The sequence below is a fragment of the Triticum urartu genome, chromosome 2A (genome assembly GCF_056163025.1).
Source record: "Triticum urartu cultivar PI428250 chromosome 2A, HENAU_Tu73, whole genome shotgun sequence".
NCBI classification, from domain to species: domain Eukaryota; kingdom Viridiplantae; phylum Streptophyta; class Magnoliopsida; order Poales; family Poaceae; genus Triticum; species Triticum urartu.
This window is the reverse complement of record NC_141874.1, coordinates 419,157,548-419,229,636: the sequence shown is the minus strand read 5'-3', so window position 1 is coordinate 419,229,636 and position 72,089 is coordinate 419,157,548.

The window sequence follows — 72,089 nt, the reverse complement described above, 5'->3', positions numbered from 1 at the left end:
AGAAATCATCAGAGACATGCAAGTCAGGGCCGCTAGAGCCAAGGGAACAGAGGTGCCACTGCCTTTGGATCCCAAGTTGATCCTCGAATACATTGATGTTTGGCACAAGGACCCCAACACTCCCATGCCTGACTTCAAGCTGACTCCTGGCCAAAGTCACATGCTGACCCACTTCATTCAAGAAGAAAAGTGGAAATTTGAGAAGGCCAGGCAGATCAAGAAAGCGCAGTACAAGAAAGAGCACTATCGGAAGAAGAACGTTGTCTCTATGATAACTGAAGAACTTGTCACTATTCAAACTGAGATCAAGAAACTCAGTGATGAATTTGATGCATATCGCGCTGATTGGCTTGGAGCCAAGGTTCGTTTTGTGAAACTTGCGGATAACTTCACTTCCAATGTTGCTGCCCCAACGCAACAGGAAGTTCCTCAGGCTGAAGCATCCGCTCAGCCGACTGAAGAACATGCCAGCACCGTTGATGAAAATCAGGCTGCTGAAGAAAATGTGAGTTCCAGGGATGATGACTGCATTCCAGCCACTGAAGAAATTGCCAGGGCATCCACTAGTGGTGCGCCTGAAGAAACTGAAGAAATCAGGGCAACTGCATCAGTTGTGCCTGAAGAAAATCAACCAAATTCCTCAGCTGCTCCTGCGCCAACTTCAACTCCAATCCTTCCATCTGCATCAGATGTGAAGAAGACCAAGGTTGCAGAGCGTGCTGCAGTGAAGAAAAGGAAAGCATCAGCTTCTTCAGATTCCTCAGCTCCGAAGAAGATGAAGCCCTTAACAAGTTCATTTGCTAATCCCATTGATGCTGTTCCCATCTCAACCAGGCCATCAAGGACCTTGTTCCTTTTGATGAAGAATATGTGATCCCCAGTGGATCTAATGAAGAAACTCCTTCTGCTGCTTCGTCTGAGCAGTTGGATGAACAAATTGAAGTGGATGCGATCCCTTTAACACTAGTCATCTCCTCGCCCATGCCTCAGTTCACAGCTGAAGAGGCTGGCGTTGAAGAAATGGAAGATGAAGATGTGGACGTTGGCTGCTCACACTCGTAATTAGTGATGAATTCTGGGAAAGTCAGCATCCAAACTCTCCAATGTTCACACCATTGCAACAAATACCTCTGTCACCTGCACCAACTGTTCAAATGGGCTCTGCAGAAACTCACCCCACTTCATCTGTACATGAGGAAATTCCAGCCACTAGCGCTGAAGAACCTGCTGCTGCTGAACAACTGAAGACGCAGACTGCCACTGAAGAGGAACCAGAAATTCCTCAGCCTGAAGAACCTGCGATTGAGATTCCTGAGGTTGTGATGCAACTCACTGACACTCCTCTGCCCAAGCCAAAGGATCCATTCTCACGCAAGCAAAAGTTCAAGGCTGATGATTTCTTTGGCGAGCACGTATTCTTCGAAGATTACAACCCATATAACTCTGCTCGCATTAGGAAGAGGCGTTTCTGGACTGCTAGTCAAGCAAATTTCTATTCCTCATTGTTGTTCAACAAAGAGAAAATCTTCTACCATGAGCATGTTCCTCACGTGGATATGGAATCTCTGCCGTGCTTCGCACCAGTCCTCAGCGTTCTTCACGATGCTGGACTGTTAAAATTTTGTTCTGACATCTGCGATTGGAATGAAGAACTGATTCTTCAATTTTATGCAACGCTGCACATCACAGGAGATGCTGAAGATGTGAATTCATGGGTGCTAGACTGGATGTCCGAAAACACTCACTACACTGCACCAGCCTCTGAATTGCTTCGTGCCTTACCACTCAGTCCTCCCCTTGAAGAAGCTCGTTGCATCTACAGTGAACCTGATCTTACAAATCATTACATGCAGGTGCTGATGAAACCTTTGAAGCTAGGTCAAGCACCAAGAACCTAATTCCTCGTGAAGGAATTGCTTTATGTGCCCAGAACTGTCTATCATATTCTTACGAGGACAATGAGTCCTATCAAAGGCCACGACTCATCTGATGAGGAAATTGTTGGCATCATGAAGAATCTGGTATTCAACATCGTTCATGGCATTCCTGTCAATTATCACGATTTCTTCATGAGGACTCTAGAAAATGTTGCACTATCTCCATTTGAGCTGAAGCCTTATGCACCTTGGATTATGAGATTCCTCAGGACAAGGTCTTCACTCAACTACAAAGCTGATTTTTAGAATCACCTCAGCTACTTGCCCCCAATTGAAGTCCTCAAGCAGACCTATTCCTCAGTTGATGAAAAGGGCAAGGCACCAGCTATTATAGATGAAGGCATTCGTCCATTGGATGGTCAATTTCACAAAGCTGCTTCTTATTCCACCAATGATGACTCTGCCACACATGACTCTGCCAATGCACCCAAGTCCACTCCTCAAGCCACTGCTCCGCGCGTGATGACTGACCGTGAAGTTCTGCTTAGTCTTCACCAGAAGGTGGATCGAAATCAAAAATGAGTTAAGCATCAGTTTGGTTCATTTCTTCACAACATGACTGCTACACACGATGCAGTGAAGAAAAACCATTACTACCTCCATCAAGTCTTCGGTCGCACCTGGGCAATCCTGTCACATCTATATGGTGAAGACGATCTGAAGAAAATGGGTCTCAAGGAAGATTTTGACTGGTCTGCACCTCCACCAAAGAAATTCAAGAAGGTCAAGGTTCCTTCTCTGGTGGCCAGCTCATATTCTTCATCACGCGACACTGATGAAAATGAAGACTTGGATGACACTGCGGCAGGCCCTACTACAACAAACGACCCCAACAATGCTGGCGCTCCTTCATCAACTTGATATTCTTCAGGGGCGTTAGTCCTCATATTCGATCCTTTTGGTCATTTGATGACGAAGGGGGAGAATTTTGAGTTAGTCTTCAAGCGGGTCTTTTTTTATATGGGCATTTTTTTGTTAAGTTACAACTCTCATTCTTCTGAGACTTTATTGGATCGAGTTGTAAACTTAAACCCGATGGTGCTTTGATACTTTTGATATGTTTTTTCTGCATGCTTATTCCTCATATATTCTAATGCACGCATCTTGAATTACATCAGTCACCATATTTCATCATGCATTTCAAATTCTTCACTGTTATATGTCAAATGCGTGTATGAATTACAAGATATAGGGGGAGATCTCCATGATTCAACTCTTCAAGTGTGCATTGCTTCAAAAGCAAATTCCTCACTATGCACATCTTCAGGGGGAGTTCTTCTATATCTTGCTATCAAATTCCTCAATATCAGTATTTACACTTCATATGTTTATCCCCGTTGAAAACTTAACCTATATTGTCATCAATCACCAAAAAGGGGGAGATTGTAAGTGCATCTAGTGCCCCTTAGTGATTTTGGTGTGTTGAAGACTTATAGGTTAAGGGACTAATGCGTTTGTGAGTGTACACAGGTCTATAAGTCTATGAGGAGTTTGATATTTATAGAGAAAGTCGACCCCTAAAAATGAAGTTCTTCGACTGAAGACTTTGGTATTCTGAAGACTTTCTAAAGACTTTGAAAGTGAAGAAATTGGTGTGACCTTGAAGACTTGGTATTCATTCTAGGAACATGAAGCGTGAAGACTTTTGTTTTCGTAGTTTCATTTTCTCTTTCTTGAGTCATAGGAAACACCGTACTGTTAAAGGGGGTCGAGGAAATACTAAGGAAAAATTTCTATGTGATGCTCAACTCAAAATCCTACACCTACCAATCCCTTCGAGTGAAGCCATTGGAAATCTCATACAGTCCAGTCATATTCTTCAGTGATAGAGACGAAGTTCTTCTGGTCTCTGAGGAATTTGTTCTGACTGAGGAGTTAGGAATTCGCCAGTGCGGATTGCCTACATAGTGAGGAACATGATAGCCCCGAGGAATTTGATACTCAAATTTACGACCGTTGCTGTGCTATGCGCCAGCTGTCCCAAAATATCTACTCACCTAGCGGTCATATCATTGAAGGGCATTTATGTCTTATCATGTCGGGCTGCTCCCTAGGCTATAAATAGCCGCCCCCTACAACCACTAGCTGGTTGGCTGCTCCGATAGAAACTGACACTTGTCATTTGAGAGCAACCCATCCTCCAAGGACTTTGAGCGAAAATCATCAAGTGAGGAAAAACCCAAAACCCAAACACCTACAAACCCCAAGTGATTGAGCATCACTGAAGAGATTGATCCTGCGTGGATCCGACGCTTGTTACCTTTGAAGACTATGCTTCTTCCAGATGGTTAGGCGTCATGGTCTAGAGCATCCAAGAGGAATTGTGGATTGCCGAGTGACCAAGTTTGTGAAGGTTTGGAAGTTGCCTGAAGACTTACCACGAGTGATTGGGCGAGGTCTGTGTGACCTTAGCTCAAGGAGAATACGGTGAGGACTGGGTGTCCAGAGCTACGTGTTCAGGACTAGGTGTCCGGGACTGTGTGTCCTTGAGTTTAAATACTCAGCCGCTCCAACCAGACGTACAACTGAGACAGCAGTTGGAACTGGTCTACCAAATCATTGTCTTCACCAAGCTTACTGGTTCCATTTCCTCAACTCTTTCATTTCCTCATAACTGTGTTGTGTGCTTGTTCATATCTATGCTTCAAGACTTTGACTGAAGACTTTCTCAATTTCCTTAGTTCAATTTCTTCAGTCTGATTGTCTTCATCCTGTGCTTACGCTTCCTGTACTCTGTGCCTATCTTCATTTCATCATGATGACTATGCCTATATTCTGTTATGTTTACTTTTGAGTACTTATTCCGCTGCTAGTAGTTCTTCGCTAAGGAATTTCCTCACCAACAAATTCCTCAGTGAAGAATTTCATAAAAATCGCCTATTCACCCCCTCTAGTCGATATAACGCACTTTCAGTTAGCACCTTTAGGATCGACAAAACCTTTTGGTTGCATCATATACAACTCTTCTTTAAGAAATCCATTAAGGAATGCAGTTTTGACATCCATTTGCCTGATTTCATAAAATGTGGCAATTGCTAACATGATTCAGGCAGACTTAAGCTGTAGCGATCCGACCTCAGCCGGTCAAATCTCTGTGCATAAGTGTCATCCCTGGATCGGTAATGCTGACACACACAGTACTCAAGGATTTATAATAGATTTCAATCACACACTTATTACATCGAATTTCTCAAAAGAGAACTTATTACAATAATATGGCTGAAGGCCATTGTCGGTGTCAAAGCCGGCGGATCTCGGGTAGGGGGTCCCGAACTGTGCGTCTAGGCGGATGGTAACAGGAGGCAAGGGACACGATGTTTTTACCCAGGTTCAGGCCCTCTCGATGGAGGTAAAACCCTACTCCTGCTTGATTAATATTGATGATATGGGTAGTACAAGAGTAGATCTACCACGAGATCAGAGAGGCTAAACCCTAGAAGCTAGCCTATGGTATGATTATTGTTATTGTGTCCTACGGACTAAACCCTCCGGTTTATATAGACACCAGAGGGGGCTAGGGTTACATAGAGTCGGTTACAAGGAAGGAGATCTACATATCCATATTGCCAAGCTTGCCTTCCATGCCAAGGAGAGTCCCATCCGGACACGGGACGAAGTCTTCAACCTTATATCTCCATAGTCCAACAGTCCGGCCAAAGGTTATAGTCTGGCTGTCCGGATACCCCCTAATCCAGGACTCCCTCAGTAGTCCCCGAACCAGGCTTCAATGATGATGAGTCCAACGCGCAATTGTCTTCGGCATTGCAAGGCGGGTTCTTCTCCAAATCCCGAATACCTGTTAAATAGTGTCCGGCTTCTCGTAAATGCTGCGCTCCTTGGCTTCTACACCCAATAATGGCCGCCTTCCACGTGTCAAGTGAATGTGAAGAGCCAGGGTGTTTTTACATTTATCCCCTAGCTATGCAAATGAGCTGTCTATTAAAGAGACGGGGATTCAGATCCAAACCACACCATCCTCCCTTAGCGAGCATTCATCGGAGCGCACCCGAAAGAAATCTATTCCATCATGGCCGATCGACGCAGCTCCTCCTCTCATTCCCCCAGCCCCAAGCCTGGAAATTGGGAGAGGTGTTTCGTCCCGCACAGCCAACTGGTGAAGCTTCAGACCCAGGGATTTCTCCCCCCAGCGTATATGGTCCCAGTTCGAGCCGGGCTCGCCACCTACAATGGCGGAGAGCAAGCGGAGAGCTTTCCCAATCCCTCTAAGGGAGAGCGGGTATGCCTCGTCCCCTATTTGATAAGAGGACTCAGATTTCCAATTCATCCATTTCTCTGGGGGCTCCTGGAGTTCTACGGCCTCCAGTTGCACAGCCTTACCCCTGCATCCATACTACATATCGCGGGCTACGTAGCCCTTTGCGAGCTGTTTTTGGGTTGCGAGGCTCATTTCGCACTGTGGAAGAAGTTGTTCTGCCTTGTGCCCCATTCTCAGAGGGGGTCAATATATCAAGTGGGCGGAGCCGAAGTATGGCGCATTGCTGGGACCGGATATCTATCCGGAACCCCGAAGAAGGCGTCCAAAGACTGGCCTTCAGAGTGGTTTTATATAGAAGACGTCCCCCTTCCGGATCCTATTCGGACCGGCCTTCCCGAGTTTGATAAATGCTCCTTTGAAGAAACGCCTGAGCTGGCGCCCACGGAGCCCCCAGGAAGAAGATGACGAAGACGTCCTTTACCTGATGAGCCGGATAAAGTTGTTGGCTCAATCCGGACTGACCATGATTGAAGTCATGGCAATGTTCATTATGCGGGGGGGGGGGGGTGTAGCCGCTTCAATATAGAGGCCACCCCATGTGGGATTTCAACGGGGAGGATGATGGCACCCGCTGCGGCCGCAAGGGGCTGGACTCGACCGCTGCCCTAGCAAAAATCTTGTCCGATTTGTACAAGGGGGAAGAGGAGGAATTCCTCCGCGTCAATCCACAGGGCAGATTTTCTATGTATAATCCTCCGAGCTGGGTAAGTCAACTCCTTTCATGTCCATCCGTTCCCATATTCCCATAGTTAAGTATTTTACCTTGCGATTTCAACGTAGGAGCTGCGTAAGGCTGTAAGGGAGATCAACAACCCGCCTCCACAACCAGAGGATCCGGAGCGATCCCTTGAATCGGCCTCCCAAGAGGATCCAAACATATTTGTGGAACTAATTGATAGGGTGTTTTACCAATTAAGCAGCGACGAGGCCTTGGTGGCCATTACAGCCGATTACCCCGGGCTGCTCCCAGCTTCACAGGTAACTGAGACCCAAGTCCCAACATTTTGAAAAGGATTCATCCTTGTGCACTTTGCTTACTGTATACCAATGGTGTTTACAGGGGAGGCCCTCGGGACGTCATGCCGAGCCCGCGACGACTAGCCAGCAAGGGGCCGCGAGGCCGGGCAGGCCGAAAAGAAATGCAGTCCGGACTGAGACACCGACATAGCGGTATGGCGCGCCACCTCACTCCATGGTATCATTTTTAAAGGCATATTAATGCTCGTGCTTTCTTAGGAAGAAGAACACTCGCCAGACTATATCTGGAGAGGTCGCCAATCATGCCTCCACCAGTCAGGCTCCAAGGCCGGACCCAGAAGTGGGAGAGAATACAAGGCGCACGCCGGATGCTCCTCCGACAGAGGATGTGGACAGAATGTCTGCCACAAATTCCGAGGTGGAGAGCGCCATGAACCACGGGCGTCGCCGATCCATTCTCCGTGACGCTTGTTTCTCCCAAGAGGCATTTGACGCCTTCAACTCGGGAGACGCATACCTCCGTGCTGCTCAGAATGGTCTAGCCAGAGCCACGGACCAATATGTAAAGGATATACGGGTGGGAGAATTTGATGATTATATATAGTAGTAGCCCCTGAGACTTGAAACAGTTAGAATAACTGATTTAAGGATCATTTGTTATGCAGGTTCTTATAGAAAAGAATACCCAATTTTCCCATGAGCTTGAAGAGTGTAAGGCCCAACTTCAGGCCGCACTGGCCGCCGAAGAGAAGTCCAAGAAGACCCCCTCTAGTAGCACATATTTAAAATGATAGATACCGTATAGAGTGCGACATATGTGCACATCTAACAACAAATATTGCAGATGACGCTGGAGGAAATCCGTATGAGCAACATCTCTTACGCCGGCTAAAGGCCGGTGAGAGTGTGTTTACGAGGGTTAGGCAGGAGAAAAATAATCTCCAGGATGCCAACACCCAGCTGGGCGTGGAACTGAAGGACGTTCGTGCCCAACTGTCAAACTCCGTGAAGGAGAATCAACGGCTTCGACGCGGCATTTTCAGTAAGTGCTTGAACGAACTTGTTAAAAAGAGTTCGGCGAAGAAGCCTGCTAACAGAGTTATGTCTGTAGGTATGCTGACGGGTCGTCCCGCGGATGAGATGCCCGAGTCTGCGGGTGATCTTCTACCAGAGCTGTCGCAACTGCACGAACGGCTTCGGCAGGTGATGTGAGGTGTTGCCCAGGCCTTATGGCCATCTGACTCCCTGCCTGAAGGTCTTGGAGAGCTTGTGGAGAAGCATAAGGGAGCGCGGCGGCACTTCCGATTATGGAAGATATCGGCCTGCCGTCAAGGTGCCAGGGAAGCCTAGGCCATGGTGAAGACACGATATACCAAGGCTGACCCAAATCACATGGCCGAGGTCGGACCTGTGGGGCCCGATGGGAAAGACATCCCCGTGAGCTTAGTGTACGGGCAAGTAGAATTGGCCGCAAAGTATTCCCTCCTGGTGCGAATCATCTCCCATTGCTCATCTCGGTGGCCACATATCTATTAGATGGTGTCCTTAAGATCCTTGTGGTATATCTCGCTGATGCGTCCCATGGAGATGTGGGCTGCCATGCTCTTTCCTAGACTCCAGGTTGGTGCATCAAAGGAAAACACTATGGGCTCTGTAACCGGCGTGAATGTCCTTCCTGGAACATGAACTCGAGTCATCCAACGCTCCTCTTCAGGTAGAGTGGCGGTGTAGGTCCCGGTGAAGCTTGGTATTCCGATGCTCAAGTACCTAGTGACTTCCTTCAAGTGTCGTCCAAACGGGGTGTCATCATCCGGTTGAGCAAACTTGTTCCTTGGGTCCGCCATCTATAGAGTAGAAAATGGAGAAGAGTCAGAAATGAGTAGAGAAGAGGGTCCTATGGCTTATCTTAGTGGCCACGTCCTACAGTCAGCATGTGCTCTGATACCATCTTGTAGCGATCCGACCACAGACGGTCAAATCTCTGTGCATAAGTGTCATCCCTGGATTAGTAATGCTGACACACACAATACTCGAGGATTTATAACAGAGTTCAATCACACAATTATTACATAGAATGTCTCAAAAGAGAACTTATTACAATAATATGGTTGAAGGCTGTCACAGCCCTAGAATTTGCTTGTAGCTAATTACCTGAGTGAGCATCATGCATCATGTCTAAATTCTGAAAGTTGAATTGAGGTTAGTTGAAACCCTCATAAATCACTTCAAAAATAATCAACATTAAAATCTTTTCAAAGAAGTCCAAGAAAATGTTCCTCTTAGTCTCTGAAAATATTGGCAAGAGGTAAAACTTAAAACAATATTTTTGGAATCTCAGAGATATTTATTTTGGGCCTTTGAATTAAATCAATAACTATTTGCATTGGATATATATTTATTAATTAATTAATATATGTCCAATAATTCTGATCTTTGGTGAAGGGCTTTGGAATAATCCAACTAGTCCCTACAAAAATTATCAGAAAAATTCAAGGAATCCATCTGTGCCATTTTCATGCATGTTAGAACAACTTATGGCTGCTGATTAGGCCAATTCATATAAATGGAATTTAAACTCTCACATATGGAGTTTGAATTTGAACCTAGGGTTCAAACCAACTCCATTTAACAAGTTGCTAGTTGCATTAGCTCAAACCATAGCATATTGACATGTCATGATCATGCATCATATTGTGCATTGCGTTGATTGTGTTTCTTTATCCTGTTGCCGGTATTTGTTCCCTCTCGATAGACCTGGTTTCGACGATGGGTTCAATGACACCGATGAAGAGCTATAATATCTTCAGAAGTGCCAGGCAAGCAAAACCCCCTTGTTCATTCCGATACAATCCCACTCTCTCGCTCCTGCTCTCTTTTACTGCATTAGGACAACAATGATTCATCTGTTACTTGCTGCGGTAGCTGAACCCCTTTATCCTTTGCATGACCTGTCATTGCCACAGTAAATAGATGAAACCCACTAGCATGAGTAGGAGTTGTTTGAGCCCTGATGTGCCTACTCATTCATGCTTGTTTGTCATGCCTGCTACTGCTCAGAGTTGAGTCAGGTCTGATTCCTCGGGGGTGAATTGGAACAGTGACGAACATGTCCTACTGTGTGTGAGCTAAGTGTGTGAACACGTTTAGGTAAAGGTAGCGGTGAGAGGCCATGTAGGAGTACATGGTGGGTTGTCTCATTGAAACCGTCCTCAGGAACTGAGTTCTGTGTCTGTGATCCATGAACAACTACTACCACTCATTGGGATCCTTAATTGACCCTCTCGGCTTCTTAATCACCCTAGTACTCTGTCCAGGAGTTGCAACTAGTTTCTGGTGTTTGTAGGTTATGTGTTGGCGGCCGTGCGTAGCGCTGACCCTAGGGGTGGGCTATGATGTGGTAGATACACCGTGGCCGGGCATGTCGGGCGCCCGTTTGGTGTCTCGGAACCCTGTACACATTGTTCGGGGCCGTATGTGGAAACCTCAGCCTGACTCCCTGCGGATGGAACCTGGATAGGCGATAAACCTAGACTAGAGACTTGAGTGTTTAGGTAGGCCGTGGCCGACACCCTCGTTGGGCTTCCGCTTGAAGGTTGCCGAGTACATGTCGTGTAAACGACGGTAAGTGGTGGGAGTGTGTGTGAAGAAGTACACCCCTGCAGGGTTATCATTATCTATTCGAATAGCCGGATTCCTCGGATATGGAAACTTGGACCCCTTGCATAGTTCATAGATAACTTGAAGTGGATACTCTAAAACTCGCAAGATAAGTGTGAGTGCTATGGATGGCCTTCTCGTAGGGAGACGGGAGCGAATCCATAGTGGAGTATTGATATGGTGAATATGTGGACTCGTGTGCGCCACCTCAAAAGAGTTACTTGCTGTCATAGTTCAGGATAGCCACCGAGTCAAAGCTGGCTTGCTGCAGTCAAACTCCACCACCCCCTTTTACTGATACTGATTCATATGTAGCTAGTTCTGATGTAAGTATTGCTGGGTACATTTGTACTCACGTTTGCCTATTTTATGTTTTGCAGAGAGACGTCAGTCTCGCTAGTTGTTCCGCGTGGACTTTGATGTTTAGCTTGATACCTCAACTAAGATCTTGTGCCCTCGGCAGGATCTGGTAGATAGTCAGGCTTCTCAGCCTTCTTCATTTGTAGTTGTCTGTACTCAGACAAGTTAAGCTTCCGCATGTGCTTGTTGCTTGTATGCTCTGTATGTTGGGTCATAAGACCCATGTTTGTAATATCTCGCTCCTCGGAGCCTAATGAATAAATACTTTGAGTCGTAGAGTTATGTTGTGATGCCATGTTGTATTTACACATATCGAGCATATTGTGTGTATGATTGAAATGCTTGGTATGTGTGGGATCCGACAATCTAGTTGTTTATCCTTGGCAGCCTCTCTTATGGGGAAATGTAGTCTAGTGCTTCCTTGATCCATAGTAGTCCGCTACAGCCCGGTTCGCCGGAGTCCTGCTAGCCCAGCACTACCGCTCAGGACACTTGACTGGCCGGCATGTGTTTCACTTCGTTCCTGTGTCTGTCCCTTCGGGGAAATGTCACGCGGTGACATCCGGAGTCCTGCCTAGCCTGCTACAGCCCGGGTTACCGGAGTCCTGTTAGCCCAGTGCTACAGCTCGGATTCACACGCTGTTGACCGACATGCTCGAAGTTGATTCATGTATGCCTGTCCCCATGGGTTAGTGCCGCTTTGGGTTCACGACTAGCCATGTCGGCCCGGGTTCTTTGTCATATGGATGCTAGCGACACTATCATATACGTGAGCCAAAAGGCGCAAACGGTCCCGGGCCAGGTAAGGTGGCACCCGTGGGAATACCGTGCGTGAGGCCGCAAAGTGATATGATGTGTTACATGCTAGATTGGTGTGACTTAGGATCGGGGTCCTGACAGCGTTGTGCGTGTGTGAAGAAGTACACCCATGCAGGGTTATCATTATCTATTCGAATAGCCGGATTCCTCGGATATGGAAACTTGGAACCCTTGCATAGTTCATAGATAACTTGAAGTGGATACTCTAAAACTCGCAAGATAAGTGTGAGTGCTATGGATGGCCTTCTCGTAGGGAGACGGGAGCGAATCCATAGTGGAGTATTGATATGGTGAATATGTGGACTCGTGTGCGCCACCTCAAAAGAGTTACTTGCTGTCATAGTTCAGGATAGCCACCGAGTCAAAGCTGGCTTGCTGCAGTCAAACTCCACCACCCCCTTTTACTGATACTGATGCATATGTAGCTAGTTCTGATGTAAGTATTGCTGGGTACATTTGTACTCACGTTTGCCTATTTTATGTTTTGCAGAGAGACGTCAGTCTCGCTAGTAGTTCCGCTAGACTTCGACGTTTAGCTTGATACCTCAGCTATGATCTTGTGCCCTCGGCAGGATCTGGTAGATAGTCAGGCTTCTCAGCCTTCTTCATTTGTAGTTGTCTGTACTCAGACAAGTTAAGCTTCTGCATGTGCTTGTTGCTTGTATGCTCTGTATGTTGGGTCATAAGACCCATGTTTGTAATATCTCGCTCCTCGGAGCCTAATGAATAAATACTTTGAGTCGTAGAGTTATGTTGTGATGCCATGTTGTATTTACACATATCGAGCATATTGTGTGTATGATTGAAATGCTTGGTATGTGTGGGATCCGACAATCTAGTTGTTTATCCTTGGCAGCCTCTCTTATGGGGAAATGTAGTCTAGTGCTTCCTTGAGCCATAGTAGTCCGCTACAGCCCGGTCACCAGAGTCCTGCTAGCCCAGCACTACTGCTCAGGACACTTGACTGGCCGGCATGTGTTTCACTTTGTTGCTGTGTCTGTCCCTTCGGGGAAATGTCACGCGGTGACATCCGGAGTCCTGCCTAGCCTGCTACAGCCCGGGTTACCGGAGTCCTGTTAGCCCAGTGCTACAGCCCGGATTCACACGCTGTTGACCGACATGCTCGAAGTTGATTCATGTATGTCTGTCCCCATGGGTTAGTGCCGCTTTGGGTTCACGACTAGCCATGTCGGCCCGGGTTCTTTGTCATATGGATGCTAGCGACACTATCATATACGTGAGCCAAAAGGCACAAACGGTCCCGGGCCAGGTAAGGTGGCACCCGTGGGAATACCGTGCGTGAGGCCGCAAAGTGATATGATGTGTTACATGCTAGATCGGTGTGACTTAGGATCGGGGTCCCAACAGCGTTGGTATCAGAGCCTGACTTCCTGTAGGTTTACCAAGCCAAACCGGTCGAAGTTGTGTCTAGAAATGCTTTAGTTATGTAGGGGAATTGATTATGGAAGGGAACGTAAGGCTCTTTTTACTCCTTTACCTTATGCCCTCTGATCTGAGTCATTCTCTTCTCATTCTACGCGGGTTAAGAAACTAGGCCTTCTCATCTATCTATTAGGATGACGTGTTACTAATCCGTAGACTTATAGGATTGTTGGATTCAAGTCTCAGTTCAGTTCCTTTTACCTCCGTATGCTCACAGATGGCCTCAGAACCTTGATATTGTAATGTTGAGTGGTCATGCCACTATTTTGCAGGATGTCTCAAATTTTTTGAGCATTTACAGCCGTTATGCTGTCCGAGTCATCCCAGGTTTCTAAGTAGTCTGATGCATTTGCAAACCCCTTCCTCATGTTCCTGATGTCCATTTGGGCCAGATTAATCACACTAATCGGTGAGTTGAGGTACTTTGTTGCCTCGACATATATGTTGGAGCTATTACTATGACCCTAGGTGTTTTAGGGAGTCACCTAGTGATCTAGCCATGTTTTGTATCCCCAGTGTGTGATTCTGGCCATTATTCTCAAAAGCATCCCGTGATGCCATGTAGTGGTAGGTATTCTATTCATGGGTTCTTGAACCCGAGATTCACCCTACTTACCTCATGTTGATAGTGTTTGATAGTTCCTTTAGGATATTAGTAACTTTGCGATAGCCCTCGGGGTCCGTGGTATTTCTTCCTTCCAAATACCATGAACCATTAAGGCAGAAGTTCTTTGAACCAAAATATCACAATCAGAGTACTCTTGAGGAGTTCTCCATTCATAATTGTGATTCTGTCAGTTCTACCTTTCTGCATGGGTTATCCGGAAGAAACCTGTTGAACTTGATTCGACATACTAATCTATGCATCCACAACTCAGAAAGTTATATGTTCCTTTGAGTTGTCCCTCTTTAGTTGTGCATTCGTGTTATCGATGCTTATTTTTCTCGTGGTCCGTCGAGCCGTTCTATTTCAGAATGACTAGGAGAAACAAACTCCAGTACCTCATCCATATCTAGGATTGGATCAAAGCAGTTGTATTCCGTAGATCAAAATGCCAATCCTGCTTTTGATTATGTTCTACCCTGAAGTATTGCCCTCTTTATGTCAGGAATATCATAGGAATTGCACAACCTCCTATGAACTCTTGATACAGTGATAATTCTCGCCATCATCGTTCATTCCTCGGTCCCGTGCTGTCGCAACCGGAATGCCGACAAGTGAATCGTGATGTGTGAAATCAATACTCCGAGCAACTCATTTCTTGGTAGTAAATGGACAATATTCTCATTTTAGCGTGTTGGTTATTGAACTACCATTCTAAGATTGATCATGCTACCTAGTCCATATTTCCGGGTGCACTCATCGACCAAGGAGTTAGGACTGTGACAATCCCTTGCTCCTTGATCATATCGTCTTGCCTGAAAAGCAAGATTGTTCTCGAGCTTAATAACATATCGGTGGTTCATGATTTTCCGAATATCTTCTCAGAAGTATTACCCGATTGTCACCTGACCGCTATGTTGAGTTCGTGATCATGTTGGTTTTCCTCCAAACCACCCATTCTCCAAGAATCTATGTTGGATACCCTGAGCTAGTTGGTTAAGCTAAACAACAACTTGGAGAGTTGGAAGATGAAAACTTGTCCGACTTAGTTCATCACTAAGGGATATCCTTGTGTGTGTGTGTGTGTTGAAGAAAGATGATATCTTCATCGACTGATCCCCGTGATCAGCTGTTGAATCTATTATCTTGTCCAAACCTTGATTTGAGTGTGGGCTATCATCAAATCAAATCAGAACCAATGATGTTCGTAATGTTGTCTTACTTGCGGTTGTCCCTCGAGCATACACCATTATATCTTTGGTCTGACCAATACTATCACATTGTTCACATAGTGGTGGAAGTCCAGTGATATGGAAATCCCGATGAGTTGCTGTTGAGCCCATCAGCGGCATTTTGTCTCCTCCATGATTGTGTTGAACATCCAGCTAGTGTTGGAAACTTGTGTAAGCATTTTCTTCACGCCCCGTTCATGAAGTATATGTTTGGATGAAAAAGTGACTTCCTTTGATTCACGTGCATTTGATGTAAGTTGCCGCCGTGAATTCAGAAAGTTTGTTTTGCTTCCTCTGGAATCATCCCAAGTCAGTCATGCACGTGTGAAGTACTCTATGATCTGATAGACTGATCGTCTTCATTCCATACGTATCCATAGCACACCAAGCCACTGATTGACTTGTTTAGGGAGAAGAAGTTCTCCATAAGAGCTAATCATATGACTTATGCAAGGACTTCGATATCCTTGATGATGGTTCCCAACCAGGACTCGGTAGTGTTTCATTGTAAGACCACCATGTGGTCATGCTTGTCTGGGACAGCGTGTTCACATGTGTTTAGCAGAACCAACTCATGTTTTGGAGCTTACTACCATAGTCCATTTCCTGAGAATCTCGCAATGTCATCTCGTCGATTTGTGTTGTAAACTTTCATTTATTTCTAAACTCGATGAGTCTGTAATATCCTGACACCAACCAGATCTGAATCTCAGGCAGTTGTGATGGTTGGGACGTTTTCCCAAGAGCTATAATATTGGTCTCTCTGTAACCCGGTAAAGTGGATGTCGTGGCCAACACACCCAGCCGAAAGACCTATTATTGTAGTATCTTGATTGAGTAAGTTGGCCACCTTCCCATGAGGATTTCGTAGGATTTACCTCCGTAGTTAATCCTTACGGATTCTTGTGCTCTTGAAGTCCGATCTTTTACTTGATGTTCTATATATCAAACCATATCTATGAATGGGATACACTAGCACATCAAGGAGAACATTAGAAGCGGAGTGCTATATGTCTCTCGGTCGATAATCCAGATTTTGTTTCCTTGGCCTCGCTAAGGTGAAATCTGAGAAAGTGTTATCTTCCTTTGCATCTGCATCACCCATCACCATTCACCATGGTGGTATGTTGTGTTGGCAAGATCCTTGACACGGATATTGGTAAAACCTTGATGAATATGGAGATGCTCAAGTTCTTGAGAGCACGCGCAAGCACCAGGTTTTACCGTTGGCGTTAACTGGGATTTGCTTCCAGTTTCCTCGGTTATGTTATAACCTCTTCAAACAGTGGACTCACTCTCAACTGTTGAGTTCTTCCCCAGTTACTAGAATCACTCCCAACATTTGCATTTTGTTCCCAGCTTGCACCTCAGTAGTTGTTGTTCATGATCATCTTCAAAAGTGGACTTACCATGGGTCTCATCCATTTCTGATGATAAGCAAAAATCATCCTTTGCGTTGTCTTCAACAAGGTAGTCCTCATCATCCATTCTAGTCCGAGTATGTCATTCTTTTGAACTCCTTCAAAAGATCGATTGTGATTGCCTTAGGCTGGTATAAAGAGTTTCAATGATCTATGGGTCAAAAGTAATTCTTTTTTTCACTTAAGGGAATAGCTCTACGAGTCACCTTCACTAAGGTGCCTCGTTATGGTATTATGGGCAACATAACTTCTCGCTACTTTGAAACCCCCTCACCATCTATTTAGGCGTGGAATTGTTGCCCACCAAATCAAACCCTGTCATTGTTCTTCCATCCCTCTCGATGTGTTTTGTGTCTCAACTCGAGATGTTTCAACATCTCATTCCGCGAGTTGATATTGTTTAGCTCGATCTTCGAGAAGATCAATCCTAGTTGAGTTTCTTTCCGTCGTCATCGCGTGGATGAAGATCTCAAAAGCGAGGATGTCAAGATCGACATGATGCAATGAATCAACATCTTTGAGAAGGGCAATCGGATCATGAAGATTCTTTATTGGTGTTCCCTCTGTCTTCTTACCTCACGTCTTGAATCTCGGGACGAGATTCTTGTTTAGTGGGGGTGAGTTGTCACAGCCCTAGAATTTGCTTGTAGCTAATTACCTGAGTGAGCATCATGCATCATGTCTAAATTCTGAAAGTTGAATTGAGGTTAGTTGAAACCCTCATAAATCACTTCAAAAATAATCAACATTAAAATCTTTTCAAAGAAGTCCAAGAAAATGTTCCTCTTAGTCTCTGAAAATATTGGCAAGAGGTAAAACTTAAAACAATATTTTTGGAATCTCAGAGATATTTATTTTGGGCCTTTGAATTAAATCAATAACTATTTGCATTGGATATATATTTATTAATTAATTAATATATGTCCAATAATTCTGATCTTTGGTGAAGGGCTTTGGAATAATCCAACTAGTCCCTACAAAAATTATCAGAAAAATTCAAGGAATCCATCTGTGCCATTTTCATGCATGTTAGAACAACTTATGGCTGCTGATTAGGCCAATTCATATAAATGGAATTTAAACTCTCACATATGGAGTTTGAATTTGAACCTAGGGTTCAAACCAAATCCATTTAACATGTTGCTAGTTGCATTAGCTCAAACCATAGCATATTGACATGTCATGATCATGCATCATATTGTGCATTGCCTTGATTGTGTTTCTTTCTCTTGTTGCCGGTATTTGTTCCCTCTCGATAGACGTGGTTTCGACGATGGGTTCGATGACACCGATGAAGAGCTAGAATATCTTCAGAAGTGCCAGGCAAGCAAAACCCCCTTGTTCATTCCGATACAATCCCACTCTCTCGCTCCTGCTCTCTTTTACTGCATTAGGACAACAACGATTCATCTGTTACTTGCTGCGGTAGCTGAACCCCTTTATCCTTTGCATGACCTGTCATTGCCACAGTAAATAGATGAAACTCACTAGCATGAGTAGGAGTTGTTTGAGCCCTGATGTGTCTACTCATTCATGCTTGTTTGTCATGCCTGCTACTGCTTAGAGTTGAGTCCGGTCTGATTCATCAGGGGTGAATTGGAACAGTGACGAACATGTCCTACTGTGTGTGAGCTAAGTGTGTGAACACGTTTTGGTAAAGGTAGCGGTGAGAGGCCATGTAGGAGTACATGGTGGGTTGTCTCATTGAAACCGTCGTCAGGAACTGAGTTCTGTGTCTGTGATCCATGAACAACTACTACCACTCATTGGGATCCTTAATTGACCCTCTCGGCTTCTTAATCACCCTAGTACTCTGTCCAGGAGTTGCAACTAGTTTCTGGTGTTTGTAGGTTATGTGTTGGAGGCCGTGCATAGCGCTGACCCTAGGGGTGGGCTATGATGCGGTAGATACACCGTGGCCGGGCATGCCGGGTGCCCGTTTGGTGTCTCGGAACCCTGTACACATCGTTCGGGGCCATATGTGGAAACCTCGGCTGGACTCCCTGCGGATGGAACCTGGATAGGCGATAAACCTGGACTAGAGACTTGAGTGTTTAGGTAGGCCGTGGCCGACACCCTCGTTGGGCTTCCGCTTGAAGGTTGCCGAGTACATGTTGTGTAAACGATGGTAAGTGGTGGGAGCGTGTGTGAAGAAGTACACCCCTGCAGGGTTATCATTATCTATTCGAATAGCCGGATTCCTTGGATATGGAAACTTGGACCCCTTGCATAGTTCATAGATAACTTGAAGTGGATACTCTAAAACTCGCAAGATAAGTGTGAGTGCTATGGATGGCCTTCTCGTAGGGAGACGGGAGCGAATCCATAGTGGAGTATTGATATGGTGAATATGTGGACTCGTGTGCGCCACCTCAAAAGAGTTACTTGCTGTCATAGTTCAGGATAGCCACCGAGTCAAAGCTGGCTTGCTGCAGTCAAACTCCACCACCCCCTTTTACTGATACTGATGCATATGTAGCTAGTTCTGATGTAAGTCTTGCTGGGTACATTTGTACTCACGTTTGCCTATTTTATGTTTTGCAGAGAGACGTCAGTCTCGCTAGTAGTTCCCCGTGGACTTCGATGTTTAGCTTGATACCTCAGCTACGATCTTGTGCCCTCGGCAGGATCTGGTAGATAGTCAGGCTTCTCAGCCTTCTTCATTTGTAGTTGTCTGTACTCAGACAAGTTAAGCTTCCGCATGTGCTTGTTGCTTGTATGCTCTGTATGTTGGGTCATAAGACCCATGTTTGTAATATCTCGCTCCTCGGAGCCTAATGAATAAATACTTTGAGTCGTAGAGTTATGTTGTGATGCCATGTTGTATTTACACATATCGAGCATATTGTGTGTATGATTGAAATGCTTGGTATGTGTGGGATACGACAATCTAGTTGTTTATCCTTGGCAGCCTCTCTTATGGGGAAATGTAGTCTAGTGCTTCCTTGAGCCATAGTAGTCCGCTACAGCCCGGTTCGTCGGAGTCCTGCTAGCCCAGCACTACTGCTCAGGACACTTGACTGGCCGGCATGTGTTTCACTTCGTTCCTGTGTCTGTCCCTTCGGGGAAATGTCACGCAGTGACATCCGGAGTCCTGCCTAGCCTACTACAGCCCGGGTTACCGGAGTCCTGTTAGCCCAGTGCTACAGCCCGGATTCACACGCTGTTGACCGACATGCTCGAAGTTGATTCATGTATGCCTGTCCCCATGGGTTAGTGCCGCTTTGGGTTCACGACTAGCCATGTCGGCCGGGTTCTTTGTCATATGGATGCTAGCGACACTATCATATACGTGAGCTAAAAGGCGCAAACGGTCCTGGGCCAGGTAAGGTGGCACCCGTGGGAATACCATGCGTGAGGCCGCAAAGTGATATGATGTGTTACATGCTAGATCGGTGTGACTTAGGATCGGGGTCCTGACAAAGGCCATCTAAAAAGATAACAGCGGAAGCTTCGAAAGGTAAATGAGTCCATCAACTCCAATGGCATGGCTGAGTGCATGACAACGACCTAACGCACCTTACTCTTCATCTGAAAACTCTGCAACATAATACGTTGCATCCTGTGTAGGTCAGCACATGGAATATGTTGTCAAGATAACACTATAAAGCAATGGACAAGTAACAACGATAACTATATGCATATATGGCTGGTGGAGGCTCTTTGGTTATCATTTGCAGAAAGCTAGTTTTTCCCTACAACAAAGGAATACATTTATTTAACTACAAAGTTTGTTGAAAACATTGAGAATGCTAACCCCATCTCTATCCCAAATTAATAATCAATAACCCCACAAATTAATTAAGTAAAGTGATGAGATCAACATAGTAATTCAAGCACCAGATACTCAAGATGTCCATAACCGGGGACACGACTAACCATGATTAGTTTGTACACCCCGCAAAGGTTTTTGCACTTTTCCCCACAAGACTCGATCTCCTTTGTTGGATTTCTCGCACTGCATGATGTTTGAGAAACGGATGACCGAGACACAGTCTTTCCGAAGAGGTCCCCTTAACCGATAGATAGGCCGGTACACCTACAATCCCCTACATCTGCTAGCCCATCATGGAAAGGTTTCCCACAACTTACTCAACTATGCCAGAGCCCATAATGGCATCTGGCTGCACATGGAAGTTTCCAGCATGAATAACATAATGATCCCTTTGAGCCTAAGTGGCAAACCATAGGAAAAATCACACGGATACCCCGGGATTCTTCTTGGACAACACTGGATTGCCCAGGTGCCCACAAACCAATCCACCTAGATGTGTGTTAAAGTAGCCACCTTAAGTTAAACCTTAGTTAACAACAATCTCTCACATCTGTCATGACTTCTCTCAAAACCAAACCACGTCTACGAACATAGCATAGTAGTATAAGCATAACATAGCAACTCCCAAGGTTTGAACAAAGGACAATAGGTTCTACCTCATCAACTACTTCCCAATACCCACATGTTAATCAGATCCTACTCATGCAATGTTTGAGGATGGAAACTAATGCATAAAAACTGGGTAATAAAGGGGTATGATCAAAGTGTTACTTGCCTTGCTGACGATCTGAAAACCCTAGTGACTCGTAGTAGCACGCTTCGCACTTCGAAAACTCTATCGTGAAAAAGCAATAGCATACATAAGCACTCAAGCATAAGATGCAAGGGTAAAACTTAGGATAAAAGATCCAAACTGAAAGTTCAACTAAAGAGCTTCTATTTGCAAAAAGAATCAATCAAATTGGAGCTACAAAACTCAAACAACAATCAAAATAAGTTCGAAATCAAATCTGCTTGAAACCAAATTTTAATATGTCCAAAATCATGTTCAAGTTGGTTATCTGGAAATACGGGAACAAGATGAAGATTTTGGCGTTGGTTTCACTGGATTTGGACAAACGAGTAAAAAGTAGCAAGGGTTTGAAGTTTAGGGACTAATCTGTGATAAAAGTATTCGCGGATTGGTCCCTAGCCAAAAGATAAAAGAAAAAGAAAAAACCTAATGAACGAACGTCCGCTAATAGATCTAAACGAACGAATTCGTTCGTTAACAGAAACTAATCGATGAACGTTCGTTAATTAACAAACTAAAGAAATAAAACCGTTCTAACGGAATAAACCGAATAATTGGAAATAACCGGGTTAGGTCTATGCGGTTTTTACCGGTTTTCGTAAAAACAACCGGCGACGAGATTCGGTGGACGGCGGCGTCGGGCAAGGTGGCGGCGGCGGGGCACGGCGCGGGGCGCCGGCACGCGGCGGCTGGCAGCGACGGCGGTGGCTTGCGGTGGAGGAGGCGGCGGCGGGGCACGGGCTTACAAAGGCCAAGGGGGCGAGGCGACTTGGGGAGGGGGTCATCGGGAGGAGGAGTCCTCCCCAAACTCGGCTGCGGCGGCGTGTGCTAGCCGGACTCCTGCCCGAGTCGGTCGGGGCGAGGCGGTGGGCTGCGGCCTGGATCGGCTGAGCCTTCGGCCTAGTCGGGCGAAGAAGTTTTTTTTCAATAAAATTTCACTCAAAAAAAATCCTAATAAAATATAAATAAATTCTAAAAATACCAGAAATAATTTTCACCGTTCAAACCTAATATTTAGGACAAGGTGAACATTTTTCTGGCCTAACAAAATGCAATTTCCAAAAATGCATATTTTTCTCTAATTCAAATAAAACAGCAAAATAAAATACAACTAAAATAATAATTTGATTTTAAAATTCTTTCTCCAATATTCCTCTCTTATTGAAGAAGTCATTTTATCTTCTCTCATTTATTTTTGTTATTGGAAATAATTGGAGAGAAAAATATTAAAATCAAATTGATCCATCTTTTTCAAATTTGAAAAATTCAAATATGAAAATTTGTGAAACCTCCAACTCTCTCCTTGGGTCCTTGAGTTGCTTAAGATTTCTAGGATCACAATCGAAATGCAAATAAAATATGGTATGCATATGATAACCTATGTATAACATCCAAATTGAAAATTTGGGATGTTACATAAGCATCGCTACAAGTGAGAAAATCTCATCATAGTCAACACCTTCAACTTGCCGAAAACCTTTTGCGACAAGTCGAGCTTTGTAGATAGTAACTGAGGGAGTCTTGGATTAGGGGGTCTCCGGACAGCTGGACTATATCGTTTGGCCGGACTGTTGGACCATGAAGACACAAGATTGAAGACTTCGTCCCGTGTCCGGATGGGACTCTACTTGGCGTGGAAGGCAAGCTAGGAAATATGGATATGTATATCTCCTCCTTTGTAACCGACCTTGTGTAACCCTAGCCCCCTCCGGTGTCTATATAAACCGGAGGGTTTTAGTCCGTAGGACAACATACAATCATACCATAGGCTAGCTTCTAGGGTTTAGCCTCTCTGATGTCGTGGTAGATCAACTCTTGTACTACTCATATTATCAAGAATAATCAAGCAGGACGTAGGGTTTTACCTCCATCAAGCGGGCCCGAACCTGGGTAAAACATTGTGTCCCCTGCCTCCTGTTACCATCCGCCTTAGATGCATAGTTCGGGACCCCCTACCCGAGATCTGCCGATTTTGACACCGACATTGGTGCTTTCATTAAGAGTTCCACTGTGCCGTCACTAGAAGGAACGATGTCTCGTCTCGTCTTTAAAGACGGTACTACTGTTGGGGGAGCTTTGGCTGTCGGCCAAACTCTCCGGCTAGGCGGTTTCATCATGACCGCCTGTTCGGCCGCCGCGCCGACGATGACTTCTCGGGTCATCGAAAACAGCCTCCACGTCAAATCGGCACTCGCCGAACTGATGGATCCAATGGAGCTTGCTTCCTTAAACGAGCTCTTGGATCGCATCGCCGCCTTGGGAGTCGCTACAGACTATGATCGGATTGGGCTTAAACCCGATCAAAGGGAGATTAACTCTCCATCGATCACCCATCATACTGCAGTGGTGGAGGAACAATGCAGCGACCTTTCCTCTACCTTGAGGACCAACTATGTCCGGATTCCCGAGCTCTCCGAGCCGGATGCCCGTTCGCAGGAGGACAACATCCAATCCCTGAACTTAGAGTCAGGCAGCGGGCCAGGATTATCGGGTAACACCCCAGAACCGGAACTTCCAAAATTGGAAACTCCTCGGCCCCTGGATCCCAGATCGGGTAAGGGTTCGGATTCAATTCCACCCACCCACCCAAACATAAGCGATCTTTCCCACATCAGGCAAGAGCCCCAGGAAACAGTACATCACTATTGGGCCAGATTCCCCCTTGCGATGAACAAGGTTAAGGACTGCTGCGAGGAAGACGCAATCCTATTTTTCTGCAATAATTGCATGGACAAGGGAATCCTTAACGCCATAAATCGCCGTGAGATAACACGCTTCGCTGACTTGGCGTCCATAGTACGAAAGTACCGCGCGATGGAAAGTGCCTCGAAAACCGAAACAAACTTTTGGGATAATCCGGCCCTGAATACAAACCCAGTCCGAAATAAAAGGGTGCATTATCACAATACACCCGGGTCAACTACCAAAAAGCAAAAACCCTCTACAGGGCATGGAACGGTACTGGAGGGATGGCTCAACGGACCCTACAAAATTCATAGTACAGAAGGCGCCACACCAACACATAGCCTTAGAGCATGTTGGATACTCCGGCAGGTAGCCAAAAGCGGCGAGGATCTTCTCATCCCAGAGGCCACAGAGCACCATCCCAGGGATAACAATATGGTATTATCAGTCTTTGAGACCTTGGCATCAAATAATAGGCGAAATAGAACGCTCCGCAGCCTTGCCGAAATCTACCATGTGGCAACAATAAATCCATGGAGTGACACGGCTATTACCTTCAATGGCAGTGATGAACCTAAGTTCCGAACAGCCCGAGCACCAGCTGCATTGGTCCTCAGTCCAATTGTGGACGGCTTTCGACTCACCAAGGTGCTCATGGATGGCGGCAGCGGATTAAACCTCATCTATGAGGAAACCCTTCAAAAAATTGAAATAGACTGGAACCGCATCGAGCGAAGCAGCACAACCTTTAGAGGAATAATCCCCAGTCGAGAAGCACGCTGTACAGGCAAAATCACACTAGATGTGGTGTTCGGCACGCCGGAGAATTACAGGTCCGAAGAGATTACGTTCCAAGTGGCCCCGTTCAATAGTGGATACCACGCCCTTCTAGGGCGGGAGGCGTTCACAATCTTCCAAGGAGGCCATATTCTCAGCGGCGATTGAGCCGAGTATCGACCTTACCCTTCACGGGAGCCATGACGCCGAACTACCGGATTCTTCCCCGGCCACGGACTCCGAACCACCTGCGCCCGTGCCTATCAGATCCAACTAGGCGCCGATCATGGAGTTCACCTTTGCGGATATCTTTCAGCACTCGCCCTTCGGCGACATACTGAACTCATTAAGGTCTCTCTCTCTATCAGGAGAGCCCTGACCGAACCATGTCCGGCAGAATTGGGATGCGGATGACGAAGAAATTCGCCGCCCACCCACCACCCACTTAGTAGCCACTCTCGACGATTTGACCGACATGCTCGACTTTGACTCTGAAGGCATCGATGGTATGGACAACGATGCAGGAGACGAACAGGAACCACTGCCCACAGGGCATTGGACGCCCACTTCATCATATGATGTATACATGGTGGACACACCCAAAGAAAACGACGACGAAGAACGGAAGGACGCAGCAAAGGGTTGTTCCCTCGAAAAGCAGTCAAAGCGGCGGCATAAGCGCCGCTCCAAATCCCGCCTCAGCAGAAGCAGCGATCATATAAACCCATCGATAGAGCAAGGCGAGCCAGCGGACGACAAACACGACATTGAACCATCGTGCGACCACGGCAACACGGAGAATCAAACCGAACAACCCGACTCCGTCGAAGATAACAGTCTGGATAACATCACACCGGATAGGCACCCGGAGCAACAGAATACCCATAAAAGGCTTGTTGCCATTGCGAGGAGTCTGAAAAAGCAGAAGCAAAGGCTCAGGGCTGCACAAGACACACTCAGAATCAAATGGAGTGAAGTACTCGACACTGAAGCGAAGTATAGCAATAATCGCCACACCAAGAGCTACCCGAAGCGAAAGTTGCTACCTGAATTCGACGAGGAGGCCTAAGATCCCCCACAATCAAAAAACAAAACGGCCATCCGGTCGAATAGACGACCTTGTGGCCAACATAGAGCGGCAAACGACGCCGCACATAAGCCAGTATGCGATCCGCGTGAGGGCTCGCATCAAAAGGATGGCACAACCAGTTCAATCTATGGGCCACGCAAGCGTGCTCCAGCATGCAATGCAACGTAACAAACATCCCAACACCACGATACACCCAAATACAGGGGTGCCGCACACCCCCTATGTTTCACCGATGAGGTGCTGGACCACGAATTTCCAGAGGGATTCAAACCCGTAAACATAGAGGCGTACGACGGAACGACAGACCCTGGGGTCTGGATTGAGGACTACATCCTCCATATTCATATGGCTCGAGGAGACGATCTCCACGCCATCAAGTACTTACCCCTCAAGCTCAAAGGGCCAGCTCGACACTGGCTTAAAAGCCTCCTCGAAAACTCCATTGGAAGCTGGGAAGAGCTCGAAGACGCTTTTCGGAAAATTTTCAAGGGACCTATGTCCGACCACCGGATGCACACGATTTGAGTCATATAACTCAACAGCCCGGAGAGTCAGCCCGGAGAGTCAGCCCGAAAGCTTTGGAAGACCGTGCGGCTGCCTTGGCAGCCGCACACTAAACGGCCTCACCAACTAAAGTATCTGATAGGTTGTTAAGACCACAAAAGCGGTTGGACGAGTCCGGCGCAACTATATGTAATTAATACAGGTTTTATGGCTATACCCCTATTACAATACAAGGGGCTCAACGCGCGCAAACAAGTGACTATTAGGCTCAACCTTACTCATTTCAAACTGTACATGGTTTATTTAGTATAACCTACCTTTTGCACGACAACTTTTCAATTAAGTTCCTTCCTTTTTCAGATGACCATCGTGCTACACCCGTCCAGAATACGGCACAACGGAGACACAGGCGCAGACGTGCAGCAGGGATCCGTTCCAAGGATTCTTTTTAGATTAAGACCCTGCGTAAACCTTTTTTACTGTCTCTTGTTGATACACATCCCTCGGATTCTCAGTACAATTGAGAAGGATGTTGACGTATTGGCATGTGGCCACATCAGAATATTGCACGTACCTGGACACCAGGGGCTTATTACAAAGGGCACTGTTTAGGCCCGGTTTACATCATAAAGACCGAATACCTTAGGGAGTGTTCGGCGTCGCGAGTTTGGCCTTATATTCATCAGCTCCGAATCATGTCTTTGGTCAAATGTTGGGTTTGCCCGGCTCCTGTGTTTTGTTGCTTTACGTTCCGCTCTATCGGCTAAAGCGGCACCAGGAGAACTACTGCGATTGTGCCCTAGTTCATCCGGACGAGCACCTCAGTAGAGAAAGCCGAAAACTGACTGTCATGATATAGCGTGAGACTGGTCAACCACTCGATGACCTAGAGGAATCTTCAGGATTCCTCAGCCTTAACGAAGGGCCGTTTCCCGGCCAGGCATGTACGCGCCCCGAATCCGGATGAGCGCAGAGCCACCAGGGGCTATATAGTAGCCCCACTGTCAAACTCCTCTGGCTAAGTGAAAGTGTTAAAGCATTATAGTCCGGTTGCCTAGTTCGCTGTGCTATCACCTCCTTAATGGACCAGGACGTTGGATCAAGTGTGAACATGCGTCTTCTGCGAACACCCCCACATTATATGCGTGGTGGCTGAAGCCGACGATGGCCATCTTTCATGTTATATACATATATACATAAACGGCCGCACAAGAGGCATCATAGCACTTTCAGGCAGAAGTATAAATACAGCCTTGATAACTTCAATAAAACATTGTTTGTACAATGGGACTACATGTCACTGGAAAATAATATTCTTCGAGCACTGAGCCTCTATCGAACGAGCGCCTTCAAGGACTTCTTCAAAGTAGTGCTCGGCAGCCACTCGGCCTATGGCCGAACCCTGTGCCGCAACAATGGTGGCCTCCATCTCCGCCCAGTATGTTTTGACACGGGCAAGGGCCATCCGCGCACCTTCTATGCACGCTAATCTCTTTACAACATCGATGCGTGGCACAGCTTCAAGGAATTGTTGCACTAAGCTAAAGTAGCCACTCGGCCTTGGCCCTCCCGGCCACAGGTGATCCACAATGGACCTCATGGCAAGTCCAGAAAACCTATGGAGCTCGGCCCAACCGGTCAACCGCTCATTCAGCAGTAGCGGACGGACTGGAGCGTGAAACTGTGACCAGAACAGCTTTTCCACTTCGGGACCTTTCTGATCCTTGAAGTACTCGGCTGCATCAGCAGCACTTGCAGCCAAATCCATGTACGCGTCCGCAGAACTCCATAGCCGGTCCAGAGGAGCATACTTCGGATCTCCGAACTTAGTCCGCAACAAGAAGGGCTTCCCAGACACGATATCTGTAGCTTGATTCAGCTGCTCCTTCGTCGCTCTAATTTTGGAGCGGGCTTCCTTGGCATCCACCTGGGCCTTCTCCAGGTCCATCACCTTCTCCCGGTTTTCCTCTTCAAGAAGCCGGTAGCGGTCAGCAGCATCTTTTAACTCCACGGCCATCTTGGCAATTTTTTCTTTGATCTCGCAATGTGCGGCCTGTTCGGCCCTTAACTCTTTGGCCGCCTGTAAAGCAGCCACATTGTTACTCCTTGCTTGCTCCTTGGCTCGGGCAAGCTCCGCCCGAAGGGTCTCCACGGTGGCCGCTCCATCTGCAGTCACAACATATTAAAGATACTGGCATCATGCTGCTCTTATTATGTGACGATCACCAGAAAAATCACTCACCATGTGCCTCGTCAAGCCGCTTGTTGACAAGCACGATGTCGGCATCTGCCGCATCCAGTTGCCGCTTTAGTTTGGCAAACCCATCAGTCCGGCTAGCCACCGGAGCTTCAACCACCTGCACATAAAGGCGGTCTGGTTATTACCTGGGACTATGATCCTCTGTTTGCCGCCGTTCTCGACGACAACCAGAGTCTCAGGGGCTACTATCTGCATGGGCATACCTAACGTATGTGGTACTATTAAAGGCATACATTATTTTACATACCTCGAAGCCTTTCAGCAGACTCATAAAAGCTTCGTGCAAACCGCTTTCGGCGGATGAAATCCTTTCAATTACCGTACCCATTAGCGTACGATGCGCTTCCGAGATGACAAATTTCCCTAGATGATCCTTCAGCGCGTCCGACCGCACACAATACGGACCCTTGCTGTCGCTCTCCTCAGGAACCGGATACTGGGGATGCCGGGCAGCCAAAGGGTTATCCTCTGGCGATATTGGATCCGGAGATACCCTTCGCGACGACACTTCAATGTCGCCCGCTTCTTCAGCTGGGGAGTCCGGGGGAGGCGTTTCGCTCTCCATCATCTCCGGAAGAAGATCCCCCGAAGATGAACTCTGTCGAGAAGGGCTGCGATCCGGACTACAATTTACAAGCATCGGTTATTGTCTTCGGAAGTAAGGCAGGATATCTTCACTATTGAGTACTTTTTGATTACTTACAGCTCGGTAGAGGGCTGGTCCCCACGCGGACATTGTGTGGCAAGAATACCCTCCAAGGCAGGACCCTCTGGCGGAGATTTCTTCTCCCGTTTGGAAACCTTAGTTTCCGGATCTTCAGAGGTAGTCCTCTTCCTTCCTCGGGGAGAGAGAATGCCAGATTCTTCCCCTTGGTTATCCTCCCTCGCGGAGGCGCTCATTCCCTCGATTGGAACAAGTTGCGATGGAGGCCCGCTTTCGCCCTCTTTATTCCCCTCTTCATCTTCCTTTGAGGGCACTAGACAAGGTGCTGGCTCGAGCATCTTTTCCAGCACCGGGTTGTCTAAGCCTTCAGGAAGGGGGGCCGAACACCGGATCATCTTCGCCTTTGTTATCCAGTCCTGGTCAAAGAGCGATTCTTCAGAAGATGTCATGATAAATAAAAGGACAGTGTGTTCGGCCATGGGATTACTTACTTGGGCAGCGGGGCGGTTGCAGCTCAGGCCCACATCCTCAGAAGTGTCCGGACACTCTATTTGGGGTCCGAAGAACGATTTGTACATATCCTCGTGCGTCATGCCGAGGAAATTCTGAATAGTGCGCAGTCCTTCCGGGTTGAATTCCCACATGCGGAGGGGCCGGCGTTTGCAAGGCTGGATTCGACGAACCAGCATAACTTGCGTTACCATAACCAGACTAAATCTCCCTCGAAGAGATCTCGGATACGACTCTGCAATATTGGCACGTCCTTGGCTGGACCGCAGCTCAGCCCCATGCTGATCCATGACATCAGTTGTGGTGGAGGGCCCGAGCGAAAGGTGGGGGCAGCTACCCACTTGGCACTTCGGGGAGCTGTGACGTAAAACCACTCCCGTTGCCACAATCCGGACACCTCTGGAAAGGAACCCTTTGGCCATGGAGCGTCAGCAATTTTGCTTATTAGAGCACCTCCGCACGCTGTGTACTGCCCCTCGACCATCTTCGGCTTCACATCGAAGGTCTTGAGCCACAGGCCAAAGTGAGGGGTAATGCGGAGGAAGGCCTCACAAACGACAATAAATGATGAGATGTGAAGAAGGGAATCCGGGGCCAGATCATGAAAATCCAGCCCGTAATAGAACATAAGACCCCTAACAAAGGGATCCAGAGTGAGGCCTAGTCCTCGGAGGAAGTGGGAGACGAACACAACGCTCTCGTTGGGTTCGGGAGTAGGGACGACCTGCCCTCGGGCGGGCAGCCTATGCGAAATTTCAGCGGTCAGATATCTGGCCTCCCTCAACTTCTTGACGTCCTCCTCCGTGACAGACGAAGGCATCCACCGGCCTTGAAGGCTGCATCCAGACATGATTGAAGGTTCGAAGCACTTGACCTGGGCTTTGGGTGTTAGAACTCAAGGCGAGGGAAGGATTCGATTGAGCTCGGGAGGGAAAAAGAAAAAGCCTTGTCCCTTTATGAAGGGGATGAATATCGGGCGTCCTCCTCGTGGCCGTTCGAGACTTACCTAAGATCTAGGAGTCATACCAACAGGCACGGTTGGGTTACCCACGTTTGTATTGATGAGAATCCCGTGATAAGGGGATCACGATCTCTGCTTTGACAAGACGTGTCAAGAAACCGCCTCGCGTTATGTGCGGGGCTGGTTAAAGAAAAACAGTTCAAATAATTACCAGGCCGTGGTGTGATGTCATGCTGCCAAAACGTGTCAGCAGATTAGATTTGTGGAAATATTATTCTCTCTACGGTGGCATGTGGAACTTATTTTGCAGGGTCGGACACTATCCTTGTATTCAAACTCTTCCGTGGTGTATTCGGAGGAGGAACCCGCTGTAAGGGCATATTTATCCCTAAGGTGTTTTGGTGATTGATGGCAATGCGTTTGCGGACTAATCATGTGCCTTGAGTATCCCAGACATTTCATCGCTAGGCACAAGACGGTTGGGTGCCCCTCGAATACTGTTGAAGACAGCATCTTTTCTACGTTTCTTTTTGGTGGATTTGAGTCGTAGGAAAGCCATACTATTAAGAGGGGATCCGCGTCGGAAAGGTTTGGGTGGAATCATCACGTACATGTATCTTCCTTGTCTCCTCATTTCCCTTGCACCTTGGAGCTTCCTCCGTTGCTATCTCGTCACCTTGTTTTCTGGCTGCTGTGTTGGCTCGCGGTAGTACTGCTCCCAGGTGAGCGGTAGTACCGTAGGCACCAACGGTAGTACCGTGCTGCGGTGCAGTAGTACCGCAGGTGCCCATGGTAGCACCGCTCCCCTGGAGCTACACTACCGTGGCCCACCAGGCTAGTACCACTCCCTCGTGGTAGTAGGGGCGGATGTAATTTTTTACGTCCGCACCTACCATGGTAGTACCGCTTTCCTTCCGTGGTAGTGCCGTGCTCAGCTGTCAGGCGGTAGTACCGCCCCTCTGCGGTAGTACTGTGTCGGGTTTTTGCTTCTTCCGTTTTCAGCGGAAGTAGGCACGGATGTTTCCTTATCCACACTCTTCCCAGGCTAGGGGGTTCCTGCCTTGCGGTAGTACCGCAAGGGGGAGCGGTAGTACCGCGCCCGCGGAAGTACCGCCCTTAGCACTTGTGCCACAGGTCTGCCCTAGCTGTTGTTGGTGCAGCGGTAGTACTGCGGGCCTGCACGGTTGTACCGCGTGACCTTGCGGTAGTACCGCTTGGCAGGAAGCGTAAGTACCGCGTGGCCCCATGGTAGTACCGCTTGCCTGGTGCGGTAGTACCACTGGCCGCGGGCTGGTAGGTGGATAACGGTTGGATCTTTGTCCCTCACTATAAAATGGGTCCCCTTCTTCCCCGTTGACTTATCTCTTCCAACCCTAAGCTCCATTGTTGCTCTAAGCTCCATTTTCGCCCGATCTCACTCCCTAGCCAATCACACTTGTTGATTTGCTCGGGAGTGGTTGAGAAGGCCTCGATCCACACTTCCACCAAGAGAAATTTGATTCCCCCACTAATCCCTTGTAGATCTTGTTACTCTTGGGTGTTTGAGCATCCTAGACGGTTGAGGTCACCGTGGAGCCATAGTCCATTGTGGTGAAGCTTCTTGGTGTCGTTGGGAGCCTCCAATTAAGTTCTGGAGATTGCCCCAACCTTGTTTGTAAAGGTTCGGTCGCCGCCTCCAAGGGCACCAATAGTGGAATCACGACATCTCGCATTGTGTGAGGGTGTGAGGAGAATACGGTGGCCCTAGTGGCTTCTTGGGGAGCATTGTGCCTCCACACCGCTCCAACGGAGACGTACTTCCCCTCAAAGGGAAGGAACTTCAGTAACCCATCCTCGTCTCCACTGTCTCCACTCTTGGTTATCTCGTGCCTTTACTTGTGCAAGCTTATTTGTGTTATATCTCTTGCTTGCTTGTGTTCCTATCCTTGGTGCATCATATAGGTTGCTCACCTAGTTGCATATCTAGACAACCTACTTTGATGCAAAGTTTAAATTGTTAAAGAAAAGCTAAAAATTGTTAGTTGCCTATTCACCCCCCTCTAGTCAACCATATCGATCATTTCAATTGGTATCAGAGCCTCGTCTCTTCATTAAGGACTTTACCATCCGAAGAGTATGGTTGATACCATAGACGGTGTGGAGGAATACTCCGGTGTGAACCCGATCTCGTCTACGGGCGATGGGGGAACCTCGGTCTCTCGTGAGGAGTTCAATGTGGCCTTGGAGACATTGAAAACCTCCATGACGACCGAGGTTGAAAGCATGTTTACTAAATTCCTTGAAGGGCTTAAACTATCCACCGCACCATTGAAAGTGGGTATTCCCACCAACAAGGTGACGGATGCTACCTCCGATAAGGGAGAAGCTAGTAGTGAAAAGGCTCCTTCTTCTAGTGGTAAGAATGGCACCGACATCTTTGCTCATGTGGAGCCACCACTTGTTTATGGTGGACCGGTTCCTTCCACTCATTTGAATCATGCCGGTCCTCCCCCTAAGATTGTGAAAAATGAGGACTTTGATTCTTGGGTTTACCGCTTTAAACGTCACTTAAATCATGTGAACACTAATCTTTGGAGAATCATTGAAGAAGGTTTCTATCCGCATGATCCAAGCAACTTCACTCCTCGAGAGGCCGCGGATAATCAATTCAATGAAAATGCCCTCTTCATCATTCAAGATGCAATTCCACCCGAAGATCTACCTCATCTTCGGCCCTTTGCCTTGGCCAAAGACGCATGGCTTTGTGTTGTCTCTCTCTACCGGGGGAGCGCAAGCATTCAACGCTCCAACTATGAAGTGGTGCAAGATGAGGCCAATGAGTTTGCAATGAAAGAAGATGAAGAACCTCGTGAGCTTTATCGGAGAGTAACCAAACTCGCGGTCTCACTCCGAGATCACGGGAGCAAGGACACGGATGACAATTGGATCAAGCACAAATTCCTCAAGGCAATGATTCCCTACCACAAGGCCATGTCCTCCGTCATTCGTCAAAGGCCGGACTTCCACACTTTGACCTCAAGCGAGGTGTTGGATGAGTTTGTGGCCATGAACATTTTGGACAAGACCGCCGACAATGCGGTGCTTCGTTCTCAAAGGGCAAAGAAGCCCAACCTTGCATTGAAGGCCAAGCTTTGCGTTGAAGAAGAAGAGGAAGAAGAGGAGAGCAATCCCAAAGATACAAAGTATGCTTATCATGAACACATGGCACTCGTTTCAAGGCAATTTTGGAGCAAGAAAAACTCAAGGCCAAACTTTAACAAAAACAACTCAAGTGGCACGAAGAGCAAGCAACATGTAAGGACTTGTTACAATTGTGGCAACGTGAGTCATTTTGTTGCGGAGTGCCCATATGAGAAGAGGCAAGACAATGGTGGCAAGCTCATCCGAAAGGACAAGGCCAAGTTGTTCCCCAACAAGAGCAACTTCACCAAGCAGACTCCTCCCAAGGCATTGGTGGTACAAGAAGAGTACAATGAGGATGATGACGATGATGAAGATGGTGAGTCGGGTGCCATGGCCTCAGTTGCCATTGCGATGACCCCACGGGTGTCTCTCTTCGACTCACCCAATGAGAGCATCACCGCCAAGTGCCTCATGGCTAAAGCCACCAACAAGGTAATCCCCAACATCAAAACTACCATCATTAATCATTCTTCTTCGACGGATAGCATTGATGAACATGAGGGAGCTAATGTGGAGGTGAATGAGTTTGAGGCCTTTATGGGCAAACTTAAGGGTAAATCCAAGAAGCACTTTGTTGCTCTCTTGGAACAACTTGGTGAAGCCAATGACATGATCGAGACTCACGAAGATACCATCACTAAGATGGAAGGGCATAGTCGTGACTATGCCGATGAGATTTCGGATCTTTCCCATGCTCTTGAGGAAGAGCATGGTCTTCGTTTGGCCCTTGAGGAGTCACACAACGTTGATCATGCTAAGTTAAAGAAATATTATGATCATGCTCTCATTGTTTCTCATGTGCTAAACTCCGAGAAGGCCGAACTTGAGGTTGATCGTGCTAGACTCAAAGAGGAGTTTGATCTACTTGACAAGGCTCACAAGGTCTTGAAGGGTGCTCATGCTAGCCTCAAAGAGTCTCATGATCAACTTCAAGTAAAGCTAACCAAGGAAAAATCCACTTTTCCTCGCGTGATGTTAATTGATAATGCAAATGCTACGAACCCGTGTTGTGAGCATGTGCATCTTGTTGAGGAGAACGCTAAGCTAAAGGTGCAACTTGAGAGAGGTCTTGCGACTTGCATACAAGGAAAGAAGAACCTCAACGACCTCTTGATTAATCAAAAGGGAGTTGTGGCCAAGGAAGGGGTTGGGTATGTGCCCGAGTCCAAGAACAAGAAGAAGAATGACAAGACCAAACGACCTCCTCCTCTCATGCAAACCTTTGTGAAGGAGGGAGAGAGTGCTTCCAAGGAGAAGAAGAACAATGCGAAGGGTGGCGGTGTCAAAAGGGACAATGCCACTTCTCCCATCAAAGTCGGCGACTTTAATCCATCTTATATATTATGTCGTGCTAGTGATGGGCATGTCTATGCCAAATTCGTTGGTTCTCCTCATGAGTACATTGAATGGTCTATTTGGGTTCCAAAGACCCTTGTTACTAACATCAAAGGACCCATTACAAAATGGGTACCTAAAACCAAGCATTGATCTCTTGTAGGTGTTTGCTTCCGATGGGGGATCATGGTTGCTCGATAGCGGAGCTACAAATCATATGACCGGAAGCAAGGATTTGGTGGTGGACGTGCACAAGATTCCATCTATGCCCACCAATGTCGAGCGGGGTGACGCCTCATCTTCTAAGGTATTGGGACTTGGCAAGGTAGTCATCTCTCATGATCTCACGATCAAGAAGGTCATGCTTGTTGAGTCCCTTGCATACAATTTACTTTCCGTTCGTCAACTTGCAATCATGGGCTTTGTCACTTTCTTTGATATCGATACCATGGCCCTCTTGTGGAGAAAGACTCTTAAAGTAGCCTTTGTTGGGCATGTCGAGAACGGTCTATATGTGATTAACTTTTCGGAGTGACCCACTAAGACCGCGACATGCCTAATGGCTAAAGTTGATGTGGGGTGGCTTTGGCATCGCCGTCTAGACCATGTCAATATGAGATCTTTGCAAAGTCTTCTCAAGGGGGACCATGTCCATCGACTAATGAATGTTAGTTTTGCTAAAGATCGTGCTTGCAGTGCTTGTATCGAAGGAAAGCTACATGAGAAGGCTCACCCTCCCACGACTATCATTTACTCAAAGAGGCCTTTGGAGCTCCTTCACTTGGATCTCTTTGGGCCTCCATCCTTCGATAGTCTTGGGGGTAGGAAGTATTGCTTGGTGATTGTGGATGACTACTCAAGATACACTTGGGTGTATTTCTTCAAGAGGAAGAGCGAGACCCAACAAACCGTCATTGACTTTGTAAATGAAGCACAACGTCAACACAATGCAAAGATCTTGACAATAAGAAGTGACAACGGCACCGAGTTCAAGAACTAAACCTTGGATGAGTTTCTTAGTGATGAGGGGATCAAGCATCAATATTCCGCACCTTACACCCCTCAACAAAATGGTGTTGCGGAGAGAAAGAACCAGACGTTGATGGATGCGGCAAGGACCATGATGGCGGAGTTCAAGTCTCCATACAACTTTTGGGCCAAAGCCATCAACACCGCGTGTCATGCATCCAATCGGCTCTACCTCCGCAAGGGCTTGAACAAGACTCCATATGAGATACTCACCGGTAACAAGCCCAACCTCAAGTACTTTCGGGTGTTCGGGTGTAAGTGTTTCATTCTCAAGAAAGGTGTTCGGTTGTCTAAATTTGAAGTTAGAGCTTATGAGGGCATATTTGTTGGTTATGCTACAAACTCTCATGCTTACCGTGTCCTCAATAAATCCACGAGACTTATTGAGGAGACGTGTAACATGGAGTTTGATGAGAATAACGGCTCCCAAGTGGAGCAAAGTGGCACTTGTGATGTAGGTGATGAAATTCCTCCTCAAGCCATAAGAAGAATGGGTGTTGGCTTTATCCTACCCATTGAGGAACCCCTTGTGGCCGAAGGAGAAGGACAATGCTCCACTCAAGTGGAGCCATCACCAACCCAAGGCCCACACACTTCCGAAGAACAACATGAAGGCCCTCATCCTCAAGAACAAGACCAAGGGCAAGATCATGCTCAAGACGGTGTTGACACACCAAGTGATGCCCAAGGTCAAGTTCTCTCCTCCGAGCAAGTTCAAGAATAAGAACAAGCTCAAGACGACGCTCAATATGATCAAGTGACCACTTCTCGTCTCACCCCCAAGGAGGAATTGGAGCGTCGTGCTGCCAAGGTTGCTTCCAAGCTCTCCACCAAGGATCATCTCATGACGAATGTGCTTGGAAGCTTAAGAAAGGGGGTAAGCACTTGTAGACAATTAGCAAACTATTGTGAGCATCACACGTTTGTCTCTTGTGTCGAACCCCACAAGGTCTATGAGGCGCTCGAAGATCCGGATTGGCTCAATGCCATGCATGAAGAACTCAACAACTTCGAGCGCAACAAAGTGTGGAGATTGGTGCCAAGACCGACGGGGAACCACAATGTCATTGGAACCAAGTGGATATTTAAGAACAAGCAAGATGCTCATGGGATTATCATTCGCAACAAGGCTCGTTTGGTAGCACAAGGCTACTCCCAAGTCGAGGGTATCGACTACGGTGAAACCTTTGCTCCCGTTGCTCGTCTTGAATCCATTCGCATGTTGATTGCATATGCTTCTCATCATAACTTTAAGCTACAACAAATGGATGTGAAGAGTGCTTTTCTTAATGGTCCTATTAATGAATTGGTTTATGTCAAGCAACCCCCCGGTTTCGAGGATCCCTACTTTCTTGATCATGTGTATCAACTCGATAAGGCACTCTATGGCTTTAAACAAGCCCCACGTGCATGGTATGACCACCTTACCGAGTTGTTACAAGACCGTGGTTTTGAAGTTGGGCTAATCGACCCCACTCTTTTTACTAACAAGGTCAAAGGGGAGTTGTTTGTGTGCCAATTATATGTTGATGATATTATCTTTGGTTCCCCTAACAAAGCTTTAAATGAGGAATTTGCCACTCTCATGACCTCAAAGTTCGAGATGTCTTCCATGGGAGAGTTGAAGTTCTTTCTAGGGTTCGAAGTGAAGCAAAGAAGAGAAGGAACCTTCATCAACCAAGCCAAATACACTCAAGACATGCTCAAGAGATTCAAGCTAAGTGATGTCAAGCCGGCTTCCACTCCAATGCCCACCAAGTGCCAACTTGACATAGATCCCAATGGTAAAGCGGTGGATCAAAAGGTATATCGTTCCATGATAGGCTCCTTGCTTTACCTTTGTGCATCTAGACCGGATATCATGTTGAGTGTGGGAATTTGTGCATGGTTTCAAGCCACACATAAGGAAAGTCACTATGTGGCGGTCAAACAAATCTTTCGATATTTGGCTCATACCCCAAACTTTGGCTTATGGTACCCAAGAGGAGCAAACTTCAAGCTTGTAGGTTATTCGGACTCGGATTGGGCGGGAGACAAAGTGGATAGGAAGTCCACTTGCGGAGGGTGCCAATTCCTTGGTTGCTCTTTGGTAAGTTGGTCTTCCAAAAAGCAAAGTTGTGTGTCTCTCTCGTCCACCGAAGCGGAGTATGTGGCGGCTGGTAGTTGTTGTGCACAACTCTTATGGATGAGGCAAACTTTAAAGGATTACGGTGTCATTGGTGACAAAGTGCCTCTTTGGTGTGACAATGAAAGTGCCATCAAGATTTCTCTCAACCCGGTGCAACACTTGAAGACGAAGCATATTGAGATTCGGTATCACTTCATCTGGGATCACATTAGGCGAGGAGAGACCGCTCTCAACTATGTCAACACTCATGATAACCTTGCAAACATTTTCATGAAGCCCTTGGATGAAGCAAGATTTCGCGAGTTAAGGCATGAGCTAAATATCATTGATTCGAGCAATGTTGCTTGAACCCTTGCACACCCCACCATACTCAACTTGTAGTCTTGTTTAGATGTAGGCATGGACATAGGGGGAGTGTTGTTCTCTCAATGAACTCTCCTTCCCCCCCCATTATGCATAAATTGATCAAGTCTTTCACATTAGCCATGTTTGATGGTACTTGTGGCTCAAAGACAAGTTTTGGTCATGGGCCCAAGGATAATTCTTCGCGGTGCCATACCAATTGACTCAAACATAGGTGGCTCCGGCCACCGACCTCTCTTTGGAGAGGTGGTGTCTCGTGGTTGTTTCGTGTTGTCGTTTGCCTTTCTGCCTTCGTATGTCGCGTGGTCTTGTGGTGTCGTGTTGCCTCGAAGTTTTTGTGCAACGGCCTGCTTGAAACTTGCAACTTTTTGAGCCCACGATACTACCGCGGCTTGCCGCGGTACTACCACTTGAGAGGGCACGATACTACCGCACCACTCTGGTGCGGTACTTCCGCCGAGCGGTACTACCGCGCCGTCGAGTGGGCATGTGGGTTATGACTCGGGCAGGGGAGTTCGAACTCCCCATACCCATTCACTTGTCTCTCTCCCCACGTCTCTCTCTCTCTCTCTCTCTCGCTCAAGAACGGCGCCGGAGGTCCTCGCCGGATCTCCGTGTCCGGCCACTCTCCTCAGATTCCAACCGGTGGGATCGTTCCCCACCACTTCCTCTTGCCATGGAACAAGGTTTTTCCCCAAATCCCTCTCTTTCTTGGTTGTTCTCTCGCTTCTAGTTTTTTGGGGAGATGCATGTTGTTCTTGAGATTTTAGGCCAAATCTATGCAAGAGTAGGATGTAGGAGAGTCGTGTTGCGTAGGAATTCTACTTGATATGGTGTCCTGTGATAGATTTGTCCAACCATAGTACCGCCGTGGTTTCACGGGCTTTCTCAGATTTGAACTTGTTCGGATCTAACGCGGTGTGGTACTACCGTGTCTCACGTGCGGTACTACCACTCATCAGGTGCGGTACTACCGCGCTAGCTCGTGCGGTACTACCGCCCATCAGGTGCGGTACTACCGCGCTAGCTGTGGCACTAAGATCCTACTACCGCTCCCAGACCCGGTACTACCGTGGCCTTACACGGTACTACCGCGACTAGGAGCGGTACTACAATCTTAGTACCGCAGCACTTGGCTGTTCTACCGTAGGGGTCAAATCTCTCTCATGGAAATTATCTTGTGTGCTTCCTACATGTTTCTTTTCCTTTGTTGTGGTCTTTGCATTGATCCTTCTTGCTTGTCGTGTGTGTTTTGAATTTTGTGTCTCAGGTGGTGGCTCTCGCCGCTCCAATCCCAGTCGTGACACTGGCTCCAAGCGTCCGCGCAATCCCCAAGATGAAGCACCAGAGGGCTCCAATGCCCCCAAGTGCAATGTCAAGACCACTGCCAGCAAGCAAAAGGAACCTGCTAAGGGCATGGACGAGATTTCCCTCAATGAGTATGTCGAACGCCGGAAGATCAACCCCTATGTGAATCCTCGTGCTGTCCTCAGAGGCACTGAGTTGTTTTGGACCAAGCAGCAGGCTCTTATTTATCTGGATGTGATCAAGAACAAGCAGAATACCTTCGTTGATGTCAAGTAGATACACATGAATCACATGAGGAAGGACAAGTTTCGTGACTATTTTGGAGAGGCTCTGGACTTGGTGGAGCAGTTTGCTATTGAGCCTGTGATCTCCTTTCACCTTGACTATGACCCTGAGCTTGTTTGTCAGTTCTTTGCATCAGTCTACTTTCACCCCGGGGATGAGCGGAGGATGACCTGGATGACCAACGGCCGTCAGCTATCTGCTACATGGAAGGAGTTCATGGGTCTGCTTCACATTCCTGATGACGGGCTTCACACACCCGTTGGTGTTCGCCCCCACGCCAACTCTGAGTCTGCTAACAAGAACTTGCTTCAACCATTCCTTGTTGAGAAGGTGCTCCCCAATGGCAAGTCGACTTGGGTACTGAACTCCTTTCTGGACATCATGCATCGCATCTTCCGCAACTCTCTGTTCCCATGCATTGGCGACAAGGACAAGGTTCATTCCTATCTAGTGGACATGTTGCTCCTGTGTGCGGAGGCACGTTCGTCTCAGACTCAGCCACTTGATGTCTCACACATCATGTGGTGTGAGCTTCGGTTTGCGATGTTCACCCGCAAGGTACCTATCTATGGACCGTACCTATTTCTGCTGCTCTCCACAACTTGGGAGAAGATGTACCCTGGTGATGAGTTCCTTGCTCCAGACTGGATTTGGCATGAGTCCATCAGTCTTCGCATCAAGCCCAACTGGGCCAACACTACTACCGTGCTGAGGCTTCTTCTGCTAGGAGGGCTGGTGGTGAGGAGGCGGCTGGTGCAGAGAATGTTGCTGAGGACCATGCTGCTAGGTCTACCACACCTTCCTCTGAGCCATCATGGGCCAAGAAGTTAAAGGACAAGATGAAGACTCTCTTCTGCATGCAGACAAAGGGACAATACAGGACTCACGTGGCAGACAAGGAGAGTCGCCACCGTGACAAGAAGGTTATGAGTCTCTTTGGAGAGATTGTCTCTGGCGGTTCTGAGGATGTCATCACGCCAGAGGCTGCATGGATGGCGAAGTAGGGGTACAAGTGGACTTGTTCTGAGGAGGACATCGAGGAGTCCGTCCCCGCCGCTGAGTCTGACGAGGAGCACGAGGAGTAGTTGGATGACTTCTCTGCCTGAGCCACTCCGTGTGTGTAGGTGTCCTCTCTGCCTTTTTGGCGTCTCGATGCCAAAGGGGGAGAGAGTGTAGGGATTTGCGTTGTGTCGTGCTTGGTGTGTTTGCTTTGTCGTTTGAACCTCGTTTGCCTTTGTTTGGTTTGTGCCTTCGAGACTTATCCTACATATGGTGTAAGACATATGCACTCTAATCTATCTTAGTTAACTTATGTTTGTGCTATCTTGTCTAGTGTTAGCCTTCCTATTACTAGATATGCCTTGTCTCTATAATATAGGGGGAGCTTTGATCCTAGTATGTGTGCCGTGCAGTCCAAAGCACCCATCTAGTTGGCACACATCTAGGGGGAGCCCGTCTATATTCTAGAGAGGAGGGGTTTGCGTTTGCTTAATATTATTTCCCTTGTGCAAATCCCATATTGTCATCAATCCACCAAAAAGGGGGAGATTGTAAGGGCATATTTATCCCTAAGGTGTTTTGGTGATTTATGACAATGCGTTTGCGGACTAATCATGTGCCTTGAGTATCCCAGACATTTCATCGCTAGGCACAAGACGGTTGGGTGCCCCTCGAAGACTGTTGAAGACGGCGCCTTTTCTACATTTCTTTTTGGTGGATTTGAGTCATAGGAAAGCCGTACTATTAAGAGGGGGTCCGCGTCAGAAAGGTTTGGGTGGAATCATCACGTACACGTATCTTCCTTGTCCCCTCCTTTCCCTTGCACCTTGGAGCTTCCTCCGTTGCTATCTCGTCACCTTGTTTTCTGGCTGCTGTGTTGGCTCGCGGTAGTACTGCTCCCAGGTGAGCGGTAGTACCATAAGCACCAGCGATAGTACCGTGCTGCGGCGGGGTAGTACCGCAGGTGCCCACGGTAGTACCGCTCCCCTGGAGCTGCACTATCGTGGCCCACCAGGCTAGTACCGTTCCCCCGCGGTAGTAGGGGCGGATGTAATTTTTTACATCTGCGCCTACCACGGTAGTACCGCTTTCCTTCCGCGGTAGTACCATGCTCAGCTGTCAGGCGGTAGTACTGCCCCTCTGCGGTAGTACTGTGTCGGGTTTTTGCTTCTTCCGTTTTTCAGCGGAAGTACGCATGGATGTTTCCTTATCCACACTCTTCCTAGGCTAGGGGGTTCCTGCCTTGCGGTAATACCGCAAGGGGGAGCGGTAGTACCGCGCCCGTGGAAGTACCGCCCTCAGCACTTGTGCCACATGTCTGCCCTAGCTGTTGTTGGTGCAGCGGTAGTACCACGGGCCTGCACGGTTGTACCGCATGACCTTGCGGTAGTACCGCTTGGCAGCAAGCGGAAGTACCGCTTGCCTGGTGCGGTAGTACCGCTGGCCGCGGGCTGGTAGGTGGATAACGGTTTGATCTTTGTCCCTCACTATAAAAGGGGTCCCCTTCTTCCCCGTTGACTTATCTCTTCCAACCCTAAGCTCCATTGTTGCTCTAAGCTCCATTTTTGCCCCTAGCCAATGAAACTTGTTGATTTGCTCGGGAGTGGTTGAGAAGGCCTCGATCCACACTTCCACCAAGAGAAATTTGATTCCCCCCACTAATCCCTTGCGGATCTTGTTACTCTTGGGTGTTTGAGCATCCTAGACGGTTGAGGTCACCGCGGAGCCATAGTCCATTGTGGTGAAGCTTCGTGGTGTCGTTGGGAGCCTCCAATTGAGTTGTGGAGATTGCCCCAACCTTGTTTGTAAAGGTTCGGTCGCCGCCTCCAAGGGCACCAATAGTGGAATCATGGCATCTCGCATTGTGTGAGGGCGTGAGGAGAATACGGTGGCCCTAGTGGCTTCTTGGGGAGCATTGTGCCTCCACACCGCTCCAATGGAGACGTACTTCCCCTCAAAGGGAAGGAACTTCGGTAACCCATCCTTGCCTCCACCGTCTCTACTCTAGGTTATTTCGTGCCTTTACTTGTGCAAGCTTATTTGTGTTATATCTCTTGCTTGCTTGTGTTCCTATCCTTGGTGCATCATATAGGTTGCTCACCTAGTTGCATATCTATACAACCTACTTTGATGCAAAGTTTAAATTGTTAAAGAAAAGCTAAAAATTGTTAGTTGCCTATTCACCCCCCTCTAGTCAACCATATCGATCCTTTCACCCACCTTGCAATGCCGAAGACAACACTGCACGCCGGACTCATCGTCATTGAAGCCTGGTTCAGGGGCTACTGAGGGAGTCCTGGATTAGAGGGTCTCCGAACAGCCGGACTATATCCTTTGGCCGGACTGTTGGACCATGAAGACACAAGATTGAAGACTTCATCCCGTGTCTGGATGGGACTCTACTTGGCGTGGAAGGCAAGCTAGGCAATACGGATATGTATATCTCCTCCTTTGTAACCGACCTTGTGTAACCCTAGCCCCCTCCGGTGTCTATATAAACCGGAGGGTTTTAGTCCGTAGGACAACATACAATCATACCATAGGCTAGCTTCTAGGGTTTAGCCTCTCTGATCTTGTGGTAGATCAACTCTTGTACTACTCATATTATCAAGAATAATCAAGCAGGACGTAGGGTTTTACCTCCATCAAGAGGGCCCGAACCTGGGTAAAACATTGTGTCCCCTGCCTCCTGTTACCATCCGCCTTAGACGCACAGTTCGGGACCCCCTACCCGAGATCCGCCGGTTTTGACACCGACAGTAACACTACCATCAGTGTCCGTCTTCCTCTTGAAGATCCATTTATTCTCAATGGCTTGCCGATCATTGGGCAAGTCCACCAAATTCCACACTTTGTTCTCATACATGGATCCTATCTCAGATTTCATGGCCTCAAGCCACCTGTCGGAATCTGGGCTCATCATAGCTTCTTTATAGTTCGTAGGTCCTCCATGGTCTAATAACATGACTTCCAAGACAGGATTACCATACCACTCTAGTGCAGAACGTGCTCTGTTCGACCTACGAGGTCTAGTAGTAACTTGATTCAAAGTTTCATGATCATCATCATTAGCTTCCTCTCTAGTTGGTGTAGGCATCATGGGAACGGATTTCACTAATGTGCTACTTTCCAATTCAAGAGAAGGTACAATTACCTCATCAAGTTCTACTTTCCTCCCACTCACTTCTTTCGAGAAAAACTCCTTCTCTAGAAAGTTTCCATTCTTGGCAACAAAGATCTTCCCTTTGAATCTGTGGTAGAAGGTGTACCCAATTGTTTCCTTAGTGTATCCTATGAAGACACACTTCTCCGATTTGAGTTCGAGCTTTATCAGGCTGAAGCCTTTTGACATAAGTGTCGCAACCCCAAACTTTAAGAAATGACAGCTTAGGTTTCTTGGCAAACCATAGTTCATATGGTGTCGTCTCAACGGATTTAGACGGTGCCCTATTTAAGGTGAATGCAACTGTCTCTAATGCATAACCCCAAAACGATAATGGTAAATTGGTAAGAGACATCATAGATCGCACCATATCTAATAAAGTACGGTTACGACGTTCGGACACACCATTACACTGTGGTGTTCCAGGTGGCGTGAGTTGTGAAACTATTCCACATTGTTTTAAATGAAGGCGAAACTCGTAACTCAAATATTCGCCTCCATGATCAGATTGTAGAAACTTTATTTTCTTGTTACGATGATTCTCCACTTCACTCTGAAATTCTCTGAACTTTTGAAATGTTTCAGACTTGTGTTTCATTAAGTAGATATACCCATATCTGCTCAAATCATCTGTGAAGGTCAGAAAATAACGATACCCGCCGCATGCCTCAACACTTATTGGACCGCATACATCGGTCTGTATTATTTCCAATAAGTCATTGGCTCGCTCCATTGTTCTGAAGAACGGGGTTTTAGTCATCTTGCCCATGAGGCATGGTTCGCAAGTATCAAATGATTCATAATCAAGTGATTCCAAAAGTCTATCTGCATGGAGTTTCTTCATGCACTTTACACCAATATGACTAAAAACGGCAGTGCCACAAGTATGTTTGCACTATCATTATCAACTTTGCATCTTTTGTCATCAATATTACGAATATGTGTATTACTGCGATCGAGATTCAATAAACCATTTACATTGGGTGTATGATCATAGAAGGTTTTATTCATGTAAACAGAACAACAATTATTCTCCGACTCAAATGAATAACCGTATTGAAATAAACATGATCCAATCATATTCATGCTCAACGCAAACACCAAATAACATTTATTTAGGTTCAACACTAATCCAGAAGGTAGAGGGAGTATGCGATGGTGATCTGATCAACCTTGGTATCATTTCCAACACACATCATCACCTCGCCCTTAACCAGTCTCTGTTCATTTTGCAACTCCAGTTTCGAGTTACTAATCTTTGCAATTGAACTAGTATCAAATACCCATGGCTACTATGAACACTAGTAAAGCACACATCAATAACATGTATATCAAATATACCTTTGTTCACTTTGCCATCCTTCTTATCCGCCAAGTATTTGGGGCAGTTCCGCTTCCAGTGACCATTCCCATTGCAGTAGAAGCACTCAATTTTAGGCTTAGGTCTAGTTTTGGGCTTCTTCACGGGAGTGGCAACTTGCTTGCCATTCTTCTTGAAGTTCCCTTTCTTTCCATTGCCTTTTTTGGAATTAGTGGTCTTGTTAACCATCAACACTTGATGCTCTTTCTTGATTTCTACCTTCGCTGATTTCAGCATGCGAAGAACTTGGGAATCATTTCCGTCATCCCATGCACATTATAGTTCATCACGAAGTTCTAGTAACTTGGTGATAGTGACTAGAGAACTCTATCAATCACTATCTTATCTGGAAGATTAACTCCCACTTGATTCAAGCGATTGTAATACCCAGACATTATAAGCACATGCTCACTAGCTGGGCCATTGTCCTCCATCTTGCAGGAAAAGTATTTCCAGAGGTCTCATACCTCTCCACACGGGCATGAGTCTGAAATACTAATTTGAGCTCTTGGAACATCTCATATGCTCCGTGGCATTCAAAATGTTTTGCATCCCCGATTCTAAGCAGTAAAGCATGGCGCACTAAACTATCAAGTAGTCATCATACCGATCTTGGCAAACGTTCATAATGTCTGCATCCGCTCCTGCAATAGGTTTGTCACCTAGCAGTGCATCAAGGACAAAATTCTTCTGTGTAGAAATGACGATAATCCTCAGATCACGGACCCACTCCACATCATTGCTACTATCATCTTTCAAAACTTAGTTTTTCTCTAGGAACATATCAAAAAATAAAACAGGGGAGCTATACACGAGCTATTGATCTACAACATAGATATGCAAATACTATCAGGACTAAGTTCATGATATATTAAGTTCAATTAATCAAATTACTTAAGAACTCCCACTTGAATAGACATATCTCAAGTCCTCTAAGTGATAGGTGATCCAAATAAACTAATCCATGTCCCATCATCACGTGAGATGGAGTAGTCATCAATGGTGAACATCTCTATGTTGATCATATCTACTATATGATTCACGTTCGACCTTTCGATCTCCAGTGTTCGGAGGCCATGTTTGTACATGCCAGGCTCGTCGAGTTTAACCTGAGTATTCCACATGTGCAAAATTGTCTTGCACCCATTGTGTGTGAACGTAGAGTCCATCACACCCGATCATCACGTGGTGTCTCAACACGACGAACTGTCGCAATGGTTCATACTCGGGGAGAACACTTATACCTTAAAATTATAGTTAAGGGATCATCTTATAATGTTACCGCCGTACTAAGAAAAATAAGATGCATAAAAGATAAACATCACATGTAATCAAAATATGTGACATGATATGGCCATCATCATCTTGTGCTTTTGATCTCGATCTCCAAAGCATCATCATGATCTCCATATTCATCGGCTCGACACCTTGATCTCCATCGTTGTGTCATGGTTGTCTCACCAACTATTGCTTCTACAACTATTGCTAACGCATAGCGACAAAGTAAAGCAATTACATGGCGTTTGCATTTCATACAATAAAGAGACAACCATAAGGCTCCTGTCAGTTGCCGATAACTTTTACAAAACATGATCATCTCATACAATAACGTATATCACATCATGTCTTGACCATATCACATCACAACATGCCTTGCAAAAACAAGTTAGACGTCCTCTACTTTGTTGTTGTTGCAAGTATTACGTGACTGCTACGGGCTTCTAGCAAGAACCCTTCTTACCTATGCATCAAAACCACAACGGTGATTTATCAAGTTTGCTGTTTTAACCTTCAAAAAGGACTGACAACAGTCAAATTTGATTCAACTAAAGTAGGAGAAACAGACACCCGATAGCCACCTTTATGCAAACCTAGTTGCATGTCTGTCGGTGGAACCGGTCATGAACGTGGTCATGTAAGGTTGGTCCGGGCCGCTTCATCCAACAATACCGACGAATCAAAATAAGACATTGGTGGTAAGCAGTATGACAATTACCGCCCACAACTCTTTGTGTTATAGTCGTGCATGTCATCTACACATAGATGATGTCTACTACACAACCTTCTTATTATAGACGTTGTTGGACCTCCAAGTGCAGAGATTTGTACGACAGTAGCAAATTTCCCTCAAGTGGATGACCTAAGGTTTATCAATCCATGGGAGGCATAGTATGAAGATGGTCTCTCTCAAGCAACCCTGCAACCAAATAACAAAGAGTCTCTTGTGTCCCCAACACACCCAATACAATGGTAAATTATATAGGTACACTAGTTCGGCGAAGAGATTGTGATACAAGTGCAATATGGATAGTAGATAATGGATTTTGCAATCTGAAATTATAAAAACAGCAAGGTAACTAATGATAAAAGTGAGCACAAACGGTATTGCAATGCGTTGAAACAAGGCCTAGGGTTCATACTTTCACTAGTGCAAGTTCTCTCAACAATAATATCATAATTGGATCATATAACTATCCCTCAACATGCAACAAAGAGTCACTCCAAAGTCACTAATAGCAGAGAACAAACGAAGAGATTATTGTAGGGTACGAAACCACCTCAAAGTTATCCTTTTTGATCGATCTATTCAAGAGTCCTGAGTAAAATAACACGAAGCTATTCTTTCCGTTCAATCTATCATAGAGTTCGTACTAGAATAACACCTTAAGACACAAATCAACCAAAACCATAATGTCACCTATATACTCCAATGTCACCTCAAGTATCCGTGGGTATGATTATACGATATGCATCACACAATCTCAGATTCATCTATTCAACCAACACAAAGAACTTCAAAGAGTGCCCCAAAGTTTCTACCGGAGAGTCAAGACGAAAACGTGTGCCAACCCATATGCATAAGTTCACGAGGTCACGGAACTCGCAAGTTGATCACCAAAACATACATCAAGTGGGTCACATGATATCCCATTGTCACCACAGATAAGCACGTGCAAGACATAAATCAAGTGTTCTCAAATCCTTAAAGACTCAATCTGATAAGACAACTTCAAAGGGAAAACTCAATTCATCACAAGAGAGTAGTGGGGGAGAAACATCATAAGATCCAAATATAATAGCAAAGCTCGCGATACATCAAGATCGTGTCGACTCAAGAACACAAGAGAGAGAGAGAGATCAAACACATAGCTACTGGTACATACCCTCAGCCCCGAGGGAGAACTACTCCCTCCTCGTCATGGAGAGCACCAGGATGATGAAGATGGCCACCGGAGAGGGATTCCCCCCTCCGGCAGGGTGCCGGAATAGGTCTAGATTGGTTTTCGGTGGCTACGCAGGCTTCTGGCGGCAGAACTCCCGATCTATTCTGATCTCTGAAGTTTTTAGGGTATATGGATATATATAGGCGAAAGAAGTCGGTCAGGGGAGCCATGAGGGGCCCACGAGGGTGGGGGGCGCGCCTAGGGGGGAAGGCGCGCCTCCCTGCCTCGTGGCCACCTCGAAGCTTCCTTGACTTCAACTCCAAGTCTCCTGGATCACGTTCGTTCCAAAAATCACGCTCCCGAAGGTTTCATTGCATTTGGACTCCGTTTGATGTTCCTTTTCTGCGAAACACTAAAACAAGGGAAAAAACAGAAACTGGCATTGGGTTCTGGGTTAATAGGTTAGTCCCAAAAATAATATAAAAGTGCATAATAAAGCCCATAAACATCCAAAACAGATAATATAATAGCATGGAACAATTAAAAATTATAGATACGTTGGAGACATATCAATAGACCTGGCTCGGATGCCACTGTTGGGAAACATAGCAAGCAATTTCAAAAAAATTCCTATGCTCATGCAAGATCTATCTAGGAGATGCATAGCAACGAGAGGGGGAGAGTTTGTCCACGTACCCTCATAGACCGAAAGCGGAAGCATTTGACAACACGGTCGATGTAGTCGAACTTCTTCTAGATCCGACTAATCAAGCACCGAACGTACGTACCTTCGAGTTCTGCACACGTTCAGCTCGATGACGTCCCTCGTCCTCTTGATCCCGCAAAGGTGTATAGGAAGAAGATGAGTTCCATTAGCACGACTGCATGGTGACGATGATGGTGAAGTGATCCGTGTAGGGCTTCACCTAAGCACTACAGAGATATGACCGGAGGCGTAAACTGTGGAGGGGGGGGCGCCGCACACGACTAACAATTGTTGGTGTGTGCTTGTGAGGCACCCTCTCCCCACATATATATAGGTGGGAGGGGAGGAGAGGCAGCCAGGGGCATCCTAGGGTTGGCCGCCGCCCCCTAGGGGCCCTGCCTTGCCCTGTGACCCCCTGTCCATGTATGCATGAAGGGGAAGGAAAGAGGGGGGGGGGTGAGGGAAGGAAGTGGGAATCCTAATCCACACTTTCCTTTCCCTCCCCCCTTTCCTTATCCTCCTCCTATAGCCTTATGGGGCACACCAGCCCCTTATGGGCTGGTGTGTTCCTTCATAAGGCCCGTATGGCCCATAGGATTGCCGGGGGTACCCGAAACACCTTCCCGTGACCCCATAAGTACCCGACACCCTCTGGAACACTTCCGGTGTTCGAATACCATCGTCCTATATATATATATATATATATCAATCTTTACCTGTCGACCATTTCGAGACTCCTCGTCATGTCCGTGATCTCATCCGGGACTACGAACAACATTCGGTCACCAAATCACATAACTCATATAATACTAAATCGTCATCGAACGTTAAGCGTTCGGACCCTACGGGTTCGAGAACTATGTAGACATGACCAAGACACCTCTGCGGTAAATAACCAATAGCGGAACCTGGATGCTCATATTGGCTCCTACATATTCTACGAAGATCTTTATCGGTTGAACAGTTATGACAACATACATTATTCCCTTTGTCCATCGGTATGTTACTTGCCCGAGATTCGATCGTCGGTATCCACATACCTAGTTCAATATTGTTACCGACAAGTCTCTTTACTCATTCTGTAATACATCATCCTGTATCTAACTCATTAGTTACTTTGCTTGCAAGGCTTCTTATGATGTGCATTACCATGAGGGCCCAGAGATACCTCTCCGATACTCGGAGTGACAAATCCTAATCTCGATCGATGCCAACCCAACAAACACCTTCAGAGATACTTGTAGATCATATTTATAATGACCCAGTTACGTTGTGACATTTGATAGCACACAAGCCATTCCTCCGGTATCTGGGAGTTGCAAAATCTCATAGTCGAAGGAATATGTATTTGACATAAAGAAAGCAATAGCAATAAAACTGAACGATCAATATGCGATGCTAACGGATGGGTCTTGTCCATCACATCATTCTCCTAAAGATGTGATCTCGTTCATCAAATGACAACACATGTCTATGGTTAGGAAACTTAACCATCTTTCATTTGTGAGCTAGTCTAGTAGAGTCTTACTAGGGACACGGTGTTTGTCTATGTATCCACACATGTATCATGTTTCCGGTTAATACAATTCTAGCATGAATAATCAACATTTATCATGATATAAGAAATATAAAATAACAACTTTATTATTGCCTCTAGGGCATATTTCCTTCACGCGACACACCAGAATACTTTGGCCACAGATTGAAAGGTTGTGGCTAGTCATAGTCGCCAGCTTCATTGAAGGCCACCTCGCCGATGTTGGGCGAAGAGGTCGCGTAAACCTCATTTTGGCCATTTTCTTCTTGAGCTCCCCGAGAAGCAAAGCCAGCCTTAGGTTGCGATGCTCTAGAGTGGGGGAGGGGGTGAGGATGGGGATATGTGGGAAATGGGTTGTGATCCATCCTGGGCTTCCCATACACATCAATGCCATTCTCTTCTTCCTCAAGGACACCAAGAAGTTAAACCCACTCAGAGATAGTTGACTGGTATTTGGAACCCTCAGTCATCCATGCAATCCTCCCATCTAGATAGAAATGAGCTATGGAGTAGAATTGCATAATCATCTCGTGATTCCATTTGGCGAGCTTCTGACCAACAAATGTATCCACTCCTGTAAGACTGAAACTCTCATGAACATGGGGGAAGTGATCCTCATTGGCATCAATGTATTTTCAATCCATCCATTTCATGTAACTGACTATGGGCTTCTTGTCAAGCAACATAGTCTCATAGAAATCATGTTGTTCTCTGGTGTGAAAGCGACAATCACAAGCAGTCCTCCTAACAGAGTAGGGATCAGATATCCTCCACTGATGTAGACCCTTATCCTTTCTAAGCATCATGTTCTCGGCTACTGGATGGGCATTGTCATGATCCTGAATCTTTGGCTTCAACTTTTTGAGCACTAGTGGCTCATCATCAACATCAACCTCGGGCATTGGGGCCTTGTTCTTCTCAATAGCAGATATGTTCCTGGTTGACCTCTGATGCGGCTTGAACTACGTCGGTATTTCCCCAAAGAGGAAGGGATGATGCAGCACAACTACAGTAGGTATTTCCCTCAGTGATGAGACCAAGGTTATCGAACCAGTAGGAGAACCAGCAACACTACGTGAACGACACCTACACACAAATAACAAATACTCGCAACCCGTCATATTAAAGGGGTTGTCAATCCCTTTTGGGTAACGACGCCAGAAATTGGCAAGTAGATGGGGTAAAAATTGTAGTATATTGCTAAATGCAAATAAAAGCAACTAAAATTCAGCAAGGTATTTTTGGGTTTTTGGATTAATAGATCTGAAAATAAAAGCAAAATAAAAATAGATCGCGAAGGCAAATATCATAAAGAAGATACCCGGGGGCCGTAGATTTCACTAGTGGATTCTCTCGAGAAAAATAGCGACGGTGGGTAAACAAATTACTGTTGGGCAATTGATAGAACTTCAAATAATCATGACAATATCTAGGCAATGATCATTATATAGGCATCACGTCCAAGATTAGTAGACCTACTCCTGCCTGCATCTACTACTATTACACCACACATCGACCGCTATCCAGCATGCATCTAGTGTATTAAGTTCATGGAGAAACAGAGTAATGCAATAAGAACAATGACATGATGTAGACAAGATCTATTTATGTAGAAATAGACCCCATCAAGAACCGTAAGATCGAACCCATCACAAAGCACCTTTTCCCATGTCAAGAAAAATCGATCTAGTTGGCCTAACTAAACCAAAGATTCGAAGAAGAAATATGAGGCTATAAGTAATCATGCATATAAGAGATCAAAAGACTCAAATAACATTCATGGATAAAAACATAGATCTGATCATAAACTCAAAGTTCATCAGACCCCAACAAACACACCGCGAAAAGAGTTACATCAAATAGATCTCCAAGAGACCATTGTATTGAGAATAGAGAGAGAGAGAGATAGATAGGTAGATAGATAGATAGAGAGAGAGAGGAAGCCATCTAGCTACTAACTACGGGCCCGTAGGTCTACAAAGAACTACTCACGCATCATCGGAGAGGCACCAATGAGTATGATGAACCCCTCTATGATGGTGTCTAGATTGGATCTGTGGTTTCTGGAACTTGCGGCGGCTGGAATTGATTTTCGTCGACTCCCCCAGGGTTTCTGGAATATTGGGGTAATTATAGAGCAAAGAGGCAGTGCAGGAAGCCGCTGAGGTGGGCACAACCCACCTGGGCGCACCTGGGGGCCCAGGCGCGCCCTGGTGGGTTGTGCCCCCTCGGGGCACCCCCAGGTGCTTCTTCGACCCATTGGGTGCCTTCTGGTCCATAAAAAATCCACAAAAAATTTCGCTGCATTTGGACTCTGTTTGATATTGATTTCTTGCGATGTAAAAAACAAACAAAAAACAACAACTGGCACTTGGCACTATGTTGCTACCTCTTGAGCATGCGTTGGTTTTCCCTTGAAGAGGAAAGGGTGATGCAGCAAAGTAGCTTACGTATTTCCCTCAGTTTTTAGAACCAAGGTATCAATCCAGTAGGAGACAACGCACAAGTCACCTAGTACCTACACAAACAATCAAGAACCTTGCAACCAACGTGATAAAGGGGTTGTCAATCCCTTCACGGCCACTCGCAAAAGTGAGATCTAATAGAGATAGTAAAGTAAATATTTTTGGTATTTTCGTTGTATAGATTGGAAAGTAAAGATTGCAAAATAGTAAACGAGATGCGATGTAAATAAAAGAGATGTAATATAATAGGAAAGAGACCCGGGGGCCATAGGTTTCACTAGTGGCTTCTCTCAAGATAGGATGTATTATGGTGGGTGAAAAAATTACTGCCGAGCAATTGATAGAAAAGCGCATAGTTATGAAGATATCTAAGGCAATGATCATGAATATAGGCATCACTCCCGTGTCAAGTAGACCAAAATAATTCTTCATCTACTACTACTACTCCACACATCGACCGCTATCCAGCATGCATCTAGAGTATTAAGTTCATAAGAACGGAGTAATGCATTAAGTAAGATGACATGATGTAGAGGGATAAACTCAAGCAATATGATATAAAGCCCATCTTTTTATCCTCGGTGGAAACAATACAATATGTGCCTTTCTGCCCCTACTGTCACTGGGAAAGGACACCGCAAGATTGAACCCAAAGCTAAGCACTTCTTCCATTGCAAGAAAGATCAATCTAGTAGGCCAAACGAAACCGATAATTCGAAGAGACTTGCAAGGATATCAAATCATGCATATAAGAATTCAGAGAAGAACCAAATAATATTCATAGACAATCTTGTTCATAAATCCGCAATTCATCGGATCTTGGCAAACACACCGCAAAAGAGAGAGAAGAAGCCACCTAACTAATAACTATGGACCCGAAGGTCTATGGTAAACTACTCACGCTTCATTGAAGAGGCTTTGGTGTTGATGTAGAAGCCCTCTGTGATCGATTTCCCTCCGGTAGATCGCCGGAAAAGGCCCCAAGATGGGATCTCACGGGTACATAAGGTTGCGGCGGTGGAAAAGTGGTTTCGTGGCTCTCCTCGATGTTTCTAGGGTATAAGAGTATATATAGGTGAAAGAAGTACGTCGATGGAGCTATGAGGGGCCCACGAGGGTGGGGGCCGCGCCTACCCCCTGGGCGTGCCCTCCTGCCTCATGGCTTCCTCGTGGAGTTCCAGACTTCGGCTCCAAGTCTTCTGCATTGCTTTCGGTCCAAGAAATATCATCACGAAGGTTTCATTCCGTTTGGACTCTATTTGGTATTCCTTTTCTGCAAAAATTTAAAATAGGCACACACAAAAACTGGCACTGGGCGTTCGGTTAATAGGTTTGTCCCAAAAATAATATAAAAGAGCATATTAAAGCCCATTAAACATCCAAAACAGATAATATGATAGCATGGAACAATAAAAAATTATAGATACGTTGGAGACGTATCAAGCATCCCCAAGCTTAATTCCTGCTCGTCCTCGAGTAGGTAAATGATAAAAATGGAATTTTTGATGTGGAATGCTACCTAACATAATTATCATTGTAATTTTCTTTATTGTGTCATGAATTTTCAGATCCGAAAGATTCAAGACAAAAGTTTAATATTGACATAAAAATAATAATACTTCAAGCATACTAACAAAGTAATCATGTCTTGTCAAAATAACATGGCCAAATAAAGTTCATCCCTACAAAATCATATAGTTTGGCTATGCTTCATCTTCGTCACACAAAATATTAGATCATGCACAACCCCAGTTTCAGCCAAGCAATTGTTTCATACTTTAGTATTCTCAAACTTTTTCAACTTTCACGCAATACATAGGTGGAATAGAATGGTGGTTGTGGAGAAGACAAAAAGGAGGAAGATGGTTTCACATCAACTAGGCATATTAATGGGCTATGGAGATGCCCATCAATAGATATCAATGAGAGGAGTAGGGATTGCCATGCAACGGATGCACTAGAGCTATAAATGTATGAAATCTCAACAAAAGAAACTAAGTGGGTGTGCATCCAACTTGCTTGCTCACGAAGACCTATGGCATTTTGAGGAAGCCCATCATTGGAATATACAAGCCAAGTTCTATAACGAAAATACCCACTAGTATATGAAAGTGACAAAATAAGAGACTCTCTATGATGAAGATCATGGTGCTACTTTGAAGCACAAGTGTGGAAAAAGGATAGTAGCATCGTCCCTTCTCTCTTTCTTTCTTTCTTTCTTTTTTTGTTTGGCTTCTTTGGCCTCTTTTTTCATTTCCTCACACGGGACAATGCTCTAATAATGATAATCATCACACTCCTATTTATTTACACCTCAAGGATTACAACTCGATACTTAGAAAAAATATGACTCTATATGAATGCCTCCGGTGGTGTACCGGGATATGAATCAAGAGTTACATGTATGAAAAAAATTATGAATGGTGGCTTTGCCACGAATACGATGTCAACTACATGATCATGCAAGGTAATATGACAATGATGGGGCGTGTCATAATAAAGGGAACGTTGGAAAGTTGCATGGCAAGATATATCGGAATGGCTATGGAAATGCCATAATAGGTAGGTATGGTGGCTGTTTTAAGGAAGGTAAATGGTGGGTTTATGGTAACGACGAAAGTTGCACGGTATTTGATAGCACTACAAAAAGAAGACACATCCGTGACATTTTGGGCCGATCGAATTTTTTTCTGTCATACTTATGACACTTCTATGACGATAATTGTGGCAAAACCTGGTATCATCATAGATGTGGTGGGGTCCTACTTCTATGACAAAAAATCATGACAAAAAATGGGCTTTTCGTCCTGGGCGGGCCGGAGACGCAGCTGCATGACATTCTTTGGGCCGTCCATGACGGAAAAAAACCATGGTAGAAGCGAGGGCGAGGAAAATATCGAGGTGTTCCCGGTTATGGTGGGTGGTCGAGGCCGAGTGATGCATGTTTCTCTCGTACATGCACGCGCGTGGGTGCGAGGCATTGGGCTCTAATCGAACCCGAGCGATTGCACTGCAGGCTACGCGTTACTGAACCCGAGCGATCGATCGATGGATGTTAACTGAACCCGATCGAGCTATTCCTTCGCTACTGGTGCTAACTGAAGCCGATCGATGCTGACTGTGGATGAATAGTGAGCGTTACTGGGGGTTTGGATGAACAGTTCCCGGTGGGGGTGGATGAACAGGACCCCGTGGTGTTGCCTCTATATGAACAGGACCCCGATTGATCGAGCCGGTTGGGGCTGGATGAACAGGACCCCGTGGAGGGCTGGATGAACAGGACCACCCCGTGGAGGGCAGGATGAACAGTAGACAGTGGAGGGCTGGATGAACAGTAGCCCGTGGAGGGGTGGTTGAACAGGAGCCCGTGGAGAGGTCTGGTTGAACAGTAGCCGGTGGAGTAGGGCGCGGTGGAGGCTGGATGAACAGGAGCCCGTGGATGAACAGTCGCAGATGGAGGTTGGAGGAGGTCGACGGTGGATGAATAGTAGCCCGTGGAGGTTGGAGGGGGTCGACGGTGGAGATGAACAGTATCCCGTGGAGTCCCGTTTTGCGGTACGCCACACCCCTCCCGATGAACAGGACCCCCGTTTCGATCATAGTGCTCCAACACAAGTCTGTTTCCTCCATTTTGTGGTACGCCACACCCCTCCCGATCAACAGGACCCACGTTTCGACCGTAGGAGGTCCGTTTCCTCCGTTCTGTGGTACACCAGGCCTCGTTTCCATCGGCTGTTCCGTCCAAGTCCTCCCAATGAACATGACGACGCATTCCGTTCCGACACAGCCGGTTGGCTCCCCATGAACACGACGACGACGCAGTTTCTCTGTTCTGACCGATCCATGTACACGAGCCCTGGCCGTACGTATGCGCGAGTAGGCGTTCGAGACCCTGCCCGTATGTACGTACGTGGCCGTATTTTCTTTCTTGCACACTGGCCGCTGTACGTACGTGTACATGCTACGTGCGCGCCTCTACTATGACACGTGAGCACCTCTACATCGACCAGTATGTACGTACACGTTCGCGACCAGAATGACAACGCTACGTACGCTTCGACCAGGTGGGTCCTGACTGTCAGGCACTTCCTTGCCTGTGAAGATGTAGCTGGTGCATCCCAGCAGTCAGGGGGGCGAATCATTTTTTTTGCCCGGACACACTTCCTTGCATGCGAAGATGTAGCTGGTAGGTCCCAACAGTCAGGGGGAAATGTTTTTCTCATGAAATACAGTTGCCCGTGTGGTGGGTCCCTGCTGTCAGGTGGAGGAATAATTATTTTGCGCGTAATAAGGAGGCACTTCCTTGCGGCCGCCGTGGACCTAGCTGTCAGCCTCTCCATGTATAGTACTCTTCCAATGGAAATCGTCCTTAACCACGTTGACCATGCCGCACCAAGAGCACCAGGGCGGTGGATGATGGCGAGGCCTAGGAAGGGGACGACGCGGAGCCGGGGAAGATGCGGTAGTGGAAGCCCGCACGGAGAGGAGTATGAGGGTTAGGGTTTAGGGTTAGGATTTAGGGTTTAGGGTTTAGGGTTTAGGTTAGGGTTTAGGTTTAGGGTTTAGGGTTTAGGGTTTAGTTGCGGTGTGAGGCTACCGTCGTCGTAGGGCCTGGCCAGCGGTGGGAATAGTAGGGGGCGGTGAGGCCTCTGCGGCAGCACAGCCGGCCACGGGAGGTAGGAGCATGCGGCACGACCGGTGCTGCTTTGGGCGGCTGGAGCAAGAAGACCAGAGGTTGAAGAAGCACTACGGCCGTTTGATGGACATCGTACGGTCACTGGAGCTAGAATTGTTCATATTGACTAAGTTGACAGAGCACTCCGTCCCCGTCAACTTAGTAGGCCCACAAGTCAGCCTCCCACCAAGGTGAGTCCCAACTAGCAAGGGGAGTGTTCCTTTTTTGTGCGTAATAAGGAGGCACCTCCGGTGGGTCCGAGCTGGCAGAGGGGGTACGTTTTTTTCGCGAAATACGTTGGCCCGTCTGGTGGGTCCCAGCAGTCAGGGGGGAAACGTTTTTTTTGCCAAATATGGTGGCCTGTCCGGTGGGTCCCTGCTATCAGGTGGAGGAATAATCATTTTCCGCGTAATAAGGAGGCACTTCCTTGCAGCTGCCGTGGACCCAGCTTTCAGCCTCTCCATGTATAGTACTCTTCCGATGGAAGTCGTTCCTTAACCACGTTGACCATGCCGCATCGAGAGCACCAGGGCGGTGGACGACGGCGAGGCCTAGGAAGGGGACGACGCGGAGCCGGGGAAGATGCGACAGTGCATGCCCACGCAGAGAGGAGTACGAAGGTTCACTGGTTCGGCTGCAGTGTGAGGCTGCCGTCATTGCAGAATAATAGGGGTGTGGGTGAGTGGAGGGATGCCCTGGCCAGTGGTGGGAGTAGTAGGGGTGGTGAGGCCTGCGCGGCAGCACAGCCAGCCACGAGATGCACGAGCAGGCGGCACGACCGGCGCTGCTTTGGGCGGATGGAGCAAGAAGACCAGAGGTTGAAGAAGCACGACGGCCGTTGGATGGATATCGTATGGTCACTGCAGCTAGAATCGTTTATATTGACTAAGTTGGCAAAGCCCTTGGTACACGTCAACTTAGTAGGCCCACAGGTCAGCTTCCGAAACGGTGCACCCTAGATGTCAGGGGGAGGAATCATTTTTTGGGCGGGTGAAGCTAGAATATCCGAGGTTGAAGAAGATGCACGACATCCATTGGATGGACATCCAACGGCCACTGCTGCTAGAACTGTGTGTTGACTATAAGTTGACAAAGCCTTGCATACGCGTCAACTCTATTTTTTTAGGGGACGCGTCAACTTAGTAATGCCACAAGTGTGTGGCAGAGAACTTATAGCCCATTTGAGATTTGTAAGAATGTGCAGCCAATTTTTGAATTCTAATGGAATTTACTACAGCCCATTTACAGTTTGTTAAAAGTACAAGCCATTTCAACCAACCGTTCAAAACAGAATTCAATAAAATTTCCCACATTTTGATGGGATTGAAATATTTTTATCCGAATTTCTAGTCAGATTAAATACACTTTCAATATAAATTTATATTACGTAAAAATCCAATGAAACATTGCGCTCGCAACAATTAATGAAATAAAAAATTTCAATATCCAAAAATAATATTTTATAAAGTAATTACGTGTTTGGTGCATTTTTTGTAGTTACTGCCTAGTTTTTATAATTACATCCCATTTATTATTTCTTAAAGCCCATTTTCTTGTTAAGCCTAATGCATCCCTCCTAGGAAAGATTTGCAGCCCAGCGGGGCGGAGAATAACAACTTGACCTTTCCTGGGTATTCCTAAAGAAAGGTATAGCTGGGCTAGCCATTTTCAGCTTGAAAAAAATTAATATCTTGGCTGGATATTTGGCCCGGGCTAGACGGGCCACAACCCGCCCAGTTAATAGCTGCAGCGATGTTTACATTGTTGTTTAGAGGAGAAAAATTAATATCTGGGCTAAACATCGCTCAAGAAAAACTCTGTAGTGCTCACACCTCAAAAACACAAATACTTCTCGAGCTGCTTGATCCCAGCTGTCGGCCGCTTCTTGTGCAATTCTCTCGTTTATTGACTACATAGGTTGACAATGGTGTGGGACCGTGATGTCAGGAAACCAGGAGGAATCGAAAAAATTATAGTTTTATATCTAATAAGCAGGCACTTGCGTACGTACGGCTATGGCCCTGGTGGGTCCCCACTGTCATCCTCTCCAAGTAAAGTCATCTCCTCATCGTCATGTCCGTTGACCATGTTGACAACACGAGACGGCAGCTCCACGGTGAGCGCAACAACTTGAAGGAAGACAGAGAGGGCCTCGCGGGCCCTACGAATGGTCTGATATAACGCACGCTGCTCATTCGAGAAGCTAGGATCATTGGGCCACATGTCCGCGACGGCATTGTCGTTCGCTTGTTCACCGGTGCTTGTTGAGGAGACGGAGGTTGCAACATAGGTCCTCCTGCATTGGTAGCTCTTCCGCCATTAGGGCGTCGAAGTGTGTCCGCACCTGCTCTATGGTGAAGACGGCATGAACCGGCTTGGACAGTGGCGCCGGCTCCTGGTCGGAAGCTACATCCATCATCTGATTGTCGTCGCTCAGCTCGGCGAGGTAGCTGGCGAGCCAGCATGTCCGACTGCTGGACCGACCTGCTGCCAAGCAGGAGTCTGACTGCCCTGGCCCATCCAGACCGCCTCCCTTGCCCGCGCGCGCTTTGCGCCCGAAACGGTCAGCGCCGCCCGCCCCGATTCCCGGTGCAGGCGATTGCTCTGCCTTCAAACGACACAAGTGCCGTCCGTCCGTCCTTCTGCGACCCACATTAATGATACATGATTGCTGAGGTGGCTACTCCGGCGCCACACGTCCGTCCCTCCGCCCCAACCATTTCTATATAAACTGCTGCGCCGGCCATAGCCGCAGTCATCCGCATCCGTTCCTATTCTCCTGTCCACACCACTACTGCCCACCATGGCTTCCTCGCGCTCCAGCACTCTTCGGGACGGGCGGAAGATGGACCACAAGGAGATGGCATCCATTGCTGCCGACTGGCTGGCCGGCAGGTAGCCGGAGGACGACGATGTCCCAATGGAGAACATGGTAGTCAACGATCCGGTGCCAACCCCCTCCTCCGTGCCATCCTCGCTGGTGCATTGCACCATGACCATCGGCAAGGCCCGTGCCCAATATATGGACACGGTGAGGCAGAAGCGTGAGGAGCAGTTCTGGGAGGCGCAGGCCAACGCTGCCTACAACCACCATCTCCTCCAGGAGCACCTGCAGGCGGAGGAGCAGATCGCCGCGGAGCAGGCGGAGCAGGAGGCGCTGCTCGAATCATACCGCTCCGCCCGCGAGGGCCGCCTCGAGCACTGGCGGTACGACATGCGGGTGGCGGAGGATGCGGCCGCCTACAAAGAGGGCGATGAAGCGGGCGAGGCGCTGTTTGGCGAGACCGAGGACGAGGCAGAGGACAATGCTAGCTCCGACGAGTCCCCGCTCCACTGGTGTCGACGAGGCCCTACTCCACCGAGGCCCCGCGGCACTAACAACGAGGCAGAGGACACCGCCAGCTCTGCCGAGGCCCCACCCTGCCGGCAACGAGGGGGAGGATTTCTCCCGCTCCGCCGAGGCGCCGCCCGCCGGCAACGAGATAGAGGACATCGCCGGCTCCACCGAGGCCCTGCCCCTCTGCCAACGAGGCCGCGCCACACAGAAAATGAGGAAGAGTAGTACACGGTAGGTCGATGCCTCTCGGCTCCAAGTAAGGCCACCGCTACTACCCTCCAGTTGCTGGCACTGAGCTTTACATCATGGAGCAATTCTATGATTACATGATGATTGAAGAGCGCTCTGTGGTTGAGCAAGCTCATGAGATACAGTCATTTGCTAGAGAACTTGAGCACTTCAGTTGTATGCTACCGGACAAGTTTGTTGCCGGAGGTATCATCACTAAGCTTCCTCCTTCGTGGATCTCATTGGCACTCTTGATGTGGAAGAAAAGGAGAGATCAAAGGACACACGTGCTCGAGGAATTGAGGGAGGATCTAGTGCCAATTTGGTACAGAAGAAGAACTTCCAGCCCCACAAGTTCAAGAACAAGGGCAAGTTTGATGGTAAAGCAAAGTTTGATGGGAAGAACAAGGTTGTGCAACCCACGAACTTCAAGAAGAAGAATGACAAGAAGAAAGTTGTTTGTCATGTGGGGATCCTGATCATTGGGCTCCTACTTGCCCTAATCGCTATGACAAGCTAGGCGGGTTGACCACTAACGGTTGGTTAGCTTCTTGGCGGCGACGTGGAGTCGGAGAGCTATGTTGGAGAAGGACGATGCTTCTACTTAACTGCTGGTGCAGTTGGCTGACTGACACATGGGCCCAACAGGCATCTGGGCCACATGTCAGTTACGCAATCGCACCTGCAGTTAAGTCACTGAAGCTTCTATTCGGCTCAGCCGGACACAGGTGGGTAGCTTCAGTTAATTAATTATACCTCCAACGCACCCCTTTTTAGTTGAAGAATGTATGAAATGTAATGAAATCCGGCATGTTTATATGAAATCTGACCGTGTATGAATGAATTTATTTCGATTAGTTCGAATTCTTGTATCACTGGCATTGGATGAACATGCAAAACAATACGTACTAGCATTATTCCCAGGGTGATCACCTCGTTTGCAGCAGTTTCACATGTACTCCCTCCGGTCCTTTCTAGTCTGCATACAAGTTTTGTCTGCAGTCAAAGTATCTCTACTTTGACCAATCTTATAGAAAAAAGTATGCACTTTCACAATGTGCGAAGTAAAAAGGAACAGAAGGAGTACAAAGAGTTTGAGCAGCTTTTTAGCGTTCCTGTACATTGCAATCAAACACACAGGCCTGGCAATTCATAGAGAACATTCAAAACAATCGATGATTATGCATCTCAGCGATTCACATGTCAGAGCCAATATTTACTTCACAACTAAAGAATAAAGAAAAAATGGATCGACGCTGCTGACAGCAAAGTGCGTCCCATTCGAAAATATCAAACACATGTCTTCTTGCTAAAATCAATGAGCAAAATTTGACAAGGTTTTCCCATTCCAAAATATCAAATGCCTACAATTTTGGAATGGGCAGGGTTTGCCATCAGTTCGGACATTGACATGGCACCTCGTGCTAAATAAACCAACTGTTCTTTTTGTGCAGTTCCACTAAAATCAACCAAATTCGCGCTTAGCTTGTATGATTTCTCCCTTATATGTTGCAATGCCTTGAACTTATCGGCACCTCCTTTCATGGGGTGGAAATGAATGATTTGATGTATTCATGAACATTTTGTGCAGTTCCCATGAAAATCAAGCCGAGCACCCCTGTTTGCATAAATACAAAAAAGTGATTAGTATAAAGCAAATTGTACTATGAATTGACAGTTTAAACAGGCACCTACATGGTCCATGTAGAGCACACTTTTAGAAAAATGGAACTCACCGGAAAGAATCCTAGAACAACATTGTACTCGCGCATCACAGCAAGAAAATGGAGATTTGTCAGTCCTTCTGAGCTGAAGTTAGTTTGGTCTTGTGGGGGGTAATGTAACCATCCTTCAACTACTCCTTTTGATGAGAAGATAGACAGGGATTCTTCATCCTGGCATAATCGGAACTAGTCACTTCATGTACTCCATATTCTTCTTCAGAGGAGGATGATCCTGTTGTGCAAAGACAAGAGGATAACTAAATGCTAGCATCCCTGTTTGCTCGAAAAAAGGAAAGGAAATATTTAAAACAACATAGATGAAGCACTTCTCAAGGACAATACCACTTTTTGATGACAGTATCGAAATAGTAGCACAACACCAATAGAGATGACAAAGCTCAATCATATGGATGAAATAAGTGGGCGAGTACCAACCTTTGTCAGGAGGCTTATTGTGTAGAGCATACAGATGAAACACTTCTCCGGAACCATCTGTTGCTATCTACTGTGGTGGCCATGCTTACTATATATTCCTCGATTAGATTAATGTTTCCAACATCTTCTTGTGCAGTTCCACTAAAATATATGGTATCTTCAAAGAAGATCCTTGTTTGCACAAGTAGAGATAATTACGTATTACATTAAGAGTGGCATCAAATCAGTGGCAAAACAATTGCTCGTTCCAGCCATAGCAATAAATTAATATGCAAAACTATATCATTACTTGTGTCATCACAGTTCGAGTGCTTCATTACAGCACCAGGAGTTGATTTTTGTTTTTCTTCCGCTTGTTCTTCCCCTTCATCACTTGGTTCAATAACACACAAGCTCCGCCTTCAATGTAAGATTTGGCATGTCAATTAGGTTGCACAAGTATAACACTAAACAATGACATTAATTTTCTGATGAAAGTGGCAAAATACAGGCCAACAATTGTGAAATATCCTTATCTTACCTCAATGGGATATTGCGGTGCACATACAGATTGGAAGTCTTGTCTCCATTTGTGCAGTTCACTAAAATCAAGCAACATTACCGTACAAGTAGCACAACATATGAAAGCACACTGCAGAATCATGTGAAAGAAGGCTAGTACTGACCTCTCATGACGCAGAATTCAAACAACTCACAAGAAGAAGATCTGAACCAAATTTGCCAACACGGATAGGAAGTAAGATCTCCTCTTGTGCAGTTCCACTAAGATAAAGCAATCAAGCAACGTTGTCGGTGTGAAATTTTGGTTGAACTGCACAAAACACTCTTAAAACATAAGTGTTTTGTGCAGTGCAACAACAAGTCACAATGGAAACGAGGTGAAGTAGATAACCCTGTTTACACAGAGGTGCAAAGGAAACAACTAGTGGTAAATAACGATGGATGACACAGAAGCCAACAAAAAGAAGCATCTACCTTACCTAAATGGGAAAGAAAGCAAGACAGTAGCATTTCTCAAACGGTGGCATTGATTAATATTAACAGAGAGATTACATTAACAATAAATTCGTTAAACATGTAATTTGCTTTTAACTGTGGCATTGCATCAATTTTCCAGCGGCATTATTAGAGGGTGCTTGTTTACAGGGACATTTTGGTGGAGGGACTAAAAAAACTCCATGTCAGTCCCATCTAAACCAAATAGGAGGGACTTTTTGGGACTAAAAGTGGGCATTTGGTACTAAAGAAAGAAGACCCCGAGGGAGAGTCTTTTTGGGACTTTTTCCAACAGTCGCCCCTGCCATGCATCACACCTTGTCTCTATTATTTCATTACTACGGGTAACATGGTCTTTTAGCATGTCATTTAATAACCTCTAGTCCATGTTTAGTCCCTGGAACCAAGCAGGTAGGGACTAGGGAGTTTTTAACCAAACATGGCGTTAGATTAACAACAACTAAAGAGTTGCACGGGACAATGGACGCACCAACACCATGTGCATCTACCGATGTACTGGGGTGATGCACAGTCTGTTGCAGCAAAGAACAAACAACCAATGAGCATATTTGTGTTGGTCCCAGTTTTGTTATCTTTAGACACCTTTCCCTATGTGAGCGCAACAAATCTAGTCCTGCTCAAACTCTACTGCCTTGTCCCCCAAAACAAAAGATCGGTTCGTTACAGATGTGCGTACTGCGCTTGTCATTGTTTCCCTTTTCGACCAACATAGGTGCTGGATAGCCAGTCTGTACTAGTACTTTCCCCACTTCCTTTCCTTCGTGAACCACGTCCTAGATTTATGTTGTACAACTTTCCCCACAACTTTCCCCCATTCATGTCCTCTATGAACCACGTCTTAGATTCATGCGATACAACTTTCCCCACTACTTTCCCCCTTCCTTTCCTTTTTGAACCACGTCCTAGATTCATGCTATACAACTTTTCCCACTACTTCTCCCCATTCTTTCCTCTTTGAACCACGTCCTAGATTCATGGTATGCAACTTTCCCCACTACTTTCCTGTTTGATCCAACACCTAGATTCGAGTGCAGAAGTGGAAAAAGCCCACATGCAGCTAGAGAAATGCATGTGGAATAAGTAAATTATACCTTAAGGTTCTTGGGGTGTTGTTCGGTGGATGATCGGAGGCTATTCGAACCACACTATGTACGACGGCGAAGAAGAAGGGGTCGGAGGCCCTCGTGCGCCGCCGCTGGGTGAAAGTGAACAGCTGCGCAGGTAGTGGATTCCCTCCCTTGCCGACGGCAACTGCGTTAAGCCTCCTTCCCTTCCCGATGGACGGATCCTGCTGGCTCTTTGACCAGCAGTGAGGGGAGAGAGAGAGTCCAACGAAGTCTTGTTTAGATCCGGAGAGGGTGAGAGAGTGTGAAGAGAGCAACTACAAGCAGACCAACAGTGAGGGGGAGAGAGAGAGAGGCCAACAAAGTCTTATTTAGATCTAGAGAGGGTGAGAGAGTGTGAAGAGAGAAACTACAAGCGCTGAGGCTCCAACGTGTATATATATACTGGATAGAGTGTGAAGAGTGCAAACCCTAGAAAACAAGCACCGAGGCTACAACATATACGTGATGAGGTGATTATACGGTCACTACGAGATTGTATAGCTCCGTATCCAACCATTTTGACTTGTCAAAGAATCCTCCTGGCATGAATTATGCTCAAGTGTGTTATTGAACCTGAGACCTCAAGTTTGATGAGCGAACAGGCTAACTGTCGGATCACGGGTTCTGGCAAAACCCTTAAGGTTCAAACTGTGGCATGCGCATGAAGATCTCCCCCCTACCGATCCATGTCCTAACTCAGCTAAGATCTTACGAACTAACTCGATGAACTCGCAACACAAAGGACACAAAATTTATACTGGTTCGTGTAGGATCGAAAGTATGTCTAGAGGGGGGTGATTAGACTACTTGACCAAATAAAAACTTAACCTTTTCCCAATTTTAGTTCTTGGCAGATTTTAGCTATTGTAGGACAAGTCAAGCAATCATCACACAATTCAAGCAAGCATGCAAAGAGTATATTGGCAGCGGAAAGTAAAGCATGCAACTTGCAAGAATGTAAAGGGAAGGGTTTGGAGAATTCAAACGCAATTGGAGACACGGATGTTTTTCCCGTGGTTCGGATAGGTGGTCCTATCCTACATCCACGTTGATGGAGACTTCAACCCACGAAGGGTAACGGTTGCGCGAGTCCACGGAGGGCTCCACCAACAGAGGGTAACGGTTGCGCGAGTCCACGGAGGGCTCCACCCACGAAGGGTCCACGAAGAAGCAACCACCCACAAAGGGTCCACGAAGAAGCAACCTTGTCTATCCCACCATGGCCATCGCCCACGAAGGACTTGCCTCACTAGCGGTAGATCTTCACGAAGTAGGCGATCTCCTTGCCCTTACAAACTCCTTGGTTAAACTCCACAATCTTGTCGGAGGCTCCCAAGTGACACCTAGCCAATCTAGGAGACACCACTCTCCAAGAAGTAACAAATGGTGTGTAGGTAATGAACTCCTTGCTCTTGTGCTTCAAATGATAGTCTCCCCAACACTCAACTCTCTCTCATAGGATTTGGATCTGGTGGAAAGAAGATTTGAGTGGAAAGCAACTTGGGGAAGGCTAGAGATCAAGATTCATATGGTAGGAATGGAATATCTTGGTCTCAACACATGAGTAGGTGGTTCTCTCTCAGAACATATGAATTGGAATTGTGTATGTGTTCTGATGGCTCTCTCAACGAATGAAGAGGAGGTGGAGGGGTATATATAGCCTCCACACAAAATCCAACCGTTACACACAGTTTTCCAATCTCGGTGGGACCGAATCAACAAACTCGGTCGGACTGAAAAGGTAAAACTAGTGACCGTTAGAGATTTTCGGTGGGACTGACATGCAACTCGGTAGGACCGATATGGTTAGGGTTTGGGCATAACGTAATCTCGGTGAGACCGATTACTCAAACTCGGTGAGACTGATTTTGGTAATTAGCTAACCAGAGAGTTGGTCAGGCAAACTCGGTGGGACCGATTTGCTCTTTCGGTGAGACCGAAAAGTTACAAAAAGGAAACACTGAATTTACATTGCAATCTCGGTGGGACCGATTCGCTCTTTCGGTGAGACCGAAAAGTTACGAAAGGGAAACAGAGAGTTTGCAATCCCATCTCGGTGAGACCGAGATCCCTATCGGTAGAACCGAATTGCTTGGGTTTGGCAGTGGCTTATGACAAGTGAAACTCGGTGGCGCCGGATAGAAAGAATCGGTAGGACCGAGTTTGGCTTAGGGTTTAGGTCATATGTGGATATGGGAAAGTAGTTGAGGGTTTTGGAGCATATCACTAAGCACATGAAGCAAGAGGCTCATTAAGCAACACCTCATCCCTCCTTGATAGTATTGGCTTTTCCTAAAGACTCAATGTGATCTTGGATCACTAAAATATAAAATGAAGAGTCTTGAGCTTTTGAGCTTGAGCCAATCCTTTGTCCTTAGCATTTTGAGGGTTCCACTTTCACATCCATGCCATGCCAATCATTGAGCTTTCCTGAAATAGTCATCTTGGAATAGCATTAGCTCAATGAGCTATATGTTGTTATGAATTACCAAAACCACCTAGGGATAGTTGCACTTTCAATCTCCCCCTTTTTGGTAATTGATGACAACATATAGATCAAAGCTTCGACAAATGATAATAAGCATGAAATATATTGTCGCTTTGAGAAGTATGTGACAAGTAAGAGCTCCCGCTAAATTTGTGCATATTTAAAATTTGCTTTGGACTGCAAATGCACAAGGAGTTAGAGTCATGGGTTACTCTTCCATGTCACATACATCTTGGTGGAGCGCTTAAAATGATAAGAATGAAATACATGCAATCATCACCAAGAATAGTGAATGATCACATAAGATAGATAAGATATATCAAGCATGCATATGTGTAGCTTATGATCAAACACATGATCATCAATGTCTCATGAGCAATGACATAGTATCTCAAGCACTCAAAAGCAAACAAAGTTCGAAAAACCACCAAATAAAACAAGAGAGAAAAAAGCAACACTCTCTCTCTCTCGAAGCCTATGATCTATACATTTTTCTCCCCCTTTGGCAACAAGTTACCAAAAAGTTCCTAGAAAATGCATAGTGCTAGATCGACACTCAGGCTTGATCTTCAGGTGGTGGTGGAGTCCGGAGCACTCCAAGGACGAAGCCTTCTGTAGAGGTGGTCGGAGTCGAGGCTGAAGTGGACGCTGGAGCTAGTGGAACTGAGGCTGTAGCTGGTGCAGAAGTGGTGGCTATGGTGTCAGCAACTGGCACTGCATGTGATCTCTAAGCTCTTGGCACTCGGGAAAATGCATCAGTTGTAGTCTTGCCTCTCCTCTCCTGCATGTCATCCTGAAGTTGTTCCACTGCAGACTGAATCTCTGTTACTTTGACATCCAAGTCATAGAACTTTTGTTCCATGATTCTCTCTAAGCTCTACTGATTCTGAGTGAGGGTGGCCAGTCCTTGCTCAATCCTCAGTGTGGATGCAATCAAGTAACCAAGCTGCTCTTGTTTGGTTTTCAAGAAATACTTAGATGCCTCCTCTTGAGTTGGCATCTTGGCAGCTTTCTCCTTCCTTGCCTTCTCCTTCTTTGCTTGTGCTTGAACTGATGATGGTTCGTTCTCATTCATCACAACTTGATTGTCCTCAAAATCTGGATGGATGGGAAGGTGTTCCTTGTCCAGTAAGTATATGCCTGTGCCCATCTTGGAGTTGATTAACTCCTGAATTTTTGGGGCATATCCACAGCTCCTCTTCTGGTCTGCTGCTGTCCTCTTGATTGTCTCTACCATGAGGCTCATCACCTTGAACTTCTGTGGCACATAAAATATATGAAGAAAATTGATCGCATGGCCTCTGATCATCTTGTGATCACCTGACTTGGGCAAGAGAGTGTGCCTCAAAATCCAATTAATAGTTGGCAGCCCTGACAGAAGATAATGCACTGAGCCAAATTTGAAAGTTTCAAGAGCTTCATTTGGAATTTCCTTGTACATGTTTGACATTGAGTTATGATCCATCTTCTTCTTGGAATAGACATCCAAGTCATCTTCCTGCTCCTCTGGGGCATTAATGAGCTATGCCCATTCAGCAACTATGGACTGGTACCTCGTACCCTCTGACATCCAAATTATCCTACCATCTGGATAAAAATGTGCTGTGGAGTAGAACTGCATGATAAGCTCCTCATTCCACTTTGTGAGCTTCTGCCCAACAAAGTCTGCAACTCCACAAGCACTAAAGCTGTCAATCACTCCAGGGTAGTGTTCTTCGTTGTCCTTGATGTATTGCCAGTCAACCCATCTCATATCACAGACTATTGGCTTCTTATCAAGCAGCACTGTCTCATAGAAGTCCTGCTGTTCCTTGGTGTGAAATCTGTAGTCAACAGCAGTCCTTCTCCTTGAAGCATACGGGTCTGCTTCTCTCCACTTCCTCAGCCCTGAGTCTCTTCTGAGCTTCATGTCCTCAGCCACAGGATGAGCATCATTGTGGTCTGGGATCTTGGGCTTGAGCTTTCTCAGAACATGCTCTTCATCATCTTTGTCAGCAACTTCAGGCACTGGGGCCTTGTTCTTTTCAGTTGCAGGTATGCTCCTTGTATTTCTCTTTGGTGCAGACTTGGGCTTGGAGGCAGCTTTGGGTGCTTCTTTGGGCTTAGATGTGGCAGCCCCTGATCTTATAGCATCACCCATAAGCTTAGGTGCCTTACGTGCTGGTGCAGCAACCTCTTCTTTTTCCTCTTCTTCCATGATGGAAGCCTTTCCAAGCACTTTGGCTACGGTCTTCTTGACCCTTTCCTTCCTCTTATTTCCCTCAGCAGCAATTGGCTCTATGGGAGTGGGTTTCTCAGTTGAAGCTCTGGCCTTTGACATAGGCTACCTGCCTGCTGGCCTTTTGACTTTCATCCCTGGCTTTGTGCCTTGAGCTGAGCCATGTTCCTTCTCAAGCACTACTCTCTTTGAAGTTGCTTCCTCTTCTGCCACATAGTCCTCATCCTCTGATTCTGAGGTTCTCTTCTTCCTCTGTCTGGTGGCAGCTTTTGGCAGATTGCTAGGGGTGCTCCTGCTGCCTTCATCTGAAGATCTTGAGGGACTAGTGCCCTCACTCATCTGCACTTGCTCTTCTAACATGTTCTGGCTATCACTTTGGTCTGACATGATGAACAAGCTGACTGCTGACCCTGTGAATAGTTTATAGATGAGGTAGAATAGATGAGCATCACAAAATGCAGAGATTTTTGCAAAAGAATGACTCAAAAACTTAGTTTTAGTTTCCCACTAAAAGCATCTTGGATCTACCGATTTTTAAACTCGGTGATACCGAAGCAGTTTTGGAACCTAAACTAGTGAACTCGGTCAGACCGAATCACAGTTCGGTGGCACCGGGACTGCTAGGGTTTCACAAAGTTCCAAAATCGGTCACACCGATAAGTAATTCTCGGTCAGACCGAGTCTCACTTGTGCAATGGCATGAGCCAAATCGGTGGGACCGAGTTTTTCAACTCGGTGGGTCCGAGATGGTTTCGGCGGAAACCTAACCCTAAAATTTTCGAATCAAAACTAATCTACGAAAGCATTGACTGGATAGGAGTGTTTGAATCGTGGCAAGAATCATTAAGAACACAATGTGCTAGGAATCGGACGGGGAATAGCACTGTGATCGAGTCCATACCCTAGTTCGGCGGAGACTCGCTACGGCGGCAACGGCGGGGTTGAATTTCGTTGACGGCGATGGAGACCAGCGACTGGAGGCGGCTGGCGGCGAGGAGACGATCCGGAGACCAAGTTGGCAGAGCAGGCTATCACGCGGGCGAAGGGGTTTGGAGAAATTTCCAAATTTTTTCCCGTGACTATATATAGC